Source organism: Cydia splendana, chromosome Z (genome assembly GCF_910591565.1).
Source record: "Cydia splendana chromosome Z, ilCydSple1.2, whole genome shotgun sequence".
Taxonomy (NCBI): Eukaryota; Metazoa; Arthropoda; class Insecta; order Lepidoptera; family Tortricidae; genus Cydia; species Cydia splendana.
The window spans coordinates 21,804,234-21,873,731 of record NC_085987.1 but is presented as its reverse complement, the minus strand read 5'-3'; the positions used below and the strand labels follow the sequence as shown (position 1 = coordinate 21,873,731).

Genomic DNA, 69,498 nt, shown 5'->3' with positions numbered 1-69,498 from the left:
CTAATGCTTAAAGAAAAAAGTGACTACTTAATTAATAAGTGGTCACCTATTATGTATGGACTTTCAAACAATTTAACACTTGATACTGTATTCCAAATCGCTGTTTAATTTTGGCTAACCGAATTCAACAGAGGAACGTGTAAGGTCGCTGATACACTACACTTCACCGTATTTGCGTAAATATGGTTCTACCTCTCGTTTTGGCTACATTAATGAAAGATATGTAACAATTATTTGAGCGAATACGGCGAAATATGATGTGTGACTGTGACTGAAATGCCGGTGTATTTAGTATGACCAGAAAATATAAGTGCTGGAATTAGACATATTTCTATATGTATTTATTTTATAATATTTACGTAATAGGTAACATATAAGTTGGCAAAATTGATTTTGCAGTAAATAGTGAACATTCGTGTGTTCAACTAGGCCCCATTTTTTCGAACGCGCGAACCAACAGTGGTCGGAAAGAGTTCGCGAAATGAAAAGACACCGCATATAATAGATAAAATGTGCACTGGTTTGCTCTGCTGCAGAGCTACAATGAAATGAAGTAAGTTTTACTACGTAACGAACAAAAAGATAAGTAGGTGTTTTTATGCTAAGGTGGGCCGGCCTGGTAGTAGGTACATACCTTGCTCAACATAGCCTAACATGCCAAGCATTGCCTGGCTTGGAATACAGTTGAATCGCTATTTTTGCAAGCCAGGCAATGTTTGGTAATTGGTATGGTAGGCAAGGTTGAGTACACGTTAGTGGCATAATCAATATTGTCATCTTATATCTAATAAAAATCAACAAATATTTTAAGCTAGTCTATGCTCTGAGGAGATGGTAGAGTTTATTGAAAACAGCTGATGTTATGTAAGAAATATACATATTAATGGGCAATTTCAGAAATAAGTGTATCAATTACTTAAAACTACCTATTTAAGGTTAAATCTTCTCAGAATCTTTGATAAAACAGGAAAGTGTCTGAAAATTATTGACAGGTTTGTGACGCGTTTTCCCGCTCATTTCGTATGGAGCACTACCAGCCACTACTGACTCAAAATGTTGGTATGGAAAACTGTATTTAAAAGTGTATAGTTTCTTTAATAAAAGTAAATGGTACACTTTTTGCTGTAAACCCCCTTATAAGAACGATATGTAGTTTAGTCATAGGTCATAAGCCATTCGCCAAAAAATCATTCACCGAACTTGGGTTGGATTTTTTTTTTTAATTTTCATAATTTGAGCAGACCAAGCTAACTCGGCCGCGATTTTGATAGCACAAACTGCTGTGCATGTGCTATTTTAACGTCATGATTTCATAGAAGTTTGGCGTTTAAAATAACACTTGCACAGTTTGTGCTATCAAAATCGCGGCCGAGTTAGCTTGGTCCGACTTTTGTAGTAATTTGCATTTATGATATCATTTATTTAATGAATCTCGAAAGTTAACAATAATTATAGGAAGTTCATCCATTTTAAAGGATAACAGAAGGATAATGATTAGCGTTTATAACTGTGATTTGATTTGTAACGCATTCGCTACTTTTATCGGAATTTCGCCAGGTGCAGTACGTCTCCCGGTGACGGCAGTGTTCGGCACGAATATGTTCTCAATACAAATTAACACGTATTAGGTAATTTTTTTACACGCATTAAGGCACTGCATCCGTTAATTTACAATTTATAGGTAGGTACACTTTAAAATTACTGATATTTTATATTTTTACGTGAGGTGCCTAATGGATTGCACGTTATATATTTTTTTCATTTCCGTTTTAGGTGCGATTAAACTTATCATAAAATATAAATGAATACATTTACCTACCAGCTCATTGGCTGCCATATGTATAGAATAGTAGGAGCTCCATGCATTTCCGAGTTAAGGAAGTGGGAGAGGGTGCGCCGCACCGTTGCACCAAGCGCGGGATTGTGAAGCTCGTGTGCACTGTATGTTAGATTTAAAAATTATAATAACCTGTACTAGAAATGTTATAATCACGGTAGAGTCAGAATATGGTCTCACATGAGTCTCACAATGAATGTGTGAACTCGTTTTGTATGAAGCTTAACTTGTAGACTAAGAAATAGCCCCGGGAAATGGTACATGAAAAAGCAACGAAACTTGACAGTATGCTATATATCCTTATTACTGGATCCACAATTCTAGCAACTGCAGTCAGGTGTCTGGATTCAGTAGTAATAGTTATTTGTTTTACAAGGGGGCAAAGTTGTTATTTAACCGCTTGTGCTAATATTGATACCCGAGCAAGCGAAAGATTCCAAAATTGAACCACGAGCGTAGCGAGTGGTTCGAAAAATGGAATCTTAAGCGTTGCGAGGGTTTCAAAGCACGAGGGTTAAACAAGATTTGCCCCCGAGTGAAACACAAAATTTTTCACCACACCAATCCGAAGCAAATATTAAATGTAAAATATTAAATAAAATCAAATCCAAATGAATGTTATTAAATATTTATCATCCAAAATTGTCATTTAAAACTCAATTCTACAAGCAAACATAAGAAATCGACTCAAAATTTGCATTTGATTACTTTGCCTCACATGTGAATAAAATGCAACTTTGCTATCAGTTTTTGAAGTGCAAAGTAAGCCTTTCCGAGTTGGTGTGATGAAAAAATAGTAAACACGTAACAAACTGTCAAGTTTCGGTGCTTTAATTTTCATGTACCATTCTCTGGCGCTAGCTCTCCGTCTATTGAGAAACTTGATGGTTCGAATGGCCGGTAAGCAGCGCGTCAAGAGAACGTTAGAACTACACTCGCAGAAAATAAAGTGGGTTAGTTAGGCTGGCCCTAGACGTTCTCCTTTGCGGTTCAAAAAACTGAAAACGTGTAACAGTAACATTAGTAGGTCATTTTATATCAAGTTTAAGGACAGCTTTTATTCAAAAGTAGCTATTCATATGTAAATAGGTACATTTTGGTTTATATGTAAGGATAGAATAATAACCATACTGCATTAGATGTATTATAGGGCTAAGATTATAAAGAAGATTCTGCATCTACTTGAAGTATTACCAGTGCAGCGAATGTGGAAAGAAAGTAATTTTACACTGGATTTAATTACTAGATGTAGATGCGCATGAAATTTTCGTCGATTGAACCAGCCACCTGAGACATGTTCAGCTTCCAATATTATGTTAAAACAATAATCGTGACGATTTTTCTATCAAATCAAACTCGGCCTGCTTCTAAAGTGTACTGCGTGTGGATCTGCACATTTTTGCATCGGACGCATCGTATGCAAAATACCTAAGTACTTACTAGATTTACAAAGAAAACCATACAATGTTCTGGTTCACTAAGTACGCAGTGTCGGGTGAGGTGTTCAAAACCTGATTTCAAAAAGCTTGTTAAGAAAATAAGAACCCGCTTAGCTTAGCTACTTCCAATTATTTCGGCTGCTGACTCTGTCGTTGTGCGTACTAAGATGCCTACAGACTGACAATTTTGTTTTTACCAACATGCAATTAAATGAGACCAAAAAGTTAGGGCTTGATGCAAAAACAAGTTAACAATAACAACGTACATAAAAACTACAAAAATGGAAATGAATGAAATGATAAAGGAAAAAAACTCTTGTTCAATGCGTTGTATGTTTGATGCGATCCGTCTGATGCTCCAGTGGCCTAGCTTTACGCAATGTAATGAAACTATTTTTATTGCACGATTATGTTTTTCATATTTTTTTCTAGATAAGTATGTGATATTTTTTATTCGAACTATTATTGTTTAGTTTCACTGGCTATTTGGGTTTATCTATGATTTTGTCTTAATTTGTGAGTAAAATGTCCCAAGTTAAAAATATAAGATAAACATTCTACAAATGTTGACGTAAATTTTGTTAAGTACGGTGACTGCTACAGTTATTGGCCAGTCTTAATAATAGGTTTCAATTGGCTTGTTTCTTTCTGATTTGTATGGACTGGCCAATGACTATAGCAGTCACCCTATATAAATACGATTACGCATCGATTGTAACAACATCTGTTATCGTTTTATTTTCATAACTTGCCCCACTTGTCCGTGCTGTAATGATCCAGGGAAATAATAATTACTTTAAACATTGATGAGACTTTTATTTTTTAGATCGACCCTGTTGTTGGCTAGTTTTCGCCCTAAAGCCAGTTGCACCGTTAGCGAACTGATCAACGTCACTCAGCTGTAAACTATATTACCTAAAACTAACTTCCCAGTTAAGACTCGAAGTCCTTTAAGTCCTCTGCTTTAATTAAACTCGACCCAGTTAACATAATCGGTTTGGTGCTGATGCGGTGCAGCCTGCCTAGTTATAATACTAAAAAATAGTGATCAAATCTACTATGTAGGTACATAACTCTGGAACCAGTTTTTTATTTCACGAATTAATTTTAACGGTTCAATATAGCATCGACATTAGTATTATAAAAACCGGCCAAGTGCGAGTCGGACTCGCTCACGAAGGGTTCCGTACAACTACGCATAAAACGGCAAAAAAAAAAACACGTAATTTGTTGAATGGGGGCCCCACTTAAATATGATATTTTATTCTGTTTTTAGTATTTGTTGTTATAGCGGCAACAGAAATACATCATCTGTGAAAATTTCAACTGTCTAGCTATCACGGTTCATGAGATACCTACATAGGGTTGCCAGATGGTCGGGATTTGGCGGGATTCTCCCGATTTTTAGCATGTGTTCCCGATTCCCGACAAAGTGAAAATTGTCCCGAAAAACAGCTTCACGTAATAAAACAATAATTTCAAGTTCAGAACTGTCGTCGAGCAAGCGAGCGACCCGCGTGGCGAGACACTGTGCGGTGAGGGGTGAGGGGCGGGAGCGCGTGCAGTACGGCTACCACCAGTTTTGACATTGACATAACGCTCACGTTTACGTAATTTACTTTTTGTACATCTCGCTTGCACTAATATGCCAGTACGAGCGAGATGCATAGAAAGTAAGTTACGTAAACGTGAGTGTTATGTCAATGTCAAAACTGGTGGTAGCCGTACAGAGCAGCTGACGTAGTGCCAATAATGTAAAATATCGTTGTTTTTAATACAATTACCTTAATGGGCTGTGCTCTGAGGAACTATTTGACATGATGCCAACGGCCGCTTTCTATCACCGCACCGCTCGTCGTCGGCAGGGTGTTTATCCTCACACCCTAGAACCTAAATGGTCGTGTATTGTGCGATTTAAGAGGAATTTCCTCCCGCGGAAGCTCCGGCTGTGGAATGAGCTCCCTTCCGAGGTTTTCCCGAGGGTCTACAGTACGTATATGGGGTTCTTCAAAAAAGGAGTGTACAGGTTTTTAAAAGGTCGGCAACGCGCATGTAACACCTCTGGAGTTGCAGGCGTCCATAGGCTACGGTGACTGCTTACCACCAGGCGGGCCATATGCTTGTTTGCCACCGAAATGGTATAAAAAAAATTGAAAGTTTTTTTTCCCGACTTAGGTCCCAAAATCCCGAAAAATTGATATTTTTTCCCGATAATAGCGCCTTTCGATCTGGCAACCCTATACCTACATAGCCACGTTAAATTAAGCCGAATTTGGGTAAGCTGCGGAAATAATTCGTGTAATTTTGAAAATTGGTACAGGCATACCTTGTGGTGTCCAGATAAACATACTAAAAGTCCTCGAGAGTAGGGGGTGTAGAGGGGGGTTGAAGGTACTTTTTTTCATATTTTTGCTCATATCTCGAATATCTGTACGAATAGCATTATAATTACTTCGGACAAAAGTTTTAACATAAAATTTACTACAAATTTGGTTATTTTTATTTTTACTCTGCGATCAATACTTTAGGAGATACAGGCTGTTAAAGTTAAATAAGAGATAAAAAATTGACGGTTTAAGAAAACGTCGTATTATCGTAATTGTTCAACATAAATAAAAAAATTAGTTTAGAATAAGCAAGCTAAGCGACCTGCTGATAAAATATAAAAAAAAACCGGCCAAGAGCATGTCGGCCCATGCTCAGTGTAGGGTTCCGTAGTTACCCGTCCGTCAAAATATACTATTTGCAAAAACTCAAAACCTGCTCGACCGATTAGGTTTGCTATATTTTTTCTTGAGTCTTTACTAAGCTTTACTTTCACGATTTTTTTCATATTTTTTGGACCCATGGTTCAAATGTTAGGGGAACTAAAGCGGAAAACACAACTTTTTTCTTTCAGATCGATTATTTCCGAAAATATTAAGTTGATCAAAAAATAGTGCTTGAAGACCCTTATTCGTTTTAAAAGACCTATCCAACGACACCCCACACTATAGGGTGTAAGCGAAAAAAAATTTCATCCCCACTTTAATTTAATCCCTATCACTTAGGGCCGCCACCCTAAAAAATTGTTTTTCTAATTTATATTTTACGACTTTGTCAGACTCAGACAGTAACTGATTTATATATTCGGGTCAAATTTAAACATGGAAACTAGAAAAAAGATTTTTTTATGGTGGCTGCCCTACATTGAAGTGGGGATGATATTTTTTTCGCTTCCACCTTATAGTGTGGGGTGTCGTTGAATAGGTCTTTTAAAACGAATACGGGTCTCCAAGAACCATTTTTAGATCAACTTAATAATTTCGGAAATAATCGATCTGAAAGAAAAAAGTTTTGTTTTACCCTTTAGTTCGCCTAATTTTTGAACCATGGGTCCAAAAATATGAAAAAAAAAAAACGTGAAAACAAAGCTTAGTAAAGACTTTCAAGGAAAAATATAGCGAACCTAATCGGTCGGTATAGCTGTTTTCGAGTTTTGGCAAATAGTTTATTTTGACAGACGGGTAACTATACGGAACCCTACACTGAGCATGGCCCGACATGCTCATGGCCTATTTTTTATATTTTATCAGCAGGTCGCTTAGCGTGCTTACTCTAAGCTAATTTTTTTATTTATGATGATCAATTACAAAAGAACTACGTTTTCTTAAACTGTATATTTTTTCACTTATTTAACTTTTTAACAGCCTGTAGCTGTGCTGTAGCTCCTAAAGTATTGATCGCAGAGTAAAAATAAACATAACCAAATTTGTAGTAAATTTTATGTTAAAACTTTTGTCCTAAGTAATTATAATGATATTCGTACAGATATTCGAGATATGAGCAAAAATATGAAAAAAGGTACCTTCAACCCCCCTCTACACCCCCAACACACCCCCTACCATCGAGGACTTTTAGTATGTTTATCTGGACACCACAAGGTATACCCGTACCAATTTTCACAACTACACGAATTATTTCCGCAGATTTTTCTAATTTGCTTAGGCTAACAGCCTGGTGACAGACCGACGGACAGAGGAGTCTTAGTAATAGGGTCCCGTTTTTACCCTTCGGGTACGGAACCATACGGAACCTTAAAAAACCGGATAAGTGCGAGTCGGACTCGCCCACCGAGGGTTCCGTACTTTTTAGTATTGTTATAGCGGCAACGGAAATACATCTGTGAAAATTTCAACTGCCTAGCTATCACGGTTCATGAGATACAGCCTGGTGACAGACGGACGGACAGCGAAGTCTTAGTAATAGGGTCCCGTTTTTACCCTTTGGGTACGGAACCCTAAAAAAGATGGTAAGAAACCGAGGCGGTCACAGATGGGAAGAATTAATTCCCATTTATCCCCGCCGGCTACAATGGGAATACACTGTAAAATCAGTATGTTTTGGTGTATTCCTATCTGTTGCCGCCGGCGACAGATGGGAATGAACCAGACCTGGGAGCGGGCACAGATGGGAATACACCCTTGTTCGTTCACTTTTCCTTACGGTGTGTGATGATCTAATGATGATAAATAAATTTCATAAAATTTAAATTAATCATTATTTATTTAGTCAACATAGTGTTACATGCGATAATAACATGATTTGTTAGTCAAATTGCCCGTAAGATACAATTGGTAATATTACAAATAACAATTAAAAACATAAATATTATAAAAATAGCTTTGCGCTTTTTATACAATGTCTTAATCTACTATACCTACATATAAATTCTTAGTAAGAGTTATTTTGATCTTAGTCGGACGCTTTTCAAATGTCGGGATCCACTTGAGAGCCTACCTGACGATGGATGAATGGCATTGTTATCTTTTGTTAAACCAAACCGCGAATTACCTGTGCAAAACGAAATGCAATAACAACAAAAGACTCTAAACAGATAACATCTTTACCGCTTGAAGGATAGAGTTAAATTACAATAGCAAGTACTCGATAGGTACCTATAGACCTTTTGGAAATTAAACATGAAACATAAACAAACACCGTGGGCGACCACGACTCTAAATTCCAAAAGGTCCTATAGGTATCGAGTACCTGCATATTGTAATATTTGTAATTCTAACTCTACTCTTTAAGCGGTAAAGTTGTTATCTGTATGGAAACTTTTGTTGTTACTGCTTTTTATTTTGCACACGTACATAATTAGCGGTTTAGATTGACAAAAGATAACAATGCCATTCATCGACAGGTAATCTCTCAAGTGGATCCCGACATTTTAAAACCCTACGACAACCTACTTGCTTGACTAATATTAAGTAGACTGAAACCAAATAGGTACCGCCTACCTGCAAAAATATATTGGAACCATAAAAAAACAACTATGAAAAAACCGGCCAAGTGCGAGTCGGACTCGCGCGCGAAGGGTTCCGTACCATTAAGCATAAAACGGCAAAAAATCACGTTACTTGTATGGGAGCCCCACTTAGATATTTATTTTATTCTGTTTTTAGTATTACTAATAGCTTGGCACCCCTGCATACACATTTATGCTGCATACGCATATTCGGTATTGGTCTCGGATTCTGATTAGGAAAAAGTAGTAGAAAACATTTTGACACGAAAACTTTTTTTACAGTACATATGGCCCCTATTTTCCCGCACTAGTGCGTAAAATAGCACTTTTCGTGTGTATGTCAAAAGTTTAAAGGGCCATATGTACTGTAAAACGTTGTACGATACACGTGCGAATAAGTAATTCGCAACTCGTGTCGATTTAAAACACTCCCTTCGGTCGTGTTTTAATTTATCGCCACTCGTTTCCAATTTCCTCTTTTCCGCACTTGTATAGTAAATAACTATTTTTCTATGGGGCATGTCGTGCAAGTCAGCCAATTCTCCATACAAAGGCCAAAATTTATTTATTTTTGCAGGCATTCGGCATTTTTATTATTACATTTACGGCATGTTCTATGTTTATAGGTTTCGCTTTAAAAAAATATTTGGTATTTATTGTAAATTTTGAAAAAAGGAATACCTATAAACCTAGTCTTTCATTGTGTCAATAACGTACCTACTAATAAATCGTGGAGAATGGAATATATTTAGAAGTGGAATAATATTTTCTCTTTTTGTATGGACGAGTACGTATAGTATTCTTCCCTCTTAACCCATTCAGGGCCAGCGACTCAGCGTATGGGTCATGCTCAAACAGTTCCGCAGGGCCAGTGACTCACATGTGAGTCTTGAATAAATTGTGATTTAAACTTAAACGAAACGTAATTTGATGTAATAACGTAAGTATCATATAAGCTAACAACCATTTCTATAAGGTATATTAGGTAAAACAATTATAAACACGTATTTTTTAATGAAAACAGGGTCTAGAATATTCAAGTTTGGTTTACTATCAGTGCAATATAGTAAATATACTGAAATTCTAGATACATTTATGCGATGCAAGCAAACAGAAAAATCCATATTTAAAAAATACAAAAAAATATATATACTTATTTCAGAAGTTATTGACGTGGCTCAAGGTATGGGTCACCGTGGCCTGGCGCTACTTGTAAAAACTACTAATGTTTCCGCAGCAGGCTAAAATAAACTTTATTGGCTGGTTTTAAAGCTTATTTCATGTTGAAGCTGTTTGATATTGTACCATTTTACAACCGATTACTGTTTGGATGATGGTAAGCCACATTTTGTAGGAACCAAACCGTAGTATAATAATATTTTGTTTTGTATGAGGGGTAAGGCAACTAGGATTTTCTCCCACTGTACTTTTATGTCATAATATTTGGTGATCGTTGTATTGTATCTTAGGCAATTGCCTACTAACAATGATGTTAAGGTTAATTTTTTTTCGTTGTAATATAAAACAAGGCGGTTGAAACAGTCATCACTAACTAATATGTATTGTATTACAAATAGTTTGTGACAAATATTTACAAGTTCTTTAAAACATCGTGGTTTCTACGGCAGATTAGAAAGTAAGTACTATAATACACTTTAAGTTCTCTATTGTTACTAATATAATGGCGTTTACCAAAACAAAGATAAATGACCGCGACCAGGTGTAAGCTTATCGGACACACTTGGACAATAAACAAGGAATGCATCCGAGCGGCGGCGGCGGTATTATCTTTCATGTGGTATTTGTCACAAGAGTTCAAGAAGTGATTCATCCCATCCCCTCTATTAGAGATGTATTTTGGAGTAACATGGATATATTATTTAGTCACGATTTATTCGTGGGCGACTTTATACTCCTCCTGTGCTGTTTAGTGATTTCGTATTTTGTGACCATGGCTATGGATTACCGGAATTTGAACCCGCCTAACCAAACTGCAATAATTCGTTTTTTTTATAGGTACAGAAAAACAGTGGTTAGTAAAAATGTTGCATAAGGGGTCATCCATTAATTACGTCACACGAATTTCTAGGTTTTTTTGACCCCTCCCCCCCCTTGTCACATTTGGTCACATTTGGCAAACCCCTCCCCCCTAGTGTGACGTCACATTTTTTCTACGAAATCGCCAAATCGAATTAAGTAAGTACCTAAGTATTATTAATATTTTATAAAAATATTTTTGACGATATAAATATTAGTAGTTTTATAACCCAAAACTGCTTAGGAAAGAAAATTAAAAGAATAAAAACGATTATCGTTTTAAAAACTTGTTATTTAAATGTACAGCGAATAAAATAATAAAAAAAAAAAAATCGGTTACTGATGAAGTTAAAGTGACGTCACAAAGTTTGTGTCTCCCCCCTCCCCCATGTCACAATATGTCACATTTTCTTGACCCCCTCCCTCCCCCTAAGCGTGTGACGTAATTAATGGGTGACCCCTAATGCTGTTCAACTGGCCGGCTTCATAAGCGGCGATTTATTTACCGTGCGCGCCAGGCTCGAGACCCATAAGCTGAGTCATACGTTTTAGCTAAAAACGGTTTGTATGGTGGCCCGGCGTATTGTGTACGTTCAGCGGTTCGTGGCCATGAATGGGTTAATGGTGTTTATAGGTAGTGCTATCGACACGTTTATAATAAACTAAACTAGTAAATAATATTTAAGATATTTTCTTAACTAAAACCATAAAATGACTATGGTTGCCGACTAAAATTATAACAATTAAGTATATTGTTATTGACTATAATATATTGTATGGTTGCACCTGCTAAATAAAAAACCTCGTAAGTCACTTTTTAGGATTTTTATAAGAAGCTGTTTTATGCAGCGCAGCGTCGACAGTGACCGTGATTTACGAATACGGTGACTACAATAGGGTAGCAGCGTTGCGCTTTAATTTCTTCTGGTGGGACCAAGCTAGACACTGCAGTTAGCAGTGGAAGTGACTACGAGAATCAAACGAAGTGACGAAAATATCTGCGCAAAATAACTGTCATGCAGAAACGGCTTGAGAATTTTTATTCTCATAACTACTGCTGACTGTATAAGTTTGTTTTAAATCGTATAATCAGATCAGTTGGAAAATTGTTTTCCAGATCTACCTGGAATACTATTACTGGGTGTATATTTGCAATTTGTATTGCGTTCAGTGTGCCTTCACATAATTATTAAAACATCTCAATACTCTTATCTGGTCCTGCTGGCTACCTATACTGACTATGTACTCGTATCACGTACAGTCACGATCACAAATCTGTAGACAGGTTTATCCCTCATAGGGTCCTAACATTTTGTCCAGAAGCTTAACGTTAATACATTGCTGAACAGGACCATCAATAGAGCGCAGTTACAAACTATATAGTGAACGCCCATAGATGGACTGTCCAACAGTGCGTTAAGTGCATGTAAATGTATATCACCAACACGCCCAAAACAAATTATATTAGTTAGGGTTTTTAGGCGTGTTGATTGTATAACAATTTAAGTTAATAAATCTAAAATATCTAGATTATTATCATAGGTCTCGCGATTTAGAGAGAGGCGAATGGAACCAATTATTAATATCAGGGACACAGGTGCAAAATAGTATGCAAGAGAATTAAAAGTTCAAAATAACGGTGTAGAGACCTACACTTTACGACATCTCTGGTGCCGTGGCCTCTCTCTGTTGTGCGACACCTATATCAGGTACAGTGCGCTTACTTCCAGTTTGTGATCACGTCGTGGCCATAGATGGAGGTCACACATGGAAATTAAAATAGATATTTCTAACGGTCCCCGCGTTCTGGTTATGTCCAACCTATTTTTTTTATACGTGTTTTGATATTGGACTGATAGAATATTATTACCAATATGTCAATATATAGTCAATTTGTGGTGTTAATATTATTATTCGTCTTCTTTTCGTTCATTCCGGTTCGTTACAGTCAAATACAAAAGACAATTTACTAACCAAAAACTGGAAACAAACGTATGTATGACAAAAATGCTATAATCATAAAATCACCATCGTTTTGTCAGTCAATTTTCTACAATTAAGAACATTATATACACATTCAATATACATACAGTTTACCTCTACCTACATACAAACCGATTGCCTGATATGACTTCTATTACTTGATGCTAACCAAATGCAAGTAAACCTTCAAAGCGTGGCATGGCTGTCAATACAACCACCACCACAACATGATTATGACACCAGAATTGGTATAGTGGCGCCTACAATATTCATATTTTATTTTAACATTAAGTCGAATAAATTGGGAGGTATAAAGCCAGTGTGAATGTCAGTCAGTTATTAAGAAGATTAGGCAAAAGAGTTACATGGTAAATAAGTGTTCCGCGATCAAAGTTTTGGGCGGAACACTAAAAAGGAGCTTAAAAAGAAAACACTGTAATATAGTACATTACCACGAGGAAGAAGATTTTAATTAAATGCCAAAGTTATGACGTTTTGTGGTCCTTATCTACACTCGGTTAACTTCGCGGTATTTGTACAACAAGGTGCCACTTGACCACCTGAGCCTAACATGTACGTAGACTGTAGAATTCTTACGTTTTAATTAAAGCTCTTTGAAGAAGAAGAGACTGTTAGATGTGTGCCAAAATTTCAGGAAGTAAAAGTATAATGTAAAAATAAATATGAAATGTGTGTAAGGAGGGAGGAGAGAGCGAGTCGGTGTCATAGTGCGGTTAATCCCAATCGTCGTCGCTGGTGGCGGGCTCGCTATCGTCGGAGTCGGAGGAGTGGATGACGCGCGAGCGCTCGTCCAGCGCGCGGCGCAGCGCCACGGCCAGGCCCGAGGCGCCGCCCGTGCCCGCCGTTGGCTCCGCACCGTTGCTCGCCGGCCGCGACGCCTGCACCTGCACAACCAACAACACACCTTAAGACGGCCGTTCATCACCAGAGGGCCTCCTACCTGTCTTGCATATTCAAACGTTAGACAAGCAAATAGACAAACAGAGTTGTTTGTGGTAGGTCCAGAGATTATATAGATTTTAGCATTTACAGCTATGGTTAATGTACATCAAATTATGTAAAAATATTTTCCATGCTGTCAACAGTGTACACCGATTTATGCCGTGTAGTCCAAGTACGAACAAAAAAAAAACCGGCCAAGTGCGAGTCGGACTCGCGCACGAGCGGTTCAAATGGGACTACGTTTACATCGAAATCGACGAGAAGCGGCCGTCCCCTTTCCTCTTAAAACAGCGAGCAATTCTACGATCAAGTGCTTTGGAAAGTGATTTATAGCCAACTATACATTGCCATTACACTTGTTTTACATGTTGTATCATGTATGTGTATGTACCTAAAGACGATGATGAGTATGACTAGTGCGATAGCGGTGATTAGACATGTGTCGTTCACGAGAGAGTGATTTAAATGAACTATATCTTTTGATTGAACTCGCTCACTCTTAAACTCACTGATGATTTAACTCGCTCAGTCGCTCATCTATCTCAGTGTTGCTTGCGCGTTCTTTCTCACTCATGATTCGAATGAGCCGACCGAGCGTGACGAGCGAGAAGCGAGTGAGACGATGCGAATAGGTTTCGGAGCGATTAGGAAGAATTCGGAGGGTGTCAGTAAAACATGGCGTGATCGTATCGCGTGATTCGCCATCTTGGTCGCACTTATGGCTATGTGTATCTGATTGATTGGCATTTCCCTCTACTCACTCTTAAACAATATAGTCTATTGATCCACGGAGCGAAGTGAGCGAAATGAGTGATATATATCATCGCGAGCGAAAGATATGAATCAATCTTTTCAGTACAGTGAAGCGTTTTGCTCATCTCTAGCGGCGATAGTCCGCCAGGTACTCACGGATCGCAACTCGACTCCCTGTCGGATCTCGCTGAGCAGGTTGCTCCGGTTGTCCTCTGCGGGCGGCTTGGACCCGGCTTCCACGTGCTGCAACCAATTTCCAACACAGTTACAATGGTATACAAACGCGAAATTTTATAGTTCACACTTTATAACGTAAACTTATTGTTTTCAATTAAATTGTTCCTCATTTGTCGTTTGACCGGTTGTTGATGGAATTATTAACAATATAAGTATAAACATATATAAAATACAACTCCCCACACATTTTCACTAAACATAACGAAGAACAATCACGACAGCGAAGACCTTAGACGTTTCGTTCAACGTGATTTCTGTTTCAAAGCATGAAACTTTATTGTAACAATAACAACTGTTTTAGGATAATTTTGGTGTCTATAATATTGCATTTTAAAATATACAGGGTGGAAAGGCACGACGATCCTTTCCGGAAATGGGAGATAGTTTAGCCTAAGCTCTATATTTTCTCCATAGAAACTATGTTAATATGGGCAACCGTTTCTAAATTATGACCTTTTAAACATCCACGCAAAAAACTACTTTGTTCTAACCCTAACAGGTGACAGGGTCAATGAACTTACTTGTAAACAATCAGTATTCGACAGGAAATTATGCTAATTTGTTGCCATCTAACCATTTTTAGATCTGCTTACAGCACGGTAAGAATCATTGCAGGATTTTCGCTTTCTTAGTGGTTCCACTTGTTCAATACTTGAATGAAATAGTTATGTTATTCCTTAATATTAATAATACTAACCACAACATTGTTTACAACGACAGTTCAAATGGTGACATTGACAACCACTCAAAAGTACGCAATCGTCTTATAAATATCTCTGGTTTCCTTGACTGATAAAAAGGTTTTAGTTTCTTAACACGTTTCACAAAATTATTTTCGAATAATTGGAAACTATTTAAAATAATAAAAAATTACATGTAGGTTGTGTTAGTTGCACCAAATGAACTTGCAAAAATGAAATACTAAGAATAAATCAAGAATAAATACTTCTTCAATACCAAACTAACAAACCTTCTTGCGTGGTAGGAAATAGACAAGACGTCTGATGTTTGAAATTAAATTTTCATTGAACTAATACTTATTGAATGTCATATTCTTCAAATAAAAATGTTAGATGCTCGTGGCTATTTAAATTTGTGGGGCTGTGTAAAAGATATGGTGTACCAAACCAAACGGAATGTGAAACTGCGGACGAAATGAGACAAAGGCTAATTGGTGCTTTCTGCGGAGGATAAATGACGAAGAGCATACACTATATCGCATGTGCATCGACATACTCGGGTACGGGCTGCGGCGGCGTTGTAATACACGGAGGTACATTTGAACACCGTATGTGAAAAGAAGATAGTATTAAATATTGGAAAAAAGTAATTATCTAAGAAAGTAATAAAATTGTTTGTAATATTTTTGCATGCATTTGATTTACTTGACATTTATGCGTCATTCATACATCATTGCGATACTGTCAACGATCGGAAAAAAGTGTAAAGTCCCGAGCTTTCCCGACGGAGATCCTTAATCTAGCCGTCATGTGCACATGCTATAGGGTTATCACCACAGTTAAAAAGTAGTATTTTTGCAATTTTTATTTTTTACTCAATTAACGATTCTTACCATTACCAATAGTCTCTGTATCACTTAAACGACCTAATACTTCCGGGAAGGATCGTCGTGCCTTTCCACCCTGTATTTATAAAATTATAATAAGTTAATAAGTTCAGTCGTAAGTACACGTAGAAGTAGGAGTCTATAAGTACAATCGGCATCAGATATACTGGAGCGACCGTGTAATATGGCGATTAGCCAGTTTTAGTGTTTAGCAGTAACGCTTTGGTTTACTGCGACATAAAACGCATATTGTTTGTGTCAGCGCAACCTAACGTGTATATATAGGCAGGCATTTAGAGAATATACGTTCTTATACTATCACACATAAGGTGTTTGACTTCTACTCCCATCACCCGCTCGAAACCATATATAACAATATCCCACTTGTTATTTGAACCGCGGTAATCAAAAATATTTGATCTGAACACACATTCCAACGCCTTAACAAGAGTGGTGTCCAGATATTTGTGAGATTTCGGTCGCACCGATATATCGATCGAGCTATTATCATGTAGGAACTATAGTATGCATTAAAAATAAAAATCACCTTTAAAGCCTTGTTTCCACTGCGAATGCTTTCCATGAGCGCGGCTCTTACGTCAAGTGGCACCGCAGCGTCTGGCGGGCCAGGCGGTGCAGGCGGCGCGGGCGGCGCGGGGGGCGCGGGAGGCGCGGGCGGCGGCGGAGGCGGCGGCGCGCCTGCCGGCGGCTGCATCGGCGGCGGCGGCGGCGGCACCGCCGGTGGACCACTCGACGGCGCTAAAACACACACAGTTACCACCTTAAGGCACAGAATAAATAATAGTACTAGGTACAGAAGACTCACTCTCTAACAAAACGCGTCTGTCACGATCAGCACAGATATGGCCGCTAGGTGGCGACAGCGCCACGCGCGGCTTAATGACAAACCCCAAAATTGGGGTCGAACGGATGTCGTTTTAGCTACCTGTAGCAAAGCGACGAAATCGCGGAGTGAACCACGCCTGCTTAAGGTATGTACTTTTTTAAGTAATACGATTGGATTTACAAAAGGTTAAAATTAGTGATGTACCGACTATTGATTTGGCCGACTAGCCGACTAATCGGCGCTCGAATGGCCGATTAGTCGGCCGACTAGTAGACTAGTCGGCCAGATCATTAGTTTCGTATAAGTTCAGGTGAAAAACAATACTTTTACTCCTTTGGTCGCGCTATTCATCATATTAGCTTGGCTAAAAGGTGTTCTCTACAGCTTCAAAGACCTATCACAAGAATCCTCGTTCAATTTCTGTCTTTCTTTTATTATGCGATCCTGAGCAGACCGTCCGTACAGCTTGTAGGAGGTATTTCCAAGGCTCTATTTCCCGTACGTAGTCGCCAGTTAAGAACCTATCCCCTGTGGTCAGCGTCTTTACGATCAACGTGCACTGACTAAGTCTCTAAATTTTGCAATAACATTAATAGTTCGCCATGGCTCCACCATTAAAAAAAACAAATCCATACCATATATATAATATAAAGGTGAAAATGTGTCGGTCTGTCTGTCTGTCTGTTACTTCTTCACGCTTAAGCCGCTGAACCGATTTAGTTGAAATTTGGTATAGAGATAGTTCCCCGGGAAGAGTCCCGGGGAAGGACATAGGATAGTTTTTATGTCGGAAATCATCCCTGAAGAGAGTGCAAAGGAAGGTGGAATTGAAAGAGTTAATGAATTGCCTAATAATTGAAGTAGCGCATTGCTGCGAATTGAATGATTACTATTAGCATTATATCCAGGCACTATACCTACTTAAGCTGCTGTCACTAATTCCACGCAGACAAAGTCGCGGGCAAAAGCTACTACTGAATAATAATAATATTATTTAACTATCGAACTTGCCCATGAAATTACACGAGAATCAGTTGAGATCGACCTGTAGGGGAAAACACCATCCCACCAACATTAGGGTGGAGCGAAATCCAAAATTCTTGAATGTAGCAATGGAACCCCTCTAAAAGGTTGACTAATTTTTTATTATTTAAGGGAAAAAAATAAAAAATATATTGGTATATACTTTTAGCCCTCTACTATTCGATTATATACAGTGTGTAAGTCTAATACGGGCGATAAATTAAATCGGACATAGTATTCATTAGTGTAATCATGAAGTAAAAGGTTTTTTTAAGTTGCAGTTCATTACGAGCCCATAATTAACTTTTTAAAATTTCTCAGCAGCAATGTACTGTAAACATGGTTGCGGTACCGAAATGTCAAATGTTCATTAGCAATACAACAATAGCATTTACAAACTTACCTATCTGGAGGAACATTCACAATACATGTTAGCATTACACTGCGTTTAATGTTTTGTAGTTATTTTGGTAGATTAAAGTACTACTAGGCGTGTTAAGAGATATTAAATCTTATTTATTTATCATGTTTATCAACAAGAAACTGACTTCATTTTAATCAGTTACGCTAACAGCACTTGACGTGATTATTTCTAATCTGAGCAATAGACAAACACCTTTGATATCACACCTTTTTTGAAAATTCATTTAATATCAGTATCTCATAAGTGATTATTGTGTATTCATTTCGTATTTAATTTGCCTGATTTTTTATACCAGGATGGCGGAAAATAAGTATACGGCCCGCCTAATAGTTGTACAGTTATTACCAAAATTATTTCGAGAATTAACTAAACCGTCTAAACACCACAAAACTTGTAGACCGGGAGATAGTGACACATTTTACTGGGTCATTTGTACCAGTATGGCGGTTCGTCAGGGGTCTAAGTACGTAAAGAACGAAATAAAAATGATGGTCATAGCGCTGGTACCGGCGGCCCAATCGCGTGGGCGTTAGTCGAACGTGTCGGATAAAATACGAGTGTCGAACGATTTGTTCCACAAAAATCCTCGTATTATTCGATAGTCCATAAAAAAGAAGTAGACGGTAGCGTAATGCCATACTTCTCCGGTGTGACTTACAGCCCGCCATACTGAGGCGAACACATTAATTAAAAAAAAACAATTAAATCATTTGTGCCAAGCTAATTTTTGCACAGGTGATCATCGTCGAGCAGCCATTCATGGACATCACCATGCCATACTTTTCGGATGGTTCCAAATGGCCGCCATACCGCCGCAAAGGAGTTAATTTTTTTTTTATTGCTAAACGATTTGTACCATCTTGTAATTTTTTTTCAAGACTTTCTGTGTGATCATAAATGGAAATCTCATAATGCCATACCTGTAGGAGGTGGCAAATGTGTACAATATTTTTTTTTTATTTCAAGTATGGTGCCCCTTTTTCCCCCTATTAGAAGTATGGCAAATATAATAATGGTCACATTGCATCATATAATTTCCAAAAATCCAAATGCCATACTGGTACAAATCGTCAAAAAATTGTTTTTTGTTTTAAGTCTTGGCTTAAGTCTCACAGTCGTCCGCCCCGTAGTTATAATCTGAAATATATTTTTTTAGGTACAATTGTATCCAAATAAACAGAATATGATGATGCCATGCTGTAAAAAATTATTTTACGTATACATAGTCGTATTTTTGAAACGTGTCGATTAAATAAGTTTTTCAAGTATGGCAGCACTTTATCCCCCTACTATAAGTATGGCAATTATAATAACGGTCACATTTTATCAAATACTTTCCAAAAATTTAAATGCAATACTGGTACAAATCGTTTAACAAAAAAAAAAAAATTAACTCCCTTGCGGCGGTATGGCGGCCATTTGGAACCGTCCGAAGAGTATGGCATGGTGATGTCCATGAATGGCTGCTCGACGATGATCACCTGTGCAAAAATTAGCTTGGCACAAATGGTTGAATTGTTTTTTTTTAATTAATGTGTTCGCCTCAGTATGGCGGGCTGTAAGTCACACCGGAGAAGTATGGCATTACGCTACCGCCTACTTCTTTTTTATGGACTATCGGAAAATACGAGGATTTTTGTGGAACAAATCGTTCGACACTCGTATTTTATCCGACACGTTCGACTAACGCCCACGCGATTGGGCCGCCGGTACCAGCGCTATGACCATCATTTTTCTTTCCTTCATTACATGCTTAGACCCCTGACGAACCGCCATACTGGTACAAATGACCCAGTAAAATGTGTCACTATCTCCCGGTCTATTGGTACATTGTGTGAAAACGTGGCAAACTCTTTGGTGGAATTGCAAGTTTCTTATTTTATTTCAACTCTGATTTGACAATGTCAGTCTTTCGATTCAAAAGTAATCGTATGTTATAAAAATGCCTCGTTTAACAACTTTTACTGCTCCTGAATTAATGGACATGATTTTAATTTACGGTGAAACACTACAAAATGGTCATCGAGCGCTCGCTGTGTACAGAGAGCGATTCCCTCATCGGGTTGTACCAAGAAACGCTCGAGTAATTGTAAACGCGATACAGCGAGCTCGCGAAGGATTGCCCGTAACTGGAAGGGTGGAGGGAGCAGCTATTCACGATGAGCTTCCAGTTCCATTGCAAGACACAATCCTTCGCCATTTTGCACTTAATCCTGAAAGTAGTACAAGGGATGCAGGAAGACGATTTAATACGAGTTGTTATTTTATGGAGTCAATCAAACGTCGTTGCGAAACCTGTTCTGAAATACAAGGAAGGCACATCGAGAATAGGTATTTGCGGCGAAACCGGCAAAACTAAACTCAGGTTTCTCAGAATTTGTATTGTTGTAAATTGTGTTTTTTAGTTTTCTTTTTTAGTTGGTTTTCTTTAGAAGTATTTCAGCAACTTCAGTACATTTCAGTTGTAATTTCAATGGGTCGTTATTAAAATAAATGATTGCTTTAATAAGATTTTTTGATGTAATTTGATTTTAAACTAGATATAGTCATTTCGTCAGATAAAAAACATCATACTTATTTATTATTTACCCACCCATGACAGTTAATGACATTACATACGCAATAGGAGTTTTTGAAAGTAACTGTCAACGAGCGTTTAACGTGAGTGTGTTTGCATTACATTGCGGGCTGAATTATTTTGTATGGACAAAATTATTGTTGCAACTTTAAGTAAATGTTATCTAATTACCTTTACTTTGTCCTATACTAACCACCGTTAAGAGATTCGCCCGTATTAGACTTACACACTGTATAGCAATATATGTATATATTTTTAATAAATTTAATTTATGCTTATTTTTTTTATAACAAGTTTATTTCATTAAATAACATATTTTTCTTATAGATATACTCGATTCCTATACTTATTTTTGTTTATAACGTATATTTTTATGACACGGTAAAACCACGTACATAGGGGTTTTATGGAAAATGCCCTTTAACCCGGATATTGTGCACAAATTGGAGTTTGCAACCCATAACAGAATCGAATATCGAATCGAAAGAATAGTTTTCACTATTTTGAACATGATAAGATAATAAAAAGAATACTAATATAAGTATATATATGCCTAACAAACGTGTGAACATGACCCAAAAAGGGCGTAAGCGACGCCGAAGGGCGAAATTTGACGCTTATTTAAACATATAAGTAACCCTTTTTTTGCAGTAAAATGATACTTTTCGTAATCAATAACATCTTTACTTTGACACAACACTGTCTAAAAAAAATAACTCATATAATTTTTTTACACTGGAGCATTTTCCTTGTTTTGCATGAAATTGCTGTTTAATATGAAAAATTGAAATTATATTATTTCATAAATATTGAAAAATGCACTAAAATTTTGGTAATAACTTATTATACGCTTATTAAGTATTATATAATTTCAATAAAATGTACACATATTAGTGAAATAGTATATTTTAATAATTTATGAAAATTTACCTTTATTAATTTCTTTAGCGGCTGAGTAGAGGGCTAAAAGTAGTGTTGATTTTGAAACTTGATATAATTACTATAATCTACATGACAAACTGCAACTTTTGGTACCGGTTCCACATCAATAATCAAATTTTAATTTTTTTCCATACTACGACGCTCCACCCTAACCAACATGCGTTAACGATCAAACGGTCAATTATATGAACAAAAGTTTTCGTATGCACTCTGAATAGGTATTTTAGTAAAATAGACATAAAACATATGGTAAATATTGCCTGTCGATTTCTTTTTTTTCTGTTTTTCTTGCACTAATAAAGTGCCGACTAATCGGCCATTTTAACCGACTAGTCGCCGACTAATCGCCGACTACAAATGTGGCCGGATAGTCGGCTTTCCCGACTAGTTATACTATTTCTTAATTTGGCTTCATCGTACAAATTAAGACACTGGTATTGTACACTTACGCTGAATGGGTCTCGGCGGCGGCGGGTTGCGGGAGACGGCGGGCGGCGGCGGCGGCGGCACGGCGCGCGCCGGCGGCGGCGGGGGCGCACGTGAAGCTGCACAACACACGCTCTATATTAGGACAAGGCCCGTTTTCTCCACGTTTCCAAAAGCTACATCCAAAACACTGTTTTCCTCAATACTTATTATTACTATTAAAAGTATTAGAACAAATTAAATTATTTTCAATAACTATTACATAAAAAAAAAATTATTTCAGTTTACAATACTATATTGTAGAGATTGTTGGTATAGCAATTATCCCAAAGCAAACCGGTTCTTGAAAACATCGGTTACGGTTATTTTTCGGTCTTAACCGATTTTATAACTGGTTATTGCATATTCCGTAATGACGATCCTCTACAGTAGCAATCCTTGAATCAAAACTGTGTGTGTTCATCTTTCTAACATCGGTAGAGGTAGAGCGCCAAAAAAGTGTACACGACCTTATATTACCTATTAAACTAAACATTAAGGTAGCGTATATGTCGCAGGCAAATTGTAAGATTCGGCATTTCACAAACGGCGTCGTCATTTTACAAACGATTTCACGTTTGTAAATTGCCGAAGGCAAACTTTTAGTGTGCTCAATAGTGTCAACGTAAACGTGATGGTTGTCTGAGGGTGACCATGGTTTTCTGTTTTATCAATTTATATTAACTTTTATACCACACCACCATCCTCACGGCCACCAAAATCTCAATCACCCAAAATCGAATCAGAACACCCACTATCCACGTGGTCTTGTCTGTCCTACCCCTAGAGAGTAATTACGTAATCCGAGGCGCGGAAGGAGAGCAGCCCTCGCCGGCTGTAACGGAGCGCGGGAACGCATTTTGACCGTGTTTCGTCGCGCGAAGGTGGAAGGGCTGCTTTTCCACAGCGCCGGAGCCACCCAGATCCAAAAGCCTCCCACGTCCCACGCGCCCCTAATAAGTCCGATAAACTCCAGATTTGATGGACACAGTGGCGTAGCTAGGGGCGGGCGGCGAGGGTGGTCCGCCCCGGGTGTCACCCATTTAGGGGTGACACCCGACCGTGAACATCAGTAGTGCCATCTATAAAAATTCGTAAAACTGTGGAAGCTTGCACAACCGCCATTAAGGAAATAATATACAACATGCCCACGAGGAACCCGAGAAATTTTGACAGTGTATTCCTGATCATGTTTAAAGACTAAAATGTCCTATTAAACTGTTTTGGAATTCGCCTAGTTTCAGGGTCCAGTACCATCAGCCAGCTAAAAATAACTTGTTACTTAGTGCAAAATGTTTTTTTAATGGCGATATTGCTACTATGGGACCTAGTCCAAAATATCCAAATATCATTATTGATAGAATATTTTTATATTTTATGTACAGAATATCTGGGAGACCGAGCTTTGCTCGGACAACACACAAAAACTCAAAAATGCGCGTTTTCCCAGAGATAAGACCTATATCGATTTATCACCCCCGAAAACCAAACCAAATTTCATCGAAATCGTTAGAGCCGTTTCCGAGATCGCCGAAATATATATATAAATAAATAAATACACAAGAATTGCTCGTTTAAAGGTATTAGATAGATATTTTTTCCTTCTTTTGCGTTGCGAGGGTTTCAAAGCACGAGGGTTAAACAAAATTTGCCCCCGAGTGAAACACAAAATTTTTCACTACACCAACCCAAACCGAATACTAAATGTAAAATATCAAACAAAATCAAATTCAAATGAATGTTATTAAACATTTATCATCCAAAATCATCATTTAAAAGTCAATTCTACCAGCTAACATAAGAAAACAACAACAGCATTTGATTACTTTGCCTCACATGTGAATAAAATGCAACTTTGCTATCAGTTTATGAAGTGAAAAGTAAGCCTTTACATGCTGGTGTGGTGAAAAGGTTTTTTTCTTAAATTATATATGTGATTATTTCTGTCATTGACAAAAAAATATTAATATTGTTTTTGGGTGACAGTTTTACAAATTATAGCATTTACATTTTATGTACAAATACGTACCGAAAAATCGAAAAAATAAATATTTTGGCGAAATTGACGTCAACTCTTTTAATATTTTTTCCTTATTTTGGCCTCAGAAATGCGTGGTTAAAATCTCTCGGATTCCTCATGGGCACCTGGTATGTAACAATAATATTGTCGGGTGAAAAGCAAGTCACTAAGTACTATCAAACAATTAAATTAACAATTCACTTTATTACACTTGTAACACGGTTTATAGTCCAATAATTTCAATGGTGTTAGTTAGTGACTTTTGCTTGTCACCCGACGATATGTTGACGCCTCGTAGGTTTTTTTACTATGTGATTATTTCTGTAATTGAGAAACTATGTCACTGTTTCTAATTGTGTGACTCTGGACTATTTGAAATTCATTGTGAAATGGCATTTTACAGAATCTCTTCCAAATCTCGCACTTGGCAAAAAAAAAAAAATTTAACATAGATTATTTATTGAGAGTTCAAGGAATCTAAAATGAAAACGATGGAGTAAATTGTGGGCTATGGAATATTATATATGTGACGTTTAGCAGACGACGTTATTAATTATTATTACTTTTTTAAATAATTATATTTTACAATTTATATTGAATTTTGGGGTGACACCCACAATTTCCGCCCCGGGTGCCACCGATGCTAGCTACGCCACTGGATGGACATCCCAGGGTTTTTCATAGTTTTGATGAGCAGCGCCACGCGTGGTAAATGCATGATAATTCGACCAAAATACCGCGGCAAATTGGAAACGGCGCTATTAATGTCTGGTATTTTACAAAATGACAACATTTTACAATTTGCCTTATCATTTTACAAACGGCGGATTCTTACAATTTGCCTGCGACATAGATATTTTATGCTCTTAATTACTACGGCTAGCACTGACAATGAGTTGGGATAGAGAAGTGGTACTCACGCGGCTGGGGCGGGTGCGGAGGCGCGGGGCTGCGGTGCGGCACGGGCGGCGCGGGCGGCGCCGGGGCGGGCGCCGGCGCGCCGCGCCCGTACCCTCCACCACCTGTAACAAACGGAAGAGAGAGGGTCTTTAAAAATGCTTATAAATACATAGGTGATTGAAGGGTGACGTGTATAACAGTGTTGAACCCCTTCAGCGCCAGAATTACCTCGCTTTTGGTACTGAATGGGTGTAAATGCTCGTAATTTTAGTATTAATTTATTAACGTAAAATAACTATGTATGTCTAACTAAAATGTACAAGATTCTAATTGAATACATAGTCGCGTTAACAACTGCTATGCTCTCTCTGTAATTGTTCAGCCTTCATAATTAAGGATCAAGGTGTAAAAGAAAAATTAGTTTACATCTCTCCTATTCGGAAAGATCAGCTTTCATAAGCTGATAGCCGGGTGAAAAACTGCATTTCCCGCCCTAGGGTAGAAAGTATTTTTTTTTAATTTGTACTTCAAGCAACGACTAATAGCCATATATGCCATATATTCAGTTAAAAGCTTTCATATTAGCTTCCACATTTTCAGACCAAGTACGAGTACTTATGTATTATCGAAATTAAATGTCAATTGCATAAAAATTACACTTCTTCTATTTAATATTTAAATGTATGAAATAAACATAAGTATTTGTTAATAAATCAATATAAATGACGATGAATGTTTAAAGTCACTAAGTACATTACATTTCATTCATTCAGTTTCACTTTTTTTAAGGCGCGTATACATTAAGGCCATTTCAGAGACATCCCAAAGATCGGATGGTTTTAGATTTTTTTCCGATCAAAATGCAAATTGCGCCAATTCCAGTCCCTATTTCGCTTAACCGTCAAAATATTTTTCACCACACCAGATCGGAAAGGCTTACTTTGCACTTCAAAAACTGATAGCAAAGTTTCATTTTATTCACATGTGAGGCAAAGTAATCAAATGCAAATTTTGAGTTGTTTTCTTATGTTTGCTGGTAGAATTGACTTTTAAATGATGATTTTGGATGATAAATATTTAATAACATTCATTTGGATTTGATTTGGTTTGATTTTGTTCGATATTTTACATTTATATTCGCTTGCTTGGGTATCAATATTAGCACGAGCGGTTAAACAACAACTTTGCCCCCTTGTAAAACAAATAACTATTCTTGTGTTTGACTTCCCTCATAGCCGAAATGAAAAGTAGAGTGTTTACTCGGGTAAAAGTAACCATCTCACTTTCGACCTATTGGCGCTCACATTGTGGCGGTGTTCACATCAGATGCGAATCCGCACGCCGGACCGGTGGGTGAGCGGAACATGGCTATATGATAATAAGTTGATTTGGTGTGTGTGGTGACCTTGTGCGGGGCCGGGGTCGGGTTTGTGCAGCTCCTCCTTGACGGCGTCGACGCCGCCGTGCTCGTTGATGAAGTCGTAGATGAACTGGCGCGTGCTGGAGTCCTCCAGCTGCGAGGCCGACACGCCCGCCATCGAGAAGAACGACCGCATCTCCTCCTCCGGCAGGTTGTCCAAGTCGAAACCTGCAATACGCACCACATTCTTTACTAACTACCTATTAACCTCCAAACAGCGTGCATTCACTGTAGAGGGCAGCACGAGAAACCCCTATTTATTGGCCCGACGCAAAGAGTACTTGAAATAGAGAGTTACTGTCATGGTAAATTATGTAGCTACAGTACATTTACTGTCATCTTTCGACAGAAGATTAAACCTGTTAGAACGCCATTTGACTTTGATCATTATTCTTCCACTGATATGTGTTAACTGCGTGACACACTGCTTGCGTCGGTGATTAAGTTCAATAAAACAAACAAGGATAATAAATTGAATTCTAGTCATTTAGGTATAGGAGGTGACAAAAAGCCAGTTTATGTTGCGGAGCATCTAACCGCCTACAACAAGAAACTGCATAAGGAAGCGAGGCTCGCGGCAAAGGACAAGCAGTACAAATATGTGTGGGTTCGGAGCGGAAGAATATTAGTTCGTAAGGACGATAAGGCTCAAGTAGGGTTTGCACGACGGATCCGAAATGTATCGGACGATCCGCGGATCCGGATCCAGATCCGGATAATTTCATACATTTCGGATCCGGATTGCAAACCCTATATGGCTCAAGCCATAGTATTGAAAAGTTTAGATTCCATAAAAATACTTTAATAATAATTTATTCCAAGTTCTTTTGTTCCAAGTGTAAGATTAGCGTCTGTTATAAATAACTAACCAACTAACTAACTAATATGGCTCAGCGATCCAAAGAGGATCTTGGCCTCCGAAACGAGAGCATGCCACTTTTCCCGATTCTGCGCCGTTTCCTGCCAATTATCGGCTTGAAGCTGACGCAGATCCGCTTCCACACTGTCTCCCCAGCGGTATCTGGGCCGACCTACCGGGCGGCTACCAGTCGGTCTTCCCAGGTACGCCCTCTTGGCAGTGGCGTGACTCCCATACAAGCCCAAAAGCCGGGCTTGCCCTAAGGCAACTAATTGCCTTACCGAAATTACGTAGTGATAAGATCAATAAAGATTATTTTAAAATCGCGCGCCAAACGAACCCCTTATTATTAAATTCAAGCCACAGCGGCCTCGAACCGCGGCACGAGCGTGTTGCAAAAATTTGCCGCGGCGTGGCGTCCCGTCCGCGCGAAATAAATCAGGCGTAGGATGTTCTAGCTATCCTGCTCGTACTCGCACTCGTTGGCTTGCAACCGTGCTTGCTTTTTCGTCCCGCTCTGAGCACTATTAGCCTACAAACCGCCAAAGAACGATGTAACTATTTGTTGGTATGTATAGCAATTTTATAAGGCGATTTAAGCTCGGCTTTCGTTTGGAGTGAAGTAAGCTGCATAAGTTCGCACGAGCGCGCGTTCGCGTTTACTTCAAGTGTATTATTACTTATTTAGTCGAGCCAAGTCAGTGGTCGAGACGAAAGTAACGAAAGTTTGTTTAAGTGAATTTGATTACATAGTGAATGTGGATTTGTTCATTGTTGTGGCGTTTAGTTTAATAAGTGTTAACAATGGATCAAGAAGTGGTTCCTTGTGACGGTTTGAAATGCGTCCACGTTTTAGTCAACCAAAACAAGGTAAAGTCTTTGACCTTTGTCGAAAAACGGGACATAATTTCCGCGGCAAAACCAACACCCGGCTTGTGTATTTCTCAGTCAAGTCAGTCGCGTCAGAGAAATATCTGTAGGGCCGTCTACAAAACTCATTGGATTGTTGGTTGTTCCCATACAAATAAGATGTATTGCTGGTGTTGCATATTTTTTTCGAACGACATTAACGTTTGGAATACTTCTGGCTATAACGATTTAAATAATTTATCTGGAGCGATAAAGAGGCACATGAATTCCGGTAAACATATGTGTGCAGTGATTTCTTTTAGCAATTTTGGGAAACAAAGGATCGAGGCCTCTGTCGCGCCAATTATCAGAAGAAATATCAAATCATAACAAGCGCGTTGACAATAATCGTAGTGTTTTTCAGAGGTTAGTCGATATTGTGTGCCATTTAGCACAGCAAGAACTTCCTTTTAGAGGACACGATGAGTCAAACACTTCATTAAATAGGGGCAATTTTTTGGAACTTGTATCGTTGCTATCAAAATATGACGGCGTTCTAGAAAAACATGTTCAAAGCGACAAACCAAGCTCGAGCTATTTGTCTAACAAAAATATTGTTCTAACCGCACAGCACAACTGTATGTAAATTATTATCGTGTAAATTTGTTAATATTGTATATACAAATGAAATTCACTTAAATAAACTAAACGGCTTTTATCAAAGCCACCGGGGGTATGCAATTGCTGATATGTTTGTAATATTCTATCTAGTAATAGTATGACCTCAGTGCGCTATGATTAGCTCGCCTCGACACGTTAGCAGAATGCATTTGAGTCCGAAGAGTGAAGATTGGACAGTTATTAGGAAAACATATCTTTCGGCTTGCCCTACTCCAAAACCCTAGGCACGCCACTGCCTCTTGGCAGCCCGATCCTCTCCCATTCTTAATAGGTGACCGAACCAGCGAAGTCTGTGGGATTTCGTTTCGCCGATGATATTGGGTCCGGCCACCAACTCCTCGATTTCGGCGTTCTCCCGTATCCTCCACGTGCCGTTGTCTCTCTTGATAGGTCCCAGGATCTTACGAAAGATCTTTCTTTCCGCTACCAGGAGCTGACTTTCCTCTTTTTGTGTTAGTGTCCAGGCCTCACACCCATACATAACCCAAGTAGCACAGATTAGCTGTATAGCAGCCGCATAATGAGGTACGAATACGCTTGAAGCTGGAATATAAAAGCTGCATAAGAGCTGTATAAGCGTCTTTTCAGCTTTTATAACTCTTAAATGGGCACAAATTAGGCAGCCTTAAGTTCACATAGCTACTTAAGAGCGTAGTACCAGCAATTTAACGGAATTATAAGGGGTAACAGGAGTTATAAGAGGTGTATATTGACTGGGTAAGAGACCACCAGTTACCCTTTATTCAGCTAATATGTCACATGTGCGCCCTAATACCGGGAAAGATTGACGTTGGGCTGAATAAAAGATAATTAATAACATACTTTTACACCTCTGCCTTAAAAATCAGCTATTAAATTTTGTATAGTGACGACGAACGCAGAGGTGAACATATTTATATTGAAGCAAAAACGTTAAGCGCAACGACACCATAAGTCATTTTGTTAAAGTGTTTAGTTAAATGTTATGTTTTATATATTAATGCGAGAAAGATGTTTGGGAATGCAAGTTTATTGACATTATATATATACATTATCTAAGAAAATTTCAGTGCGCCACGAAAATAATCAGTATTTATTTAAATTAATGATATAAATAAGCTATGTGTAAAAACTATTTCAGTGGTTTGGACAGAATTATGAGATAAAAAGTTAACAATACGTTATAGGAAGTACTAAACTAATTATTTAGGTTAAGAACTCAGGCACAAAACCTTATTGTTACCCTTAAAAGTTGGAAAAGCAATTTCAATTTTATAGGTTATATACAATAAAATGGCGGTCAATGTTAAAAAGCAACGTGAACCGTTAAAATTCTTATATGCAGCATACGACTGTTATATATCTGATAAAGATACTTAAGTGAACCACTATAAAGTCCAAGTCGTTATTTCGATACACTAGTGAACCTCTAAATAGTTATAAGGCATCTTGTGAACGTTTTAACAGCCGCTATGCAGACAGTCCCAATGGCAGTACAATAGGCTGCTTAGTGGTAAACATGTTCAGCGCTAAGCCGTATTATGCGCCACATGTGTTCGATTATACGTCTATTGGTTTCATAATAGTTCACTCGTTCTCCCTTATAATAAGTCAGCGAAATAAAAGCTGCTTTAGCGGTAAACATGTTCAGCGATAAGCTGTATTATGCGCCCCATGTGTTCCATTATACGTCTATTGGCTTCATAATAGTTCATTCGTGCTTCCTCAAAAAGTCAGAATAATAAAAGCTGCTTAGCGGTAAACATGTTCAGCTATAAGCTGTATTATGCGCCCCATGTGTTCCATTTATACGTCTATTAGCTTCATATTAGTTCACTCGTGCTCCCTTAAAAGTCAGCGTAATAAAAGCTGCTTAGCGGTAAACATGTTCAGCGATAAGCTGTATTATGTGCCAAGTGTGTTCCATTATACGTCTATTGGCTTCATAATAGTTCATTCGTGCTTCCTTAAAAAGTCAGCGTAATAAAAGCTGCTTAGCGGTAAACACGTTCAGCGATAAGCTGTATTATGTGCCACATGTGTTCCATTATACGTCTATTGGCTTCATATTAGTTCACTCGTGCTCCCTTAAAAGTCAGTGTAATAAAAGCTGCTTAGCGGTAAACATGTTAAGCGACAAGCTGTATTATGTGCCACATGTGTTCCATTATACGTCTATTAGCTTCATAATAGTTCACTTGTGTTCCCTTAATAAGTCAACGTAATAAAAGTCCACAATTACCTCCTTATACAGCACATGGCGTAATTTTATCCACTAAACAGACCTTATAACGGTTAAAGCATTTGATAACCCTTAAAGCTGTATAGGGTCGTAGCAAATATACCTTTATATCACTCTTTGCGTATTAATGGTAGTTTTCAGAGCCGTAATGCAGCTTTTAATCAGCCCTAAGCTATATAAATATCACTGAGATCTATTATACAGCTGTAGGACCACGAGTGTGCTCTTATAAGTGTCTTAATACGCACAGAGCGTTAGATAGAACTAAAAGTGAGTAGTTATAGAGCTATCTGTGCTACTTGGGAAGGATTGGGCGGATAACGGTCTTATATATTCTTAACTTAGTATTTCTGCTGAGAAGCCTGGACACCAACACTTTATGGAGGGCTGCACTGCATCGCAGGGCGTTTTGGATGCGAATATTGATTTCCTCCTCCCTTGTGTTTGTATCGGTAATGGTGCATCCAAGATACCGGAACTTGTCAACTCCACGGTAGACGGTACCCCCAACATGGAGACTTCTGCGCAATCTGCGCTGAACTCGTGTATTTTTGTAGCGCTTCATGTGGAGGTATTCAGTTTTGGACTGGTTAATCCTGAGACCTATACTAAAGGCCTCTCGCTCCAAGACACTGGCTGCCTGCACTACTTCTCGCGGCTTTCCCCTAATAAAGCAAGGTCGTCCGCGTACCCTATCACTTTGTCTGTTATAAATACTGTGTATAAATTGAATTGTTATTGAAACACGACTGTTGATTGTTGATTTTCTATGTAATCTGTTAATAATTACGTCATAATATGTATCACCGAAACATGGTTGCAAGATAATGTCCATGACTCTGAAATATTTGATGACCGATATTTTGTTTATAGGCGAGCCCGCAATCTCGAACTTCCTTCCTCCAAAAAAACCGGTGGAGGGGTAATGATAGCAGTCAAAAAGAAATTCGTATCGTACAGGATTTATGAATATGAATCGGAGTCGGAAGACTTATGGGTTGTAATCGAATACAAAACCAATAACGCTCTAGTCAAGTTATGTATTTGTTGTGTTTACCTTCCTCCACCTGTGAAAGTAGATGATTTGGAAAGGTTCGTGGATAAGGCGTCTATTAATCTGGTCAATCATACAAATTCTTTAATAGTGGGAGATTTTAACATGCCTTCGATTGCCTGGACCGCAACTGACAATCAAATATCTTTATCCCCAGAATTGCATGGTTCTTGTTCTCTGGGATATCTTGTAATGGAGTTTGCTGCGCTGAACGATTTGGGGCAGTATAATTCTGAAAGTTACTGTAACTCTAAGATCCTGGATCTCGTTTTCTGCACCGAACAAGTTCATCTGAATAAGAGTTGTACTGCCTTAAGCCTCATAGATCCTCACCATCCCCCAATTGAATTCAATATTGAAATTGACTCAGAACCAACTCTCGCGTCTGGTATAAAACCAAGACCAATTTTTTACAAAGCCGATTACGGAGAACTATCCAATTATCTTGGTAGCACAGACTGGCCAACGTTACTGGGATCTTGTGTTGATGTGGTGGTGGTATGGTAGGTAAATTAAAACATGCACTAGACTTTGCCATCAACAAATATGTTCCACTTAAAAAGCTAAAAGGGAAGAGATATCCGGTATGGTTTTCGCGAAATCTAATCAGAATGCAGAAAGAAAGGTTTAAGTTAAGACAGAAAGGAAAAAGATACCATAATCCCCTCTTGATCAGATTAGCCTAGACTTACTTAAGCAGCGGTGTGAACGTCAGGCCCGTATTTGCTATAATTCTTATTGTCAACATTTAGAAGAAAATATCCTACGCAATTCAAAGCATTTCTGGACATTCATTAAGCAAAAACGTAAAAATAAGTCTACGATGCCTGCAGCTATGAAACTGGGAGACAATGTTGCTCAAAATTGTGAAGGGGTTTGTGAATTGTTCGCGAGGAACTTCTTTCTTTCTTCGGTTCTCATCACTCTATGACACCAACAGTGAACCTATTGTATCTGAGCAGTTGGTGAGCATTTCTTCCTTTTTTCCCAGTTCTCTTAGTGAAATCGTGATAGACTAAAGTGTTACCTTAAAACAAAAAAAAATTTAGATTTCGGAAAGGGTTGTGGTCCAGATGGCTTGCCAGCAATTCTGTTGTATAACTGTGCCAAGCAGCTTTCATTTCCACTGACATACATTTTTAATAGGTCCCTTCAGTCCGGAACATTTCCATCTTTGTGGAGACAAAAATAGCACCAATCCATAAGGGCGGTTCAAAGTCGGACATAAGTAACTACCGGCCGATTGCTATCTTGTATACAATCCCAAAACTTTTCGAATCCTTGATTTACCCTGTTATTTATAGTAATTTCAAGCATCAGCTATCAGACAAGCAACACGAGTTTGTTAGGTCAAGATCGACTAGTTCGAAAATGGTTTCCTTTGTTTAGATTTTAAGTAATCACATGGATAATAGGACCCATGCAATTTATACTGATTTCAGTAAAGCATTCGATAGGGTAAACCATATACTATTACTAGATAAACTTTCAAGATGCGGCATTGGTGAGCCATTGCTGAGTTGGTTTAGATCGTCCCTAATGGACCGTAAACTGTCGGTTAATGGGGAGCTGTCAAGACCATTTTATGCCTCCTCAGGCGTACCTCAAGGATCACATTTAGGCCCCCTGCTCTTCTTAATTTTTATTAATGACATAGTCAACTGTTTCAGGAATTCTGAAACCTATCTCTTTGCTGATGATTTAAAGATTATAAGACCTATTAATAATGATGTGGACCGTGCAAAGTTACAGGATGATGTTAATAGATTAACCGAGTGGTGCAAAAGTAATAAAATGGCACTTAACTCCGAAAAATGCTACCACATGACGTTCACGCGAAACAAAATCCCAGTACCAACAGAGTTCAATATAAATGGACTAACCCTACAGAAAGTCACAGTTGTGCGTGACTTAGGCATAATGATAGATGATCAGCTAAATTTCAATGCGCATTTTGATTACATCATTAAAAAAGCTTCTACAATGGTGGGCTTTGTGACAAGGAACACCAAGCATTTTAAACAAGCCCGTACAAACCTTCTATTATTTAAGACTCTTATCAGAAGTAACCTGGAATACTGCCCTCAGGTTAGGTCACCTTGTTACGAAGTCCACAAGAACCGGATCGAGAGAGTGCAAAAGCGCTTCCTGGCTATATTGAGCTATACATCCGGAAAAGCACGGTGTTTAAGATCCTATCAAGACCGTTTAAAAATTTTCAAACTCTCTACTCTCAGTTACAGAAGAAAAGTTCACGACTTGATGTTCCTTCATAAGCTAGTTAACTGCCGAGGTATATGCTGTCCTGAGTTGCTAAAAACTGTAAACTTTACCATACCTAATAGATTACCTAGAAAAGGGACCTACAAACTGTTTAAAGAGCGCTTTAGGAGAACAAGGCTAGGCACCGACTCGCCAATCTCTAGGATGGTACGGCTATACAACTCCATCCCTGGCTCCAGGAGTATAGATATACTTAATGATCCAGAGTTAAAATTCAGAAACTCAATTGTCTCGCATCTAAATAAGTCACATTAGAGGAATGGCCTCTACATTTCGTCCCATGGTACTTTATTACTATTTTAATTCTATGTCTCATGCTTACATGTTCTCTTGTTTATATTTCTCTACTTTATGTACATTTAAGTAACTTTAAGTAAATTTTAGTTGTTTATATGTATACTCTCTTTCATATGTACACGTGTGAGCTGTGGTCACCTATAAGTGGCTAAGCATCTGTTAATGTTGTATGTAATTGTGTAGATGTATTATCCGTTGGTGATCCTTAAATAAATAAAATAAAACTTGTTAAATATTAATATTAACGCCATCTACTCGAGAGTAGGCCAAAGGTATGGTGCAATCTTTTCGAGCGATGGCGCCATAACCTTTGGCCTACAGTCCAGTAGATGGCGTTAATTTATTTAACCAATGATCACATATTAGTGAAAGAATAAGGATCAAAGTCAAATGGCGTTCTAACAGTTTTAATCTTCTGTCGAAAGATAACAGTAAATTTACGGTGGCCCGAAGTAAAATGGCAAGTTTTCGATTTGGGCCAATAGATGGCAGACTACAACGCGCAAGGGAGCATGACTGTCACGAGGTGGCAGGGCCTCGCACGGGCACGGTCTCTATACTATATAAATCAAGGTATAACAACATTACCCTTTTTTATTACTTTTGTTAGGGCGGTATAACCGATCGAACATAATTTCCGATCATTTTCATGTAATTTTGGCTGTACCTTTGTTAGCGTCCCACCCGACGTGTGATATGTGCTTGAAGTCTTGTGGATTTCCAATGTCAGCTTTTGTGATTTTTCTCATCTTTGGTTTCTTGCTGGTATTCTTCAGCATGCCTGTCACAAAAAAAACAGTAATATATATTAACCACTGACATCCTGGACGCTTCGGGCTTTCGGTCCTACGCAGAGCTCGGCCTTCGGCCTTCGCATTTAGACACTGTATAATTAAACAATAAATACTCTGAACGCTAATTGTAACACGTTCACACTGTAAACTGACAATTTGTAAATCTTATTGCAAGGACATAAGGCCGGTACTCCGATGGTCAGGTAACTTCGTAATTATCGTAACATAGTAAATTCTGTGAGATTTACCAGAAGATATAGATTTGAGAGGTGGTGCGTGCACGGGCTGGTGGTGCGGCGCGGGCACATGGTGCGGCACGGGCTGGGGCGCGGGCGCAGGGGCGGGCTGGGGCGTGGGCGCCGGGCCGGGCGGCGCTGGCGGCACGCCGTTGTGCCGCGCCGACTGCTGGCTGTTGGCGCGCGACGCCAGCATCGACCGCTGCCGTCGCTCTGCCACAAACATAATGTATAGACTGATTAAATGCATCGTTATTTGATAGCCTCCTAAGGCCCACTATTCAAGAAAACCGGACAGGTTTACCCCATTAATGTAAAAATAATAAAAAATCAAACCTTCACGCTTTTGCTTCCTTAATTCAATCTTCTCAATGAGGATATTTCTGAGGACCTTAGCTTCATCTTCATTGGCAAAATTAAAAGCTGTCATATAGTCCTGAAAGTTAACAAACACATTTTGTAAGTCTAAACTATTTCTCAAACAACCTCACTCAAACATATTCAAAAGATTTTTTTCCATTAAAACATAAAGCAAAGTGCTTACTTCAGCTTCAAATGTATGCAAATAAGGCCTCGGGTGTTTATATTCTATCTGCAAGTACACTTCATGTTCCCATATCATGGCCTTTCTGTAGAGGCAGTAAATGCGGAAGAAGTAGGAACGCTTGCTGTTGTCCTTCACCAAGCACAAGATGCCAGTATCCTTTTTCTTCCATTCTGAATGTGCTGGTCCCTCAGTGGTAAACAACTGAACTACTGCCGTCGCTAAACTCTGCAATCAAATATCAAGGACTCAATTACGTACTTATCAAATTTAGCTGTGCCACATTTGGCAAATATATGAATATATTAAAGATGCTGCTGGCGCTGCTATGCGGCTTCCTGGGCCGAAAGCCTCGTTTGTAAATATGCCGCTCTGGGAAGCAGATATGTACATATTTGCGGCGTTTGGTGTTGATACTTTGGTTGGGGCCATGGGGCCAAGTGTGCGTCGACTGTACATCAAGTATTTATAAACAATTTTGACGTGTCTTTTAATTGAAAAACACTCTTAAAAAATAAATTAGAAAAAATATTATAGCATACTTATAAGATCATTTACATTATGTGGATTGCTATGGCAAAAAAAGCTTACAACCAGAAGAAACAACTATTGAAATCCCATTTGTCATGTAGAAGCAAGAAACTACTGATTAAGGTGTACATCTGGAGTATGACCCTAAGGCCTAAGAAATAGAAAGAGAATGGAAGCATTTGAAATGTGGTGTTGGAGGCGCATGGAAAGCATTAGTTGGAGAGACAGGATAACAAATGAAGAGGTGCTAAGAGTGAACGAAAGGAGAGCTATCCTGATCACCATTGCAAATAGACGCGGAATAATGATTAGACACTTCATACGACACAACCACTTCTTTAAAACTATCCTGGACGGGCGGATAGGACGCAAGCGGGGTAGAGGAAAACCGAGATGCAGGTTTTTGGAGCAAGTGAAAGAAAAAGTAGGGGTCGTGTCGTACCAAATAGTCAAAGAGCTGGCGCAAGATAGGGAAAGCTGGCAGATACTCCACCGACAAGAGAATAACTCTTTGATGATGATACATTATTCTGGTTTCATAAGCAATAGTTACTTTTTTTTAAGTGTTTTAATAAATCTATGGCTAAAAAAACGAATTATAAGGTTGCCTCCAGAATCTCGCGAACTAAATTGACAGGTCAATGTGCACAAATGATACCACAGTTTGGCCAGTGCTGTTCATATCGATATTTTCAAAAAAGTTTGAATTAGAGAATATCGCGAGAATTCACCGCTAGCGGCGCTACTGTTGCGCGGTCAGTTAAAATATATCTTTAAGTAATTAAAATTATTTTACAAATGTTACTTGGTATTTCGAAATTTGTGCAATTTTATAGTAATTGATACAAGGGTATTGGATAAACATATTGTTGGTAGTTAAATAAATATTTTATTATATTTATTTTATTTTATTTGTTAGGAAAACTTACAGCTAGAGTAACAAGTTGTAGGTGATAACATAGAAACAGTGATTATGGCTTAAAATACAAATAAGGCCGACCCAGACGGGGAAATAAGATAAGATTTCTCATTTATTTTGTGTGGTGTGGACGTAAAAATTAAATCGTCTCGGTGATCCCTATTGCTTCGATTGTAAAGAAGACCAGTCACTAAACTGGACATTCAAATTGACAATTGGGTCAGAATTTAACTACAGTGCAAGTATTATTTTAAACGTCAAAATTCTATGAAATTATGACGTATTGAATAACAGTTGCACTGCGTGGGTCTAACTTTAATTATCGATCAATCTCATCTACCGGTCACATTGTATAAAATTAAATCACCAAGTTTAGATTTATGGCGACAACCGCGAGCTCTTGATATAAACAACTTGCCCCCAAACCTGCATATTAAGAGCGCTCTTACAAGAAAAGTCGAAATAATGCAAAATTGATGATACTAGTCGACGAAATTCAGGACTTTGCGCTCATTATTAGAAACAATGAGTACTTGTTCCAGTAAAAGCGTCTTCTTATCTTTATAAATATCGTTGTAAATATTAGAAAAAGGACTTATTAAATTAGTAATGATTTTTTTTCTGATGGTCGTTTCCGAAAAACCCCGTGAAGCACTGAATGGCGAGCTCTTATTTGGAAATGTTGAGAATTTTACTCTGCTAAACCTGGCTATTTTGTATTACTAATACCCTGTACTTTAGGCATATCAAACTATATTTTTCCTACATACCTTTGAGAAAGAGAAAATCAAAGTAAAACGAACTCGATTTTCTCTCCGAAACAAGTGTCAATTCCTACGAAAATCTACTTAATATCGAAGTCATTTTCATACTCAAGCAATCTGCAACGTTTGCTTATACTGTTGGTATACATTAGTGTTTATGAAATTCTACTATAATTTTTTGGCAATTTTTTTAAAACTACTCTATATTACCGATGACGCGCGCTGCGCCAGCTCAGTGCCGCGGCAGAGCTTGTAGAGGCAGGACGTGTGTCGGTCGGCTCCGCACATTTTCAACGGCGACGACGAGGTTTTTTATCATTGTGTGCGGCGGGCGCCGTGTAAAACGCTATACTGTGTGCGTGTAAACCGCAACGAGAGACTTTGATCCTAGCACCGTTTTTATAGTATTATAATTTATAATGGTACAGTTTAATAAACTACCGGACAGGATTAAAAATATTTGAAACGACCTGACATTCTATATGTATTTATTTGACTCAAGATAGTACTCAGGGTCTGATGATGGAGCCGGAAGGTGGTCACCGGTACCAATCAACCATGCAACTAAACCACTTCGTGTTTAGGCTCGTTTTATTCATCTCAACAAGATCTTTGACACAAGATAGTACTCAGGGTCTGATGATGGAGCCGGAAGGTGGTCACCAGTACCAATCAACAATGCAACTAAACCACTTCGTGTTTAGGCTCGTTTTATTCGTCTCAACAAGATCTTTGACTTAAGATAGTACTCAGGGTCTGATGATGGAGCCGGAAGGTGGTCACCGGTACCAATCAACCATGCAACTAGACCACTTCGTGTTTGGGCTCGTTTGATTCGTCTCAACAAGATCTTTGGCACAAGATAATACTCAGGGTCTGATGATGGAGCCGGTAGGTGGTCACCGGTACCAATCAACCATGCAACTAAACCACTTCGTGTTTAGGCTCGTTTGATTCGTCTCAACAAGATCTTTGACACAAGATAGTACTCAGGGTCTGATGATGGAGCCGGCAGGTGGTCACCGGTACCAATCAACCATGCCACTAAACCACTTCGTGTTTAGGCTCGTTTTATTCGTTTCTACAAGATCTTTGACACAAGATAGTACTCAGGGTCTGATGTTGGAGCCGGAAGGTGGTCACCGGTACCAATCAACCATGCAACTAAACCACTTCGTGTTTAGGCTCGTTTGATTCGTCTCAACAAGACCTTGGACACAAGATAGTACTCAGGATCTGATGATGGAGCTGGAAGGTGGCCACGGGTACCAGTCTACCGTGTAACTGAACCACTTCGTGTTTGGGCTCGTTTGATTTGTCGCAACAAGATCTTTGACACAAGGTAGTACTGAGGGTCTGATGATGGATCCGGAAGGTGGTGACCGGTACCAATCAACCATGCAACTAAACCACTTCGTGTTTGGCTTCGTTCGATTCGTCGCAACAAGATCTTTGACACAAGTTAGTACTCAGGGTCTGATGATGGAGCTGGACTGTGGCCACGGGTACCAGTCTACCATGTAACTGAACCACTTCGTGTTTGGGCTCGTTTGATTTGTCGCAACAAGATCTTTGACACAAGGTAGTACTGAGGGTCTGATGATGGATCCGGAAGGTGGTCACCGGTACCAATCAACCATGCAACTAAACCACTTCGTGTTTGGCTTCGTTCGATTCGTCGCAACAAGATCTTTGACACAAGTTAGTACTCAGGGTCTGATGATGGACCTGGACTGTGGCCACGGGTACCAGTCTACCATGTAACTGAACCACTTCGTGTTTGGGCTCGTTTGATTCGTCGCAATAAGATGTTTGACACAAGATACTACTCATGGTCTGATGATGGAGCTGATGATGACAGACAGGTACCCGTCGCCACCTTCGCGCTCCATCATCAGACCCTGAGTACTACCTTGTGTCAAAGATCTTGTTGAGATGAATAAAACGTGCCTAAACACGAAATGGTTTAGTTGCATGGTTGATTGGTACCGGTGACCACCTTCCGGCTCCAACATCAGACTCTGAGTATCACCTAGTGTCAAAGATCTTGTTGAGACGAATCAAACGATCCTAAACACGATGTGGTTTAGTTGCATGGTTGATTGGTAATGGTACCTTCCAGCTCCATCATCAGACCCTGAGTACTATCTTGTGTCAAAGATCTTGTTGAGACGAATCAAACGAGCCCAAACACGAAGTTGTTTAGTTACATGATAGACTGGTACCCGTGGCCACCTTCAAGCTCCATCATCAGACCCTGTGTATCTTCAGTGTCAAAGATCTTGTTGAGACGAATCAAACGAGCCTAATCATGTTACTACATGGTTGATTGGTATCCGTGACCACTTTAATCATCATCAGATCCTCAGTACCAGTTCGTTTTTAAACCCTCGTTGATACAAACTTTACAACCTATAGGTACCAAATGCAATGACGAAACATGTAAATAAGCGAGTAGGTACCTATAATTTCTTTCGAGTAATATACCTTCATAAGTACAAGTATGGGGCTATTCATAAATTACGTCGTTTCAAATGGGAGGAGTGGGGGGGTCTGGACATCGGATGATGGTAACATGACGTAGGAGGAAACAGATTCATCCGAAGCTTGATTTTTGGATGATTTGAGGGGTGGGGGGGGTCAAAAATCGTTAAAAATAGATGACGTAATTTATGAACAGCCCCTATGTACATTTGCACTGCATTTAGTATTTTCGTTCTTACCAAATAACAGTTTTAGAAGTTTAAAAGTTAAGTACAGTTAGTGTTGTTATGGTTGATTTCAATATGCTTCGCGAAGGATCAAGAATGTTTAATCCATCATTGTAGTGCGAGTGTGGTAGAAGGGATCGGCGTACTGAGCTCGCACGGCCTGCCGCAGCGCGTAAAATACCTAAACTCGCTCAACGCCGAAATGTAATAGCGCTCTTAAGAGCCAACAGGAGTGGTCATATCTCCAAACAAATGGGTTTTGATGCTAGAGCAATGATTTTTTTCAACACAGATTAATATTGTCAATATCTGTGTCGGATCGTTTTGCTTTTTTTGATATTTTTGTTTTTTAAGGCGCTAGAGCCTTTCAAAAATGGCCAAAATGGCCAAAATGGCCTCATTGGCTATGCCGCAATGAGAGGCGTAGTATTCAAAACTGATGTCAATTAGCCAAAAAAGCAAAACGGTCCGGCACAGATAATTTCATAATCATTTAGATTTCCAAATTTGGTTACGATTGGTTAAGTTTTGGAGGAGGAAACAGTCGAGTACGAAACCTCGATTTTTGAGATTTTTACGCAGGATTTTTCGCCTTGTCCTTATCGCACTAGTTTTAGAAGCCGCTTCCGTTAGCGAGATGGGTATATTTAAACCTAAATTATTTAAAGCTCAGCTACGTTTCGTCTTAACATTGAAATTTGTCAGTTTCACATCCGCACCTCCTGATTTGATTGGTAACGTCACAATCTTACAATCGAATCAACCACTTTTCTCGTCACATTCATACAAATCGAAATCGTGTGTGACCCCTTTATAATTACCACATGAGTAGTAAGTGCATCTTACTTATCGATATAATTTTATCGACATATACCCCTGACTTGCTATTCCTGGCGGCGTAGCACGGTCGCGTTTTTATCCCTTGTCACCATGCCTGTCACGTTCTAACAAGTAAGTAAGTGCGAAAGGGACGCGCATAGTGATAGACGATAAAAATCGGGCAAGTGCGAGTCGGACTCGCGCACGAAGGGTTCCGTACCATATAAAAAAAAAACAAAAAAAAAACGGTCACCCATCCAAGTACTGACCACTCCCGACGTTGCTTAACTTTGGTCAAAAATCACGTTTGTTGTATGGGAGCCCCATTTAAATCTTTATTTTATTCTGTTTTTAGTATTTGTTGTTATAGCGGCAACAGAAATACATCATCTGTGAAAATTTCAACTGTCTAGCTATCACGGTTCGTGAGATACAGCCTGGTGACAGACGGACGGACGGACGGACGGACGGACGGACGGACGGACGGACAGCGAAGTCTTAGTAATAGGGTCCCGTTTTACCCTTTGGGTACGGAACCCTAAAAATGGAACCGTGCTGCGCCCACTGGTATCATTAAATTTTATTTGTCAAACTCATGTCAATTTAGTTCGCGAGTTTCTGGAGGCAACTTGTAGTAAGAATGTGATATTTTGAACCTCATCTCTGATTTTTGTATTGCCTTAATGCAATTAGTCCCATGTAGGAAATTGATCCTCACAACAAACTGAATTGATTGAAACGATTTAAAAAACTTCCCAACTAGCCTATATTGATATCCTTATATCTTTTCCCGGTTCCCGAGTTTAATTAATACCTACTCGTAATTTTATTGCTATAAGTTATTTTAATTAGGCAATTATTTAAATTTACCCTTAACATTACAGAGATAAGGTGTTATTTATTAATTAACTAGCCTAGAATGTCCTACTACTTGTGACACAAATTCAAGTTGAGTGATTTGAAAAGCCTTTATCTGTCTAGTTCTATTGAAAGTCAAGGGTAAAATTCCATAATTTCTATATTAAGTAGGTCTTTATAGTTCTTGTAAAGTACTAGGTACAGTCGCAGGTATAAATATTTTTCGTACAATTGTAAATTAAAACTTATGGTTTGATTCATAAACATCATTACAAGCCAACATTCCAAAAATATATTTACACAACCTTATTTTTTACATGACTTTATTTTCAGTGTTATAAGATAAGATAAGATATAAGATAAGAATAGCCTTTATTGACCGAAATAGAATTAGTACATATTGCATTTAAATAAATTCACATTTCATTTATCATTATATTAGTTTCAATATCTTTCCTAATAAATTTTTAATAAATATATTTTAATGTAATTGTTTTTAATATTTTAGTCTGCTTTCTTGGCATAGGCCTCCTCCAGCTCTCTCCACAGCTCTCTATCCTGTGCAATCCTAATCCAGTTTACTCCCGCATGCTTCTTAATGTCATCCGACCACCTCATTATTGGTCTCCCTTCTCTCCTCTTTCTATCTCTAGGATACCATTCCGCTACCTCTCTATCCCACTTATTTTTACCTTCTCTTGCCATATGTCTAGCCCATTTCCATTTTAACATTTTGATTTTCAGTGTTATAAATGCATGTAAATATATTTATGGAACATTGGCTTGTAAAGATTTTTGTAAACTATCCCTTTATGTCATAATATGGACAGTCAATAGTATTTCTTGGTAATGAATGGTAGCTTAACCCTTTCAGACCGAGAGTTTGTCCAAATGAGTTACCCCACACCCACAATGTCCAATTGTCCATATCATACCGGAAAACAAAAGTTATCGCTGTGCATAATATATACTGTATATTAGATTAAATAAAAGTATGGTATGGTTATGGCAAGCCCTGCATTCAAAATGATCTGAACACAACTTTGTGGTTAAGAGAATACAACAGTTGTCCTACTTAGCCATATCTGCTGCCAACTCTGCATATTTGTTACATTACAATACATTCAAATCAGCTTAGGGTGGTATTCCATCTGTCCAATATGTATTGCATCTCACATTTTGCTTAATGACTTAATGATAGAGTGAGACACAATGACATTGGATAAAGAAACTGGACAGGTGGAATACCACCCTTAGAGAATCAATTTGTGCACATCATTTCTTTAACCAGTACTAACATAAGTATGAATCCCATCAAGTGTGGCATTGGCCACTGGAATATCATGTATAGCCCATAACTGAAAAGTGAGGATAAGAGATAAGGCAGCAGATGCACCCACTCCTGTTTATATATAAAGCCAGTACAGAGTTGAAGATAAATAATAAAATATGAAGAATGCAAGAAAACCTAATAGTAGGCTTTGTAATGCTATATCTTGCAAATAAATTTAAATTCGCTGTAGAAGCAATCGCAATCGCATTGATATCAACAGATAATCCACAAACACGGCGAGATACGTAATCTAGTCGCTGAATCACGAGGCCTCGCCGATGTCTAGTAGATGGATTGTACGCACCTGGCACTTCGGTCCGATTAGACTGAAAACCTGTTCGTTCTCCTCGCGGCTTAGTAATACGCTAGGCCTATGTTCTCCCCTCGGCATCCTGTCGTTGCTACTTCTATGCTATGATACCTTCAATCGCTCGCTACACACAGGCACAGCCCCAGATGTCACACATTCCTGCTTTTGAATAGTATATGTATAACTACGTTGACGCCTTTTTTATTTTGAATATAATTAATTATTATGATATTTTGACTGAATTTAAATCTTAATTTGCGCCTACGAACACTAAAAACTAGTAATAAACTTTCTCTCTAAACCACATCTATCATACAACTAATGTTGCTAGATTTTACATACCATACTGTCAAAATAATCTAAAAGCTGTAACACACGACCGCATCGCACGCGAACTTGGAGCGCCGCACCCAGAGGGGCTACCGCAAAAATCGAAGTTAGCAAATTGCGGGCATTTTTCTCTGTCACTCTAATTACGCCTTCATTGGAGTAAAAGAGACAGATCCCCGCAATTTGCGAATTTCGGTTTTCGCGGTAGCGCCTCAGACCATAGTTACGCAGAAAACGCCTAACTTCATTTTTTTATCAATGCAGAAAGCGACCAAATCCTCTGAGTGTAAGTCACTTTGACAAAAATAAAAAGTTGGTCGTTTTCTACAGAACTACTATAACCTCCTTTCCTGATCGAATCCGAATTGGGCATACAGATTCGGTAACCTGAAATCACTTTTTTCAAAATGTTACCTACCGCGAACCACGTTCGACGTGGTGCCTCTCTGTCGCACTTGAAAATTCGTACGTACGTGGGACAGGGAGGCAACACGACGAAGGTGGTTCGCGGTCGGCCCTGGCGTCAGATGGTTAAGCCCCCTCCACACTCGCAATTCGTTCCGTTCCGAAGCGCAGCCGAGCGTTCGGGTGGTTAGAAAGAAAAAAAACCGAATGACGTCATCCCGAATGCAGTGCCTACGTATATTTTGTTTGACTCGCCGGAAACGGACGGAATTCAGTTTCCGTACGGAAAAGTCTAAAAATGTATAAAGAATGAACATAATTATATAAGAAATAAACTAGCAAAAAGCAGAGCTTTGTAAGGGCTCGCGGAGTTTTTCTACCTAAACGTACCGGACCGCGACTTTGATCCAGTCCGAGGCTTGTTTCATGTTCGATCGAGTGGGTACGAATTAAATCCGTTAAGGACGCAGCTATAAGTGAGAGCAAGAAAAAAAAATATACTGACCGGACCCCGGTCGCTGTCCGGTACGCCTGTCTGTTACAGCTTTTACTTTGTCCATTAAAAACGTGTCCAGACGACAAAATCAAATTGCCAATATCATCCCCAGGTAATATACAATTTCATAAGCGTTTATTACATCCTACACGGTCGCCCAGTAGTTTTTGTAAGGGAGCCAACTGGCTTTCCTACATAATGTTGGGTCAGCGAGCCAATGTCCTTGAAATTATTTATGCGTCCATACCACACAATTGAGCGTAAAACTATCCCGTCTGGACACCTACTGGCGGTAATCATCCTGCTCCGCACATAAACTTACGTATAATTTGTTCTCTTAAGTGCTCATCAAGACGAGTGAGATGACCAAAATAGCGTATGCCTATGTTGCAATAAACCTGAGTTCCACTAGGTACAGCTAGGGTTCAGCGTCAGCTCTATCTTGGGTACTACTCTCCTAAGTGCTCTTCAAGACGAGTCGGATGACCAAAACAGCGTGTGCCTATGTTGTATAAAACCCGAGCTCCACTAAGGTACTGCCAGGGTTCAGCATCAGGTATCTTGGGTACTGCTCTACCAAGTGATCATCATGACGAGTCGGATGTCCAACCCAGCGTTTGTCTATGTTGCACCAAACCTGTGTTCCGCTAGGTACAACCAGGGTTCAGCATCAGCTCTATCTTGGGTACTGCTCTCCCAAGTGCTCATAATTGTCATCAAGACGTGTCGAATTACTAAAACAGCGTGAGCCTATGTTGCACCAAACCTGAGTTCCACTGGGTACTGCCAGGGTTCTGGGTCATTTTGTTGAACTGCACGCCGACGTTGCAATTGGCGTGCAGTCGGCGTGCAGTTTCCATACAAGTCGCAGTCGGGTTGTAGTCCGTCTGTATCGGCCCTAAAGGGGCCCACTGATTAACAGTCCGCCGGACGGTATCGGCCTGTCAGTTGTTCGGAACTCTCAACATTTTGTTGCGACTGGCAGGCCGATACCGTCCGGCGGACTGTTAATCAGTGGGCCCCTTAAGTCACTGAAATTTGTATTACCTAATATGCTTATCTTTATTTATAATTGTGGCAGTTCCAAGGAATAGTAACACTAAAACTGTTTCTCGAACTGAAAGTACCCTTAAGTTTGCTAACACAACATGACTGATCGGTTCACAGAAACTTCATTGCTAAATTGGGAACCAACCGTGCGAAGCGCGATTAGTCAGAATCCAAAATTTTAACCCACTTTTGTATTCATCATTGTTAGCACATAGTACATTAGCAAGAAATTTAATTCATATTTTTTCTAACAGATGGCGCTAGTAGTAATACAAAGTGTTATTCCTTTATTTAATTTTTTTAGGTTTATAAAATTATATTTTTATGTTTGATAACACATCTAGACATGAATTTAAATTACTATGTTAAATTTCAAACCTAACAGTGCGATAGTTTTTCCGTAAAGTGTACCACAAGAATGCATAGTTTGTCGAATAGTGATAGGGCTCGCTTCGCTCGCCCTAATAAACAATGTGTTTCAAATATATTTCAATAAAATTACCATTTTTTTTAAATCGTTTTATTTATCCGTCTGTTTCATAACAAACTAGATACAAAACATTACAAATCGATTACTGGTTAGTCTCTAGTTTTACTACAATGTACATGTACAACCGACAACGCTGTGCTTACACTAATTCGAAAATGACACGTATTAGCTACTTATATAAGATGACTGTATTCACACCGTATTGTAAACAAATTAAACCGTACCCACGTTGTGTATTTCACCAAATTTCAGAAATTATATAAATTAACATTTGTCAGGTAGGCAAAGATTTCACTTTTAAGTTTTGATATAGCGGCCTTTTAATTATGCACTAGATGCACTAGTTGTTCCAACCGTTTTTAATCACTTATGGTTATATCCCTCAACATTTTTCTTTCCTTCAACTCGTAAACATGTAAACAAAACATAAAAGTTAACACAGTTAATATCAAACAAAGATTTTGAGAATTGTTCGGTTATTAACTGTACAAATGACTTTTTAAAACGGGGACATCCATTAAATTACGTGTGGTGTGGCAACTGGGTCGCGAACTTCGTAACTTTACACATTGAGGACTTTACATGCAAAAATCTAAAACACGGAACCCGGGGACCATTTAACTGGATTATTTATATGTTTTGTAAATTGTGTTTAATCATTCCGACATTTTTATTCTATTAAAAATACTTTTAAATAAGTAGTAGAAGGTCGTAAGCGAATGTGACCAGGGAAACGGGTAAAATATAATGAAATTCGTGTGACGTCATTTGTGGATGCCCGCTAATAAATTTGTTCGCCGACGCCGGTCACATTATAATTATTATGGAAAAGCCTTGCGTGGTTTTAAATATCAATATCCTTGTACAACACATCTAGAATATGACAAAAACAGTCTAAAATACCCTACATATCCGTCAAAACCTATAAAATTCCATTCAAACTAACCGTGGCTCCAGTTGTAATAGGGTACAGTCGACGTCAAAGATATGTTTACATTTTTTTCGCCTTATTATAAGGGAGTAAGGTGCAAGAGTGTAAACATATCTTTGACGTCGACTGTACATCCTTTGGATTCAAGATGTGCATTACACTTATGATAAATTATAGATACTTATATGTATAAGCGAGTGAGCTGCCACTAACAGTGCGTATTTTGTATATAATGTAAATACAGATAGAATAAGTTATTTGCTCAGAGCCAAAAATGTAGATGCAAATATACCGTGAAACCATAAAATCATTATCTTCCTCTCTATCGCTCGATTATGCAAGAGCGATAGAGAGGCAGATAACGATTTTCGATGTTGGTGGTAGACCCTCTGGTTCGATTAGGTATTTTTTACTATACGCGACATTTACCCTGCAGGGAGTGCAGGGGAAAGTTGGACAGTTTCACGGTACTTACTTATTACATATTATGGAATCCATGTTACATACAGGGTGGTCCAAACCTTGACGTCCAAAAATTTTTTTTAGATTCCTCTAGTCGTGGGCTATCAGAATATACCCCATGTATATTAGCCGATTTTTTTGTAGTTTTCGAGTTATGAATTTTTCAAGTTTTTTTTGGTTAAAATTTTGGGGGTGAAGTAATTTACTTACAAAAAAAAACTATTACAGTTTTTTTTATGTTTCTTTTTGTAACATACTCCTTAATAAATAACGTAATTATTAAAAAAAAATCAGCGTCCTCGCGTTGATACAAGTTGTAAAAAAACATGACAGAAATAATTTATTTACGCTCAGGCATGTCAAGCTTAGATTTTGCGCTTAAATAAAAAAAAATACAAGCTGTTACAAGGACTTCTGCTGATTTTAAAAACTGATAGACCCTAAGTGTTTTACAAAAAGGTAAAAAAAAGTGACACTTAATAGTCGATATTTGACAGAATCGGCACTCAAAGGAACTGAGGTCGAAAGTTCCCAAATTAGTGATTCACAAAAAAAAACGGATTTATTATTCCTAACTTTAATAAAACACAAAAATGACCACGATGAGTCAATGTTGTGACATGTGATAAGCGAATCATCATTTTTTTTTTGTGAATCACTAATTTGGGAACTTTCGACCTCAGTTCCTTTGAGTGCCGATTCTGTCAAATTTCGACTATTAAGTGTCACTTTTTTTTACCTTTCTGTAACACACTTAGGGTCTATCAGTTTTTAAAATCAGCAGAAGTCCTTGTAACAGCTTGTATTTTTTTTTATTTAAGCGCAAAATCTAAGCTTGACATGCCTGAGCGTAAAAAAATTATTTCTGTCATGTTTTTTTACAACTTGTATCAACGTGAGGACGCTGATGTTTTTTTAATAATTACGTCATTTATTAAGGAGTATGTTACAAAAAGAAATATTAAAAAAACTCTAATAGTTTTTTTATGAGTAAATTACTTCACCCCCCAAAATTTTAACCAAAAAAAAACTTCAAAAATTCATAACTCGAAAACTACAAAAAATCGGCTAATATACATGGGGTATATTCTGATAGCCCACGACTAGAGGAATCTAAAAAAAATTTTTGGACGTCAAGGTTTGGACCACCCTGTATATTTGTAATGACTACCGGAATTCATGCTACAGATCTGCATGCATGTGTTCATAATTGATTTCATTTCATATAACTATTTATTTGAATTAAATACACATAATAATAATACTGTTTTTTTGCTTTTGTTCCGCTCAGTAGACAGCCAAGTTTTCTCCTTTTTGTGGCATACAGAAGAGTTAAAAGATAGATAGTAGGGTCGCTATCACAAAGCTGTGATTTCTAAACACGCCGATTCCGCCGAGCCGCGTTGCACACATTCACTACTCAAAGGCTGAGCGGCGAGTGAGTGGCTCCAACACAATAAGTGCCTGCGAAATCGGTTCGCCATCAAGGCACAGTTTTATCGTAGCGACCAAGCCAACAAAACCCTTTGCTCGTACGCCTGCTTTTAATGATCTTAAAGATAGTAATTCAACAGCGAAGTCCTGAGCTAAATAACAATTTAAATTAAAAACGATATATATACCTATTATACGAAATAATACCAAAAAAAGATGCTAAAAAAATTATGCGATTAGGTAATTATGCGCCTTAATCACTATATAGCATGTCAAACGTGTAATAATGACAATTTTATTCTGAAACATGTTTTAGTTTTTTATACAGGCATGTAATTATAATAACACTGGCATAGCAATAGCATTCAAATATACTGACTGTAATTACGCAATTAGCCAGCACATTGGTAATCAATAAGAATACCCACACAAATTGACTTACGATTGCCATCCTACAGAACTAGGTATCACAGTGAACATCAGAAGTATAGTGGACCAAACTACGCGTCTAAAGTATTTAAGGTTAATGTGGCTAATTACGTCATAGTCTATTCCGTCCTCTAGCGTTTTTCTCGAACAACGAACAACATTGATAATTTCGTCGACAAAGCAGCGATTGCTTTTAGTTTCAGCAATCAAAAGAAAATGTTTTTTTTCCTACGATTGAAAATCAAAGAAATATACGCGCGTGGACGGAATAGTCTCTATGACGGAATTAGCCACATTGATCTTACCATTCTCTAATAGCTTAACTAGTCTATGATAGATACCTACCTATGAACGCGAACTGTAGAGGTAGGTAGGTACATCTATATTTAGAAGTATTACCTACACAGGGTGGCAGATACTTTTAACCGTTGTTTCGTCCGCTACTATTGATGGTGACTGTACCTACCTAGGTAATTAATATAATTATAGTTAACATTAAACATCAAGACATGGGATAGGCCACAGAGCGATGAATTAAATTCGATGTTTAGGACAGTTTCAAAACAGGCATCTAGGTATAACAGACATATTTGAATAGAAGGCATCACAGAGAACGGAACAAAATAGCTTCAACATCATACAGTTCAGTTTACAATAACATTCTATGATTTTGTACTTCCAACCGTATCACCTACTATCCAATGAAGTAAAAATTGGTAATTAAGCTTTAAAGCTTTTATAGCACATAAGTTGCCCGTTACTAAATATGGTCTGATTGGAAGCTCCGATGTCAGTCACAGTTATAAAAAGATGTGCCTACGTCAATTCTGGAGATCAGACTCGAGCGAGCACTTTTAAGAGGGGACAACGCAAAATTGTAGTTTTGTTTTTACACGTTACACGTTTTTGCAAAGGAAAATGCCATGAAAATATTTACACGGAAGCTAAATTATATTTGGAAGGGCAGACTACAACAAAGCCTTCCTGTAAAATAAGTAATTGGCTCGATAGAAGAATATCACGAAAACATGTCTAGTTTTCATTTCCATTGTAGGTATATCGTTATGTTAAGGCCTGTCTCCATATTGCGCGGCAAACTATCAAACATTGGCTCGCGAGGCAGCCGCGCGCAATGGATACCGGGTTGGCTCGCAAGCCAACGCGATATAGTTTGCCGCGCAATATGGAGACAGGCCTTTACGCTGCATACCACAGCAGTATAATTTTACAACGACGGGACTTAATCACGAAAAAATAATTTTTAATTTTACTGACTGCCAATGCCATTTCTTCACGTACCATCGGGGAAAGAGTTAAGGAACACATCGCAGCTGTCAAGAATCGTCAGGTGAACAAGTCTGCCGTTTCTGAGCATTTACTATATAGAGTCAGGGCTAAACCACTGGATTGAGCTTCACAACCCTAGAATACATTCTACAGACCGTGGGTTTTATAGTAGAAAAATTCGTAAAGCCATATTAAAATAAAATAAAACATAGAAATATCAATCGAGACGAAGGTTTTAAGATCTCATCCACATGGAACTCAAGTCATTATCATTAGTAAATGTAAGCGAATACAAATATCGCAGGTTGAAAAATCGAACATTGATTGAACATTGATCGAGTGTTGTGTGTCGATCCGGTGACATCTCTAGTGCGCAAAACGTTCAAGTTAATAAACAAGACCAATAGTAGTGCGGGTAGTTCGAAAAACTCGCGCGCCTAGAAGATGTTGATGTCAACTTTAGCCAGTCTTCTCTCAAACGTCGGATGCAAATTTAATTTAAAATTAAATTTTACGCGATTAAGTCCCGTCGTTGTAAATATTAATAAGTAAAACGTTAAAACCCAGGAGATCGGCATATCTTCCGTCGTAAATTTTACGCGGCGCAACATATTATTTGTTTCCTTCCAATACACCCTCTCTTAAGTTGCAAAAGCGCTATCGTTTTTTTTTAGCATTAGAAAGAACTCCACAGAAGCAAGCGTGCAGTTTTTATCAGGCTCTTTAATTGTTCATAATTATTGAATTTATATCTAATGTAGCATGGTCAATACATATAATTTACTTCAAATTATTATCGCTAAAAGTGCCGGATTTGGAACCACAAGCGTACTTCTGCGAAGTTCTTTCTAATGCTAAAAAGGACGAACTATAGTTAATTTATCGATTTGGTATTTTGTTTACCACACCGTCCACACCTGTATACTTAAGAAGCGTTTTCGGACATATGTAAGGTACATAACATTGATTTATAGTTTTTTATCAGTTAACACTAATTACAGGTATTACAATATTAAATGAGGAAATACCGACTATTGACTTTAGCTTTATAAAGATCCATTTTTTGTGTGGCTTGCTAATCATAAATTTTTCCGACTAAAGTTACCAGTTTCTGCATATGAGAATAGTACAAGCAGCAAAACGAGCTATTATTTTCTGCTTATGTGGCTAAATTTGTTACATGATATACTCGTATTATAGTTGTATCCGAATATATTTGACACGGTGTATGTACTCTAGTAATATACTATAACAGTGTTCAACTTATATTCACGGTCTCTCTTACATTCATCGACGCAAAACTAGAATTATGATTTTCAACAAAATTCGCAATTTTTTATTTTTAGATTTAGTTACTTTAACTGTAGTTAGTTTTACTTTTATAATCATGTTCTTGTTTATACAGGGTGTCCCATAAGTGACACGTCACAGTGACACTGGAGGTAGACCAGACCAAGAGGACCCAAACAAACTTAATATGACCCCAGTAAAAGTGGCACGGTTTTCGAGTTATTGCCAAATTAAGGTTTTTCATTAAATTTTGACCGTTTTTAACATTGTTAGTGCCAGTGTGCACTCGGAAAGGTCTCGAAGTTAGTTAGCTTAGCTTAGCTTAGTTAGCTTTTATTTAGTTTCACCTGACCGTTGCCTGTATGTCTGTCGGTCTGTAATCAAATCTTGCAAGTTAAATTTGATCCACTTCCCGGTTTCCGATTGAGCTGAAATTTTGCATGCATGTATAAATCGGATGACAATGCAATATTATGGTACCATCGAGCTGATCTGATGATGGAGACAGGCGGTGGCCATAGGAACTCTGTGATGAAACAACGCAACCTAATTGTGTTAGGGGTTTTTAGAATTGTCTCGATGAGTATTAGTTGTCTGTCGTAAGAAAAGTACAGTCAGCGATAAAAGCTTGTACCAAAAATTAAATTTTTGCCAAAAACTTATTATTTATGTGTACGGCATCATGAATAGTTAAGATAACAGAATAGGTATTTTATCGATAAACAATGTAAAATGCAAAAAAGTACTGGTTTAATCTTGAATTAAATTCACAGCGAAACATTAATTTCGACTTTGACCACCTACCGTGAAAAAAAATTACTAGAAAAGTAATGAGCAAATAACGTCATGCTATTGAGCATGTTATGCAGATTCAAAAATCGAAATGAATTTAATTCAAGTTTTAATCAGTACATTTTTGATTTTTACATTGTTTATCGATAAAATACCCATTCTGTTATCTTAATTAACTATTCATGATGCCGTACACATAAAAAAAAAACTAACTCCGAGACCTTTCCGAGTGCACACTGGCACTAACATTGTTAAAAACGGTCAAAATTCATGAAAAAGCTTAATTTGGCAATAACTCGAAAACCGTGCCACTTTTACTGGGGTCATGTTAAGTTGGCTTGGGTCCTCTTGGCCTGGTCTACCTCCAGTGTCACTGTGACTTGTCACTTATATAGTTTAAATAAATAAAGTCATAATATACTATGACATAAAAGTTCGCAAAACAGTTTTATTCTAGTTTTTTTTTCTTCATTGTCTTGGAATTTAATTAAGTCTGTTACTTTACAAGCATTTATTATGTCAAATAATAGCTTGAAACATCACGAACTAATAGAGGGAGAGCTAGCCACGGAAATACGAGTAGGTATGCAATTTATAGAGTAACGAAATCCCTCTAGTTAGTATGCCATACTATCATTATTAATTAATCTGGTCGCCTGACAGCTGTCTAGCGGTGGGTGTAGGAGTGGATGGGCAACAAAGTGGTTGTAAAATCAATTGAAGGTGTGCAATTTATAGAGCTCTGTGTTTGGTGTGATATAATAGCTAATTATGTATTTAAATCAAATATAACAATGCCAGGCGTTTTATTTGGGGGAAAAGTAGTGCCAGGCGATGAAAATACACAATCACTTGTGCGCCTGTTCGGTATGGATCTTACTTATACAAAGTTCCTTGGTTATGGTAACCGACTAACCGTGCTATGATTTTTTTTGACTCTTTATACAGTAAATTTTTAAATTGCACGTACGTCAAAATAGCGTCCCTCGTAAGGCCGTCATACAAAATGTTATACATATTCAAAATAACTTTTTTGATAAAATAGGTTACAAATAAATATAAATAAATGCTTCTTATAATTTAAATATTGACTGCTTTTTACAAATTACTTCTGTTATTGGAAAATACCAGTATATATATATATATATATATGTATATATACCTACATTTCTGCCCAGTCGTCCCAGGAACACCTTATGATTTAGGCTAATTGATTCTTATTCAAATATTCTACTTTCCATCAGATGCGTTATTTTATAACTTATAATAGTTATAATACTTACTTTAGTAAGTATACCTACGTTATATTGGTGTTACTGGTACTTATTCATAAAACTTTACGGGCCTGATTTAGTTAAATAATGTTTTATCCCTTTCTGCCAAATACATAAGTCAAAATGACATATAAAGACAAACGATTATTAGAAGTCTGTGCGGAAAGAGAAGAGTCGTGGCAGAAACGGGAACTAACATTTTAAATTTTATATGGCAATCAAACCTTTGACACCTGTCTTGTAAAAAGTAAACAAACTTCTGTCATTGTATATTTTTATTAACAAAAACCGCAAGTTTTATGTATAAAATATTTTCAAAACACGATAAAACCGTACATAAAACCACAAGGAAAATTATATTTAACATTGTTCGGTTTTGTCAGCGGGAAGAAAACGGGTAAAAGCCGACTATCGACTTACAAAAAGTCGCGGAACGTGTTTCCGCTATTCACGGGTATTGATGTTCTATTTAATATGAAATAATTACCTATTTAATAAGCCCCCTAAGTAACTTGTCTCCGGTACATAATTGGTAAGTATATTCATTCAAAATATATTAATTTTCATAAATATGCAGGTCATTCATGATCTTTAAAATATCTGACAAATAGTCTTGATACTTGCCATTTTATGCATAGGTATTTATATGTAAAAAAAATTCAGGATTGTGTAAAAGTACCTACGGTATCTCGAATAAAAGACCGCTAAGTAGGTGATATGCAAGAATTCGTAATCTACGTGCCGGATTCAAGCACATCCATTTCAGATGAAGATAAGTTCTATTAGTGTCCCTGGTTGGTCTGAAGCTAGCTCAAACATAAGTGACATTGAATATTTTAATTCAGACTTCGATTACAAAGAATAAAACTTTTTCTAATAAAATATTTCTTTATTTGTATGTTCGTTTACTAGGTTCTGAATAAAACTTTTTATAATAAAATATTTCTTTATTTGTATTTTCGTTTACTAGGTTCTGTTAGTTACGAAATTATAATTTCATATTTAGCAGTGACTTTTCGGCGAAGTAAAATATCGTGTGATGACAGACGCGCACATATCCCAATAAGGCGTCTACTTATGCACTATTTTTATTTATATTCATATTCATATTTATTATTAATAATAATGTACACATACATTACAAGTCAAGTTTACAATGTATTTTTTTTTTTTTTTTTTTTCTACCTGGGGTCTACCTGCTGTAGCTGTAGCTGTTAAAAATCGCCATGTAAACAAATCCGCAATAGCTGAGCACTTGCTGACAACAGGAACGAATCACTGGATTGAGCTAGATAAACCCAAAGTCCTCTCCAACGAGCGACACTATTATCCGCGGATCGTGAGAGACGCGATTGAAATTAAAAAACACCCTAAAAATTTCAATCGAGAGGACGGGTACAAATTATCGTCTACTTGGGGACCAGTGATTCAAATGTTGAAACCAGCGGATATATCTTCGGACTAGTGTACGGATACTGTGAGTGTTGCGTGACGTGCCGTGGACAATAAACATTAAACTTTAACGGGTAGCTGCAATTTCTTTGTCTACCCCGAACATTTTTATAAACTAATTTCGGGTAGTTTAGTGTTGTTTTATTAATATCTCAGTTGACATTTGTTGGGACGTCAGTCTTTCCGTGACCACAGCTGGTGCAACTCAGCTGCAACGTCGGAATTAAAGGTAAAAACAATGAAATTATATCGCGGTAGACCCGTTTGTGTAATTAAATATGTGTACAAAATGCGAGAGTAAGTGTTATACGTTTACAATTGGTGAAATATATCCGAGATACTAAAATACAGTTCTATTGCCCAATTTCTACCCGATCTACGCGGTTTTGTATTAAAATAACTGTTGGACAGCACAGATTAGGCAGTACATAAATGAGACTATCTTGTTTGGTACTAAAATTACAGTTGTATTGGGCAGATTCTTAACTAGTTTTAGCAGTTTTGTCAATCGCACTGTCACTTTTTAGTATCTGAGACATAAAAACAAGAGTGTGGTTTAAAAAGAAAACTAGTGCCTGCGCTAAATCAGAGGAATGAGTTGACGAGCCGACACCACCACCAGGCTCCGTTTAGTAAGCCGTGGTAAAAAACCGGAACAAAAGGGATTCAAGTATCATGACCTTTAGTGTCGTACTATAATCACGTGACCAGTGTTGTCAGCATAGCAAAAACCATAAAATAGCACTGGCGCGCCCTCAAATCCCACGACTCTTCTCTTTCCGCACAGACTCTAGCTAATTCAGGCCAGTAACGCGTTTATGAACAACGCCATATATTAGTAATTTGCGATTAAAGTTTGAAAAGTAAGCAAACGCATCCAACGATTGAAGATACATAGAACCGCCCTTTAAAACCCTCTTTATTAAATGTATGGTAATTCGCCAGTAACTGGCCACTGTTATTAACTGGCCGCCCTAAACTACAAAGAATTCTACTATTGTGGTATATTCAACAACATCACACATAACACGTAGATGGTGTCTCAACAGCCACGCCACATAAATAGAACGGCACCAAATATAAACCAAACTACCTTAAAACTTAACATCACACTGAATGGTTCAATAAAAATAAAATTGTACTTTTAAGCTAAAATCTAAGAATAAATAATATTTAATAAATTAGCCATTATTATGTGCATTTGGAACAATAAGGAACTGGAACATTTTCCCGCCCAGCGGTCTGTCAGTTACTATCAAATTACTTTAAAATAGTATCATGCATATATATGTATTAATAAAACACTTGTTCCCTAACCTATACATTACGTACGATTAAAAGAGTTACAACATGAAACAATTGCATCATAACTTGCATATTACATTAAAAACATTTGTATAACCATTTACAATTAATAATATTAAAGACCAACATAAATAATATTCATATAATTAATTAGATGACTGTTTTATGATATGTCGATTACATCCGACAAAGTTCCCACCTAGTGTTATTCCATGAAGTTAACTTCAGTGATATTAAAATATCCTCCGTCGCTCAGAACTCTGCAATGCAATAAGTCGCTACAAACTACTACGACTTATTGGCAAACCTTGCTAATAAGCATGATGAGGCTACGTACTCATCGCTACACTAGTACCTGATTGAGATTGCTTTAGCTTTGGGTAAGTCCCGTAGCGTCCACAGGGGACTCTTGACTGAGGAACGCAGCTCAACTGCAGTCTTTCTTGGCCGTCGAATCCTCCTCCTTGCTTATTTCGAGTTCTGCTTTAGATGAACATGGCTTCGGGTTGTCTGTATCTGAAAAAGACAACCATAAAAAATAAGTACAAAAAATGTACTACACGGTCCAGAAATAAGTCAATATTTAAAATCTTATTTTGAATAACAAAATATTTAAACAGGGAAAAACCGGACAAGTGCGAGTCGGACTCGCCCACCGAAAGTACCGTTATTCCGTACGAATTTAACTATTTTTTTTATTTTGTTTTGACCTAATATATGGTTTTAATTCAACTCAATACCTAAAGTACCGAAAGTACCGGGAAATCCCAGGAAATTTCAACTTTTCGGGTACCGGTTCTGGTAATGAAAATCCCGGTTCTTCGGTACTTTTCGGTACTGGAAATTAGTATAAAAAACTCTAAAATTTAGCGCGTAATCTCCGCGTAGCACCCGTGTAACAGCAACACTCTTCACTGTCCATCAGTGGACCTTATGCCTTTTGTAATAAGGTATACGAACTGAACTGAACTTAACAGTGTGGGCGATGGTACTCTCGGCAGTCTCGGCTGCCTGGCGGTTTGTCCCGCTCGGTATTTCGCTACGATTGGGGCGTTGGCGATCCGACATCGGTAGTGATAACTACCCAAAGTCCTGACAGTCAGGCTAAAGTAGTCAGATAAATACTTGCTATAAGTATTGTAGCTGTTGTATCTTAGAGGATATAACCAACGGAGACGCCATATCTAAAATTTTCGGTACAAAATAGTCTGCCGTTTTTTGTGGGGGAGGGGCACATCAAATGTATAGGTACGTCATGTCAGATAAACGTCAGTCCATACATATGGTTGACATGTGGTTGACCATTGGCCGCCTATTTTCGACAGAGGGGAACGCCTGTTAATGGCGGCTCCATTGTTAATTACTCCGAGTGTTGTATAGATGATTGATTGATTATTGTAGTTGTAGCGCGGGGGACACGCGCGGGACGCGCACTTGCTGTTTACATTCACGTTCGGCTGTCATTCGATTACAAACCTTATACCGTGCCATTTGTGCTTACGAGCTGACGAGCTCGAGCCGAGACCGAGCCGAGCCGCAAGCCGAGCCACGAGCCGCGACTGTATATCGGCTAAAAAAAGAACGCCTTCGGGAAGATCTACGAAAGTTAAGGAGTGAAGATAGAAAATATACAATTTTTTCTTAAGAAAGATTATAAAACGGTTGTTTATTCTTATCGGTCATTAATTTACTTTTCCATTGGTTGATTATTAAAATTATAGTTATGACATGTTTTCATAAACTTTTTACAAAACACACAAACATTTTACGAAAATTATTGATTAGAGTAAAAAAACTTACAAATTGTGATTTTTGCTAGTGTCGATTTTCATCATTTTGTTCTGTTCTAAGTTGTGGTTTATACTGAATTACACAAAATTGATTCTTAATTTTCAGGTTCATACAAGTATTTCATTATTTAACAAAAAATATAACAGTAAATACTTTTTAACGAAATGTACCGTTGTACCGGGAAATCCCGGTTCTTTCCCAGTACCGTAAATGTCAGTCCCGGTTCTAAAAACAGTATATACTGACCATTACGTATTGGTAAATTAATTTGAGGTGTTTTGTGTAAAAAGTGACCAATATTCATTAAATTTAACTGCTATCGTGTTAAAATACTCCCTAGCTGAAACGACATGCTCAGTTAAGACTATAGTTGATTACTTAGGTGTGAACAACTAGATGACAACTAAATTTTATGATCGCTTTACAATATTAGTTGCCAATTTATTATTTTAGTCGCCAACCTATCACTTTAAGTTCCCTATCATTTTTTTGGGTGGCTTGATTTTGCTGGCCGTTTTTTAATAATATGTTGCTTATATTTGACGCGAATATATTTTTTTGGCGCTAAAATATTAATGCACAGCCAAATTATATTATTATATGCCCAATGAAAGTTCCTGTTTAATATTTAAGTTGCCCGGTTAATAATAAGCCGTTTTTTTATACCACGTCAGTGGCAAACAAGCATACGGCCCGCCTACAAGGCGCACGATTCTCATCTCCCCCGCTCCCTCACCAATCTGTGGTCAACCAAGCGTGGATCGCAGTGGGGCTTCGTCGGTCACGCGTCACGCGCGCTAGCGTGTATGTACGTGGGGGGCGCTTCGGAACCGAGGTCCTACCACGAACACCGAATCTTTCTCTGTCACTCTATTACGTCTCAATTGGAGTATAAGAGACAGATTCCCGCAATTTGCGAACTTCGGTGTTCGTGGTAGGACCTCAGGCCACGCGTCGTATCAGTGAAGTCATTCCGTGCGTAGCGTGTTTTGCGCAACGGCGCAGCACAGGAGCACAGTCTATAGTATACACTGTGACAGGGGTTCCGGCTTAAAACGCGTTTCCCTAAAAATAATAAATGAATAGACAACAGACTAGACAGAAGTGAATGGTTGTTACTCGAAATTATATGATGACAGGATGTATTTTATTGTCTTTTGAGTTGTGTTGTTGGAAGGTGTAATGTTTTACGTAGTGAAACATTTCAAAGTTAAAGTTTGAGGTCGTATTTTTGTTTTGTGTCTGGCAAATAGTTGTATAATATAATTACGCTTTACTACCCGTGCGAAGCCGGGGCGGCTGGCTAGTTATTTTTTTTAATTCCTCTATGGAGCTTAGATGGCTCTGACAAAAAAATGACTTAGGATTTCCCCGATAAGAAAAAAATCTATTGCAGATAAATCTACCACATACTTTATGCGCATATTTTAAACATTACAAAATGTTATCCTTGCTTGGGCTAAAAAATCATGGCTTAAGTAATATTCGCGTGCACAAAATGCTAATTGTTCTCTGGCAAATGAGATCATGCTACTAAATCCCCAATGGATTCTCATTCTTTTCGCATACCCTGCATTTTCCCATTCCCACTCAAACAAATATAACGGCCGATTCAAATCTTGATTTATTTCTGGACCACCCTGATGTAGTAATAAATACTAAAATCAGGCAGTTTTCTTTTTCGTATGGGAACTCGAGAACGCGTTTTAAAAGGCTTCAAGTTACAATTTTACAAATTAGCTGTTGAAAGAGTTCCGATTCCGAACAAAACTCACATTTTGCTTAATGAGAGTGTGAGACGCAGTGCACTTGGACCAAGAAATTGGACAGGTGGATTACCACCCTTGTAGTCACGTGACTTCTTCCATACATCATTTAAGTTTCGATTGGCATTTTCTATCAACGATTGTAATGTTGGGAAGGCCCCCCGGGGGCAGGTCTGTGGTTACCGGTAGTGGCGAGCTGCTGCAGCCGCGAGGGCAGGTCGGCCGTGGAGCACTCGGCGCCCTGCGGGTGCAGGATGTCGGGCATCGCGTTCCGGCGCCCCGTTCTGCCAGTCTCGAGAAATTCCTTCGGAACTTCCTCACTCTTTCTGTCTTGCATAATTGCCATCATTCTCAGACCTGAAACATACCATAATTCATTTTATTTGTAGAAATTTAAATAACCTATATTGGAATAGGAACTGAGGACCAGATGTGTACCTATATATATGTACCTACCTAAAAAATAATGTGTTTGATACTAGATAAAATATTTTGGAAATATACTTAAATGAAGTTCTCATCAATAATATACATTTAGATTTGACTGTTAAGAGTGTTAAGCGGCGGGCGACCAACAACAGTCAACTATTATGTACCTACTATGATGAATCAATATGATGATGTACAGTCAAGGTATTAAATGTCGACACGGACCAAGTGCCTAAAATATGTACACACTACCTTAATGTATGGCCAAGAAGGTCGTGTACTTATACATATATACACACTACCTTAATGTATGGCCAAGAAGGTCGTACGTACTTATACATATGTACACACTACCTTAATGTATGGCCAAGAAGGTCGTACGTACTTATACATATGTACACACTACCTTAATGTATGGCCAAGAAGGTCGTACGTACTTATACATATGTACACACTACCTTAATGTATGGCCAAGAAGGTCGTACGTACTTATACATATTTTTGGCACTATATCCGTGTCGATATTTCATACCTGACTGTATAATTATATACTTACTATACAACTTGGAAAAAGTATTCGGATGCATTATTTAAGTACTTAAACTTAGGCGATAGCGGCATTTGGCAACCTTTCTAATTCCGGAATTCCTTACCTAACACTCAATTAAGTACCTACTTGACATTTTCATTTTGACACAATGATCTAAGTATCTTGTTAAATATTACTTAAAAGTCGGTTCTCGTTACCAGGTCTGAACTGAACTATTTTTAATCTTGTATGATATTATATTGGGGTAGTGGCACCAAAAGATGACCGACCCCCAGGAGATGAACGTTTGGCTTTAAAATAGAAATCATTAAATCCTGACGTAAAATAATCAGCAACACCTTATTTTAGCTAAAATATTAATAAATAAAATGTCTCGTGCGAATGAATGTAGAATGTCAAATACCAAATGATCTGAATGATCATTGGTGAAATAAGGCGATTAAAAATATCATAATCTACATACCTAAAATAACTAGTAGACTAAAATGACATTTCATACTATGAACTACGGTAGTACTATTATTTATTCTGTGTTCATACTAGCAACACAGAATAAATAATAGTACTACCGTACAGAAAGGAAACTTCCTACAAAACCGAAGTTTGACAGCGGTTCAAAGTCGAATCATGCTATCCCTTTCTAATATATGGCACTATCCCTTTCGGCTATTTAGGGTTGTCAAAATTCAAGTGATTATTTTATCTGAAAGGAAGTCAAGTGGTGCCAACCCTAATAATTGCTCGGAGCAATGCTGAGCCGAGCGGAGCCGAATTTGGCCGAAGTCAGGAGTTTCGCACCCCTACTAGCAAAAAGAATAGATAGTATAGAGGGGTCCTGTCATTGTAAATTTTGTAATCACTGTAAATTTACTGCCATCTATCGACACACGACTAAAACTCAAAATGAAAACGTATAAAGTTATCAAAAAATGTATATATATGGATAAAATGATTTTATTATTTTTATATCATTTTGATCCATGTTCATTCACTGATATCTATGTGTTAAAATTGTTGAATATGAAACGGTGTCGTCACGCCATCTAGCCGAGGCACAGACGTAGATTTGACGGATTTAGGCGGCCAAAAGTCGATTTTGAAAAAATCAACCTATTGATAAAAAAATATCACGTGGGGGTAGCCTATAGACCCAAGTATATTGTGGTAACCTCCCCACTCCTTATCGTCAAACCTGAGCCGCACAACAGGCAGTCGAACTTTGACTATCGCTCAGAGCGCACGTTTCTGTTCTCGACGCTCTTAAAAGTTACATGTTTTCCAAAGTGTATATATTTTTTCTGGTATTTTCTTAAAGTTTTATTGATGGAATCCAGTTACTCAGGGAAGAATTTATATATTTAAATCATTTGATATTATATTTTTGACGTTTATCATATATTTTCAGCCAGTTAAATATGACCTTTCACAAAATGTTGTTTTTTTCATAGATTTGGTTTTTCAAACGTCTTTTTGTTGTACTTCAGGGTGCGTCCCTGTAGTGTATTGTATATATTTGAATAGAATGCTTATTCCTCTTTATGTTGTTTACAAAATTAGCCGCAACTTCCGGACTTAGACGCTTTCAAAGAAAATTCCTTTTCGTTTAAATTGATTAAAAAAAAATATTATTTTTACAGGTAGGTAAACCTAGTGCTTCGGGGAGAAAAGTTCTCACAAGAGCAAAATTTACCTGTTTTTAATTTTTTTTAATTTTCTTTTAATTTTTTTTATTTTTATTTTTTAATTGATAAAATATAATTGTCTTTAATATAAAATCACGTTTTATAATGTTTTATCCCATTTTGAACTAATATAAACCCTAAAATAATATTGGCCGCCTAAATCGGTCAAATCTACGTCTGTGCGAGGATAGGCTAAAGGTGTGTGCGGCATCTATTCGAGAATGACTTTTACTTGAATTCCGAGGCACGTTTTTGGCCAATCCAAGGGACGCAGCCATGCGGTAGACTGAGATAGCAATATCACTTGCTCCCTCTAATGCATAAATGCGTCCCTTGGATTGGCCGGCGTTGGCCATTCGTGTAGAGGAGCCATTATACGAAGTTACATACGTCTTTGATACTAGGAAATGTCATTTTAGTCTACCGAATTAAAAAATAGACTTTACTTACTATAAAAACTATAGGCATGCATAACTAAAACATTCTTACAAACCAATAAATATAGGCTCACTTCTCAAGGAGTGGTGAGCATACAAAAAAATACTGTCCTATTTCTGGTGTTATGCTTTATCCATGTCCTAAAAATCATTTTAGCGTTCCGTACCCAGTAGTTTTTATGCTTGATTTCCTAATGAAAATACAAAAATATCTATACGCATGCCTTAAAGATTCGAGGAGTTCGAATCCCTCGATTCCTCATGGATCCCGAGCTTGACAAAAATCTGGCTTAAAAACTTAACTTGCTTAACAAACATAACGAAGAGGACAAATCGCCAAACGTGAGCTATGCATCGTTGAAGAGTTTCGTTCTGATCATCATCAGCAGTTCCACTTCATCAAATATCACTTTTTTTAATGTATATGCTTGATTTGTTGATAATTTGATAAAACACAAAAATCACTAAATGAATGCCTTTAAGATTTGAGGAGTTCCCTCGATTCCTCATGGATCCCGTCATCAGAACTGGGTTTTCTGTATGCATATATGTACATACAATCAAAAAAAGAATTTTCAAAATAGGTCCAGTAATGACGGAGGTATGGAGTAACAAACATAAAAAAATAACATACCACCGAATTGATAACCTCCTCCTTTTGAGATTTGGAAGTCTGTTAAAAAACGAGGCATCGATGCTCAATAAATTAGTAAATCCCAAATTGTAGACAAAATAGGTGCTTTGGGTGATGTTTTGCCATGCAATCATTTAACGCAAATTCTTTAAGTTGACCACTACTAGTAAAGAGACATTCGTTTCTGTTATGCTAATTACTAGACGACACAATGTCCAGCAGAACATCCATTCACATTAACTGGGATAATGACTACTTGACTGAACAAAACAATGGTATGATGAAGAGCTATTCGTGTCACAAACATATTTATGTGTAGGTATATATATACACGATAGAAACACGAAGCATCTGCTGCGTCATACATAATAGCTCTGAAGAACTCGAGCCGAGACAATAATGACGGAACAATATTATTGTTGTTACCAAAATCCGCAACCGAGCAGTCAAATCTATGTGGCACTTGTACTGCCCGAATACACAAAATGCTAAGGAATTTATGCAGATATGGTTCCGTCACTTTTGTTTGCGATTTTAAGTAAAAAAAGAGGCAACACTAATATTTCGGCAAACCGAATGAAGGTTTCTTCTCGCCTTAAAAGTACATACCTATTAACAAATAATTCATAAAATTGTTACATATTTGTTTTAAAGATTACGAATGTCATTAGGGTGGTATTCCACCTATCCAATTTCTTTGTCCAATGTGTATTGCGTCTCACATTTTGCTTAAAGAGAGAATGAGACGTAATGACATTGGATAGGTACACTATAGTTACTATCGCTTGTCGGCTTTGTATGTATCGCGGTCACCAAAAACTTCATCAATTTACCTACGACATACTTCACGCATTCTTTTCACATCTCCTGATTAGTGTCAGACGCTCTAGCTAGGGGTGTTTGCGCCAAATACTCTTCTCCAGGGCCGTCTTTAACTATGCTGGGGCCCTTGGGCACATAAGAATTTGGGGCCCTTTTGGAAAGTAAAGAAAGCGAATTAAAGTAACATTTTTCTACTATGATCTTCTATTTATTATGGGTAATCAAATATACTTTTACTGTCTGTCCTTTGCCCCCCCCCCCAATAATGGGGCCCAATTTCACTTCCTAACAAACTCATCGCAGTATTTTCATTTCCACTTCTCATTTAATTTATTTAGCCAAATTATTTGGCATTTATTGGCATCATTTTACTTTGTAAAATTTTATTAAGACAAAAATTTATTTAGCAAACGTTTTTTATTGGCTATTCCAAAAAGATGTTTGATCAAATTGTCACTTCGCTTTGGCAAATGGCATCTCTATTTAAAAATGGTTGCGCCCAAATACATTACTTTCTCAAAATCTATGTACATAAGAGGAGATCTCTTCTATTAACATTTATTACCTGAAATTCTAAATCTATATTGCTACTACCCCCACTTGGCCTACATTTTAACTAGAAAATCCATGTGAAAAATTCTCAATGTTCGTAGGTATAATATTATCTATTCTATAGCGTTGGTCGTTGGTTTTAATAACAGATGAGGGTTGAAATTCATAATAGTGGATGTTTCATTTGCATGCCATCTATTTTGTATTTAAACTTTGTGTTTACATTTACTTTTAGTGAAAATATCTGTTACCCTTGATAGGGCACATTTGGATATTAAACGGCAAAAATGACAACCATCATCATCCTTTTATATTTATTTCTTATGCATAATTTTTAGGACTTAGATGGGGCTTTAATTTTTTTTTTAATCTGGTGTGTTAAAGGGTTAAGTCAATTAATGATATTTCAATATTACTAAGGGGTCATCCATTAATTACATCACACGTTTAGGGGGGGGGGGGGTCAAGAAAATGTGACATGTTGTGACAAGGGGGTGAGGGGAGTCACAAACTTTGTGACGTCACTTTAACTTCATCAGTAACCAAAATTTTATTCTAATCATTTCATTTACTGTACAGTTCAAAAACAAGTTTTTGGAACGATAATCGTTTTTATTACTTTAATTTTTTTTCATAATCAGTTTTGGGTTATAAATTTACTAATATTTTGACAAAAAATTAATAATACTTAATTCGATTTGCCGATTTCGTTGAAAAAATGTGACGTCACACCAGGGGGGGGAGGGGTTTGCCAAGTGTGACAAGGAGGGGGGGAGGGGTCAAAAAACCTTGAAATTCGTGTGACGTAATTAATGGATGACCCCTAAGTTGTAAGCAATTTGTCCACATTTACATATTATTGTTAACCTTTCTGTTGGTCCAAGTTATAAAAAATATGTATTCCATGTTTTATAATAAATAATAATTGACAAAAAGTAAACAAGGTGAGGAAGTTGAAGTGCACATGCGCCTACAGCAGCAGCAGTTTACAATATATTAAAAGGTAGGCACACTTACACGGCAGCACACTTCGACCCCCCTCACTTATATGTATTTATATTTGTTACCATCCATCGAACAATAGTTTTACATAATATTATGCTTGCAATTGCCCAAATATGCCCCATTTTGATGTAGGGTCAATCACATTATGCACAAACAGAATTCACACCTCATGCTTTTGCATAGCTCACCAAAATATGCACACCTCACACCTCACCAAACATTTGTGCAACCATACAACAACTGTCAAATATATTTTGCAATACAGTCACTAAACAATTTGTGTTCAAAATAATGAATAAATGTCTGGCGGCCTTTAAAGTTTAAACATTTTCAATCTCAGCCCATTACAACCAAAATTACCACAATTGGAAAATGTTCTAATAAAACAAAGGACATTTAAGGTAATGTGACAGTCAATCAAAAGTAAGCTTCTGTTAAGGTTAAGTAGGTAAGTATTTATTTATATAAGTATTTATGCTGCTGGTGTAGACAAAAATGTTTCATTATGTTTTAGTACTGAACACTAAAATGACTTTCAAGTCATTTACCTAAAATATAATATAATAATCTAAAACATGCATAATGAAAATTAAACAATAATACATGCATACAATAACAAACTTTACCATTAATAGGTATGGTTTAACTTATTACAAACATAAACCTTTGTGAATACAATTCAGTACAAATGTATTTAGTTTGAAGACTCGCTGAGGTCTTATTATTAGGAAAGGAATAAACATGTGACTATATACATATAATTATAATTGTATGCATTACTTGCAAAGCAGAGTAGGGAAGGTGGGTAGGTGAATAATAATAAATATAATAGAATATATCCAGATGGTGTACCATTTCATCCCAGAGAGTCTTCAGCAGTGAGTGGAGTGACACCTCAACTGCTCCCAACTTGAGTTAAGAGAACATCACTCTATGCACATCATGCACCTCATGATCCTGGATCAAGTCAAGTTAATTTGTTAGTAAGTCATTATTAATTATCAAGGCATCCACGTTACAAGGGCCAAGATATTTAAGTAGCTGGATATTATTTTACTAAATATATGTAAGTTTTGAGTATGGCTTTGCTTCTTTTATAAAATAAGCTCACTACGTAAATGAAAATCATCAAGCAGAAATCAATACCCGCGGTGTACGAGAGTGAAAAGCGAAAACTAGCATGCGAGATTGGAATACCTGGCCGAGTCTTCATACGATGGCCTCTCCTATTCTTACTCACGCGTCCGGTGCGAATTCCGGACATTACTCCTTATTACAGTCACAACGTCTATGAATTACTGAAAGTGACTTATAGCAAAACAGAAAATAATATTGATTCGAAAATTGTGAATCTCACTATCTTTGTAATTGTTCGGCGCCGTCACAAAGGTTGTGACAATCAAATTTGCAAGTAAAAATTTCTAAATAAATACAAGGGATTATAATGTAATGGCACTAACCTCTCTAACTAAAGCTAATTTTGCACAGAAAGTCCAGAACCTGAATTTTAGTATTCACCACGGTACAAACGACTATGCATAAAGCACTATGAAAAAAGAATAGATTAGATGAGATGACATGACATGGATGACATTGACAAGACATTTTTTTGTGA

The 69,498-nt window shown here is 37.7% G+C and overlaps 2 protein-coding genes and 1 long non-coding RNA gene across 3 annotated transcripts; all 3 read right to left on the bottom strand.

Moving 5' to 3' along the window:
• Positions 1-12,833: 12,833 nt before the first annotated feature.
• On the bottom strand, positions 12,834-45,105 carry LOC134805209 (actin nucleation-promoting factor WASL-like). The gene is made up of 11 exons (XM_063778518.1): positions 44,783-45,105; positions 36,544-36,771; positions 36,336-36,435; positions 36,012-36,212; positions 35,637-35,750; positions 26,711-26,893; positions 25,326-25,427; positions 22,370-22,465; positions 16,654-16,865; positions 14,459-14,545; positions 12,834-13,491 (listed from the first exon to the last, which is right to left on the bottom strand). The coding sequence occupies exons 1-11, from the start codon at positions 44,867-44,869 to the stop codon at positions 13,321-13,323; spliced, it is 1,581 nt and encodes a 526-aa protein (XP_063634588.1). The 5' UTR covers positions 44,870-45,105; the 3' UTR covers positions 12,834-13,320.
• Positions 38,300-42,357, bottom strand: LOC134805210 (uncharacterized). The gene is made up of 2 exons (XR_010146254.1): positions 42,159-42,357; positions 38,300-38,419 (listed from the first exon to the last, which is right to left on the bottom strand). It is a non-coding gene; the product is annotated as an uncharacterized LOC134805210 (long non-coding RNA).
• A 13,275-nt stretch (positions 45,106-58,380) lies between the features above and the next one.
• Positions 58,381-69,282, bottom strand: LOC134804440 (uncharacterized). Its single transcript, XM_063777480.1, has 3 exons — positions 69,081-69,282; positions 61,956-62,129; positions 58,381-58,731 (listed from the first exon to the last, which is right to left on the bottom strand). Exons 1-3 carry the CDS (start codon positions 69,145-69,147, stop codon positions 58,643-58,645), a joined length of 330 nt encoding a protein of 109 aa, XP_063633550.1. The 5' UTR covers positions 69,148-69,282; the 3' UTR covers positions 58,381-58,642.
• Between the last annotated feature and the right edge of the window lie 216 nt (positions 69,283-69,498).

What these genes read in the sequence shown, in the direction of transcription:
- LOC134804440 (XM_063777480.1), bottom strand. Translation starts at nt 69,147, where the DNA reads ATGTCCGGAATTCGCACCGGACGCGTGAGTAAGAATAGGAGAGGCCAT. An exon ending in TCGTATGAAGACTCGGCCAG is followed by an intron (nt 62,130 to 69,080) that starts GTATTCCAATCT and finishes GGTATGTTTCAG; the next exon opens with GTCTGAGAATGATGGCAATT. An exon ending in GCAGCAGCTCGCCACTACCG is followed by an intron (nt 58,732 to 61,955) that starts GTAACCACAGAC and finishes TGTCTTTTTCAG; the next exon opens with ATACAGACAACCCGAAGCCA.
- LOC134805209 (XM_063778518.1), bottom strand. Translation starts at nt 44,869, where the DNA reads ATGCCGAGGGGAGAACATAGGCCTAGCGTATTACTAAGCCGCGAGGAG. An exon ending in TGCATACATTTGAAGCTGAA is followed by an intron (nt 36,436 to 36,543) that starts GTAAGCACTTTG and finishes GTTAACTTTCAG; the next exon opens with GACTATATGACAGCTTTTAA. An exon ending in TCTCAAATCTATATCTTCTG is followed by an intron (nt 35,751 to 36,011) that starts GTAAATCTCACA and finishes TTTTTGTGACAG; the next exon opens with GCATGCTGAAGAATACCAGC.